The 60,948-nt window shown below is 45.9% G+C and overlaps 1 protein-coding gene across 2 annotated transcripts; it reads right to left on the reverse strand.

The window, feature by feature from the left end:
* Positions 1 to 31,534: 31,534 nt before the first annotated feature.
* On the reverse strand, positions 31,535 to 60,655 carry CEP97 (centrosomal protein 97). 2 transcript variants are annotated; one of them, XM_063457471.1, is made up of 11 exons: positions 60,552 to 60,655; positions 59,165 to 59,307; positions 57,619 to 57,777; positions 55,426 to 55,527; positions 54,641 to 54,754; positions 52,037 to 52,203; positions 49,507 to 49,671; positions 38,774 to 38,904; positions 36,341 to 37,025; positions 33,496 to 33,571; positions 31,535 to 32,979 (listed from the first exon to the last, which is right to left on the reverse strand). In XM_063457471.1, exons 1-11 carry the CDS (start codon positions 60,598 to 60,600, stop codon positions 32,305 to 32,307), a joined length of 2,466 nt encoding a protein of 821 aa, XP_063313541.1. In that variant the 5' UTR covers positions 60,601 to 60,655; the 3' UTR covers positions 31,535 to 32,304. The 2 variants fall into 2 exon arrangements, with proteins under 2 accessions (XP_063313541.1, XP_063313542.1); XM_063457472.1 differs by lacking the exon at positions 60,552 to 60,655 and adding an exon at positions 59,817 to 59,974.
* Positions 60,656 to 60,948: the final 293 nt, after the last annotated feature.

Raw genomic sequence — 60,948 nt, forward strand, 5'->3', positions numbered from 1 at the left:
AGACCAAAATTTGCAAGCAATTATTAACGCAGCTGTAGCTGCTTCACTGGAAAAGGCCCTGGCTCGGGTGCTGCCCGTGGATTCAAAAGAGCCAAAAATTTCGGAAACTCCGCATTCTGATGAAGATGCGGAGGAGTCTGACTCCATAAATAGAAACCCTTCCAAACCCAGTAAACGTTATTGGAAAGGGAATGGGCCTGAACCCCTCAAACGTAAGGGGAAAGAGCCGGCGAAGCGCCCTAAACAGGCGGATGTTAGAGAGCAACACTCCATCCAGCCTACCCTGTCGGAAGAGGAGGAAGACTCCTTCGACCTACACCCCTTAGCCATCTTGGATGAATGGCAGGCTGACCACTCCTCAGATGAAGGGGAAGACTGGCCCGAAGCACCCTTTAAAGGTGCTCCTCTCCCTCAATCCATCATGGGAGATCTCCCAACTGAAAGTGAGATACCCGGATCGAATCCATCTGGGGACGCTGAATCTTTCCTGGATGCACTTGGCCAACCTCTGTTTGACCCAAGGCTAATTAGATATCCCCGATCATCTGAATGGTCACTTCCAGACCATCTTGCTATGACAACCGTTATGGTTGTCATGCCCTGATGGCGGCCCTGTGGCTACCGGTGTGGCCCCCCCCCCCCCCCGCGGCCTACCTCCCCCTGGAGCACCCCCTGCGGTCTCCCCTGCTGCCTCCCGTGCGGTCCCTGCCCCTGGGGGCCGCACCAGCACTGGCAGGCATTCCCAACCGCCTGCCAGGCTCTTCCCTGATCCCACTCCTCGGGCCCGGTTGAGGACTGGGAGCCCGGGCCCGTGGCAACGCCCCCAGACACGCGGCCTACCTCCAGTGCCTGTGATTTGCGGCCTTCTGCGGCCGCGCGCGTGGCACGGCCTTCTGCACGAGGCCTGCTACTGCCGCGCGGCCAGCCGCCTCCATTCCCGCACGGCCTGGTACTCCCAGGCCGGGGATGCGGCCTAGTACCGCGGAAGTACTGCCTAGTACGGCGGAAGCAGCAGGCTGCGCGGCCTATTACTATAAGGCCGGGGATGCGGCCTGCTACCTGCCGCGCGGCCTACACGCTGGTCTCCCTCCACACCATCCGCCCCGGCCGCCTGTGCTGGATTACGGTCCGGGGGCGGTGGGCGGCGGATACAGCCATCCGGGCGGCAGACGGCCGCCCGGCGACGGTCCAGGTCCCCCCGCGGCCCGCGGGGAGGTGTGGTGGTGAGTAGGCCCTTGCGGGCCGCGCGGGGTACATGGGTACCGCCGTTGGGAGTCCAGGGGGGGTCCCCTTGCCCGTCGGGAGCCTCCTCTGCCAGTGAGGAAGGCTCCCAGGGCTGTCTCACCTGTGTCCCCCCCCCTCCCCTTTTCCCCTGTTGGCTCTGTCCGTTCTGTTTGGGGGGGCCCAGCTTGCCTTGGCTGGTCCCCCCTCCTCTTTCCTCTTGCCCGGTGTCCTCTTCCCCTCTCTCTCTGGTGGTCCCCCCCCTGCTCTGATTTCCTCCCTTTCCCCTCCTGTTTCCCCCTTCCTGCTCTATCCCCCCCCCTGTCCCTCCCTGTCTGCCTTCCCTTTGTCCCCCCCCCTCTTCCTATCCTGCCCCCCCCTCTTCCTAGCCTGCCCCCCCTCCCCCCCCCCGCCCCCCCCCCACCACCACCCCTGTGTAGGTCACTTACCTCGGCCATCTCCTCTGGGGCGTGGGCTCTCATCTTCTCTGCTGCTTCTTCTCAGGATACTGCTGCTGTTCAGGGACCGTCCAGCAGGTGGCGCTTGGATCACAGCCGATGTCTTCTGTGGATGCTGGGACTGCTGATTCTTCGCCTCAGCCTTCTGTGAGCGCAGTGCCGGGCTTGGATCGCCAGGCTGCGACCGGTGAGTACGCTTCCCCCCTCCTTTTCGCGCTTCGCGTGCATACGTTGTTCCTTCCTTTATTCAGTCTGGTCCTCTTGCACACTCAAAAAAAAAAAAAAAAAAGAATGCACTGTAAATTGCCAACTGGAATAAATTTTATAACATGACAGGAGGCTTCGTATTTGCTTAAGACTTTCTTTACTTAAGCTTCACAGCAGCACTTTTTTACTTAGTAACAAGGTAACCAATCAGAAAAAAGAGATAACAAGGTATATAAGTCCCTCCCAGTGATGTCATTTCCTCTTTCTTTGCTGCTTCACACCAGTACAGGTCAGAGTGCCACTGTCTCCTACTTCTGTGGGTTTCTGTGGTTTTACTACTATTTTACCTATTAATTTTTTTCTGTCATACTCCTTCACTGTTATCTATTTACATATTATTTTATCCTTTGAGCTTACTACCTACTTTCCTAAGCTCATCTTTTGTTTATATATTTTCTCTTCCTATATAACTATTTTGTTAAGTATTTCCTTATTTATTTATTTATTGTGTAAAGTTTCTTACTTATTATTTCATTTAATTTCGTTTTACCTTCACTCCAGCCCGGTTTTATTCGGAGGCATTCTCGCCCCGTTTCCCGTTTTTTTGGACTGTGGAGAACGCCTCCAACGGTCCTCAGTGCGCACGGCGGCCATCTTGGATCTCGCGCTCCCCCGCGGGATCCAAACGGCTTCCTCTCTAGTGCGCACGCGCGAGATCGCGGCGGCCATTTTCTTGGAGCCGCGATCTGCTTTTTTCCTCCGCCCGTGCGGCGGCCATTATACCGCTTTACACAGCGGTCAGATTCCATTACACAAGTTCAATACATCAACGTCACGGACTTATATTATTAAGGTTATATATATATTTTCCCTGCATATTTCCCTCACTAATAAGGAAGTTTTCACCACTATACTGGTACAGCTTTACCTCTGTCTGGCTCCCCCTTGGGGAGAAGTTTATATTACATCTGTTTTACTGGAATTTAAAACCAATTTATTCATATATAACTGGAATCATATTTCTCAAATACTTATTTTGAACAATTCCACATATATAATTTATGATTAATACATCTCAAATTTACACAATTCATGTGTATAAAGTTGATGAACTATTAAATATGATTGCTGTCTGTTTATACAGCCCATGATCGGCCCGCTTTGTCTGTGCCACGATACCTCTATACGGGTGTGAAAAAGTATTCCCTGAGGTGATTTATTACTGGGTGACCCCCAGTTTCAGCTTGCAATGTGGAATTATAACAAACTGTAATATTCCGTGACGGCCTTTAAATACATTCTAACACTGGCCTATTTTGCCCCATAGGTTTCAACACTATTGCTATGGAGGCTTCAAATCAAGACCAAAATTTGCAAGCAATTATTAACGCAGCTGTAGCTGCTTCACTGGAAAAGGCCCTGGCTCGGGTGCTGCCCGTGGATTCAAAAGAGCCAAAAATTTCGGAAACTCCGCATTCTGATGAAGATGCGGAGGAGTCTGACTCCATAAATAGAAACCCTTCCAAACCCAGTAAACGTTATTGGAAAGGGAATGGGCCTGAACCCCTCAAACGTAAGGGGAAAGAGCCGGCGAAGCGCCCTAAACAGGCGGATGTTAGAGAGCAACACTCCATCCAGCCTACCCTGTCGGAAGAGGAGGAAGACTCCTTCGACCTACACCCCTTAGCCATCTTGGATGAATGGCAGGCTGACCACTCCTCAGATGAAGGGGAAGACTGGCCCGAAGCACCCTTTAAAGGTGCTCCTCTCCCTCAATCCATCATGGGAGATCTCCCAACTGAAAGTGAGATACCCGGATCGAATCCATCTGGGGACGCTGAATCTTTCCTGGATGCACTTGGCCAACCTCTGTTTGACCCAAGGCTAATTAGATATCCCCGATCATCTGAATGGTCACTTCCAGACCATCTTGCTCAGTATATTCACTTCTGGATCAGAAGACCCTTAGAGCGGGAGATCCGTAAAAAACTACGAGCAGAATGTCCTAGACCCACTCTACCGGATAGAGTTGCAGTGACCCCAGAGTTTGATACGCTGCTCCACACATATCTGGCCAGATCGGGCCGTGATCCAAAGAAGGGCATTGAGCGCAGCCTACGCCTGACCCAAGACAAAATGCTAGATATCCTAGGACCCCTAGCAAAAATTCTTCTACTGTCTGATGAAGCCCTATCTAATGAAGGCCCTCTAGACCCATCTGTGATTAGAGAATGGGCACTACGCTCTATTTGCCTGCTGGGCAACGCTAATACATCTCTCTGTACTGAGCGTAGAAAAGCAGTGCTGCTGCGTATGGATGCCAAGCTGGCTGACTTGGGAACCAAAGAATTGGGCCCCAAAGCAAAGGGTCTATTGTTTGGAGAACCATATATTAAAGAACTACATAAGCATGTAAACCTATACGCCACGCTAAACAAGGCGCAGTCATCCATGAAAAGGGTATTTCATTATCAACCCTCACGGGTTTTTGGCAGGGCTGGCCGTACAAGGGGTCGTACAGTCAGCCGTTTCTGGACCACAAACCAACGCCAGAGAACCCCAACTTCATCATCTTTTTTCCCCAACTATCAAACAAGAGGCTCCTACGCCCAAAGGGCAGATAGAGGAAGAGGGTACAGATCCCGCGGACGCAACAGATATCCAACAGGTGAGATTTCCTACCCTTCACCTTTTTACTGTTTATCATGCGGGCAGGTTGTCACACTGTGTAGACATGTGGAAGACTCTGTCTTCAGATACCTGGGTCCTGAACACAGTTCAGGGTTATTCCATAGAGTTTCATTCTCTCCCTTCTCAAACAGGTTTTCCTCAATATCCAAAAATGTCGAAGTCTCAGAGCCTTCTTCTAGATTCAGAACTACGTTCTCTTCAAACAAAAGGAGCAATTCAACTCGCTCCTCTAGACGGAGGTTTCCTCAGCTCCATCTTCTTAGTCCAGAAGAAATCAGGGGACTTTCGCCCAGTAATCAATCTCCGTCAACTGAACTCTTTCGTTGTCTACAGGCATTTCAAAATGGAAGGGATTCACCTCCTCAGAGACATTCTACGGCCAGGCGATTGGTTCTCTCGCCTCGACCTCAAGGACGCTTACCTCTCGGTACCAGTACACCCAGCCAGTCAGCGTTTCCTCCGCTTTCATTGGCACCACCGAATCTTCCAATTCACCTGCCTTCCATTCGGCCTGAGTTCCGTCCCGTGGTGCTTCACCAAACTACTCAAACCAGTCACCGCACATCTTCGAGAAAGGGGCATTCGTTGTTTGATCTACCTCGACGACCTCTTACTTCTCTGCGAAGACGCATCCAGGCTGCGTTCACAGACGAACTACACATCTGGATTAATCGAGTCCTTGGGGTTCGTCATAAACCAAGAGAAATCATCACTGTCCCCGTCCAGAGTCATCCAATTTCTCGGCTTCGAGATCGACTCTTCAATTTGTGTTCTTCGCCTACCCCAGTCCAAGTTATCTGCGATCAGAAAGGAACTTCGCAAAGTCCTTCGTCAGGAGGATTTACCCCTTCGAGGTTTAGCTCGGATTGTAGGCCTGCTTTCTGCTTCAATTCAGGCAATCTACCCAGGCCCCCTTCACTACCGGGCCATGCAACGCTTGAAAGCTCAATTCCTCCGGTCTCATCCATCATACGATCAGAGGGTCCCGATTACTGCAGAGGTGAGGAAAGAACTCTTTTGGTGGCTCCGTCACATGTCAGCCTGGAATGGCAAGGCAATCTTCGGTCCCACCCCGGACTATGTAGTGGAATCAGATGCAAGCCTCCAAGGTTGGGGTGCAACCTGTCATACGACCTCCACCGGAGGACCATGGACCACCTCAGAACACTTTCTCCACATCAATTGTCTGGAATTAATCGCAGGCTCGTTCGCAATTCGCAGTCTGACCAGTCACCTCTCGAACTGCTGTATTCTCCTTCGGATGGACAATGTCTCAGCTGTCCAATACATCAACAAATTGGGCGGGGCCAGATCCCGCATCCTTTCCGAAGTGACGAAAGACATCTACGAGTTTTGCTTCCAACGCAACATCACACTTCGAGCAGAATATCTCCCAGGGGAATCGAACATCACTGCGGATTGGTTCTCCCGACATTGGAGGGACACCAGCGACTGGCGCCTACACAGAACAGTTTTCCTCCACATCTCCAAACGCAGGGGCCCGTTTACCCTAGACCTATTCGCCTCCCGGACAAATTTTCAAGTCCCACGGTTTTTCAGCTGGCTTCCAGACCCAGAATGTTTAGCGGTAGATGCCTTCCTTCAGAATTGGCCGACAACGGGAGCCTATGCTTTTCCTCCATTTGCGATGATTCCCAGAACTCTCCTCCAGATTCGCAGACAACAGATCACTCTTGTATTACTCACACCACTCTGGCGGGGCCAAGCATGGTTTCCGGATCTTCTGGACCTCTCCTGCCAAGATCCCCTCCTTCTGCCTCCATGGCCAAACCTTCTAGAAGACCCTCAAGGGAACCCTCATCCAATGATAACGCAAGGCCACCTCCACCTTGTAGCCTGGACTCTTTCAGGGGTACCTGGCACTTCGGAGAACTATCACAGAGATCTAAGGAACTCCTCTGGGATTCATGGGCCCCTGGAACTAGAAGATGCTATCTTTCTTCCTGGAACACTTGGTGCAATTGGTGCCTGGAACGTAATACCGATCCCCTTACGGCCCCTAGACAATACATTTTGAACTTCCTCTCTCATCTTTTCGATCTAGGCCGCTCATACAGATCCATCAACGTTTCTCGTTCAGCCATGTCGGCAGCCCATGTTCCTCTAGACGGAGTTCCAGTGGGCCAGGACCACCTGGTTTGTAGACTTTTGCGGGGCATCAAACTAGCTCGCCCCCCCAAACCAAAATACTCCCATCTGTGGGACGTTAATATCATGATCAGTTTCCTTGAGTCTTGGCCGGACAACGAAGATCTCTCCCTCCGTCAACTCTCGGCAAAATTCACCCTATTACTTTGCTTAGTGTCCTTCAGACGAATATCAGATGTTCGAGCATTTGACCATGACGCTATCAATTTCTCCCCAGAGGGTGTCACATTCTCCGTGTCCAGACGAACAAAATCGAACTCTTCTTCTATATTTTACCCTTACTTTCCTAACCACCCAAAATTGTGCGTGGTGTCTCTTCTTTCTCATTACTTATTACTCACCTCCTCACTTCGTTCCACAACTTCCAGCCAACTATTGGTCTCATACGTCCAGCCACATAATCCAGTGTCATCCACAACCCTGGCCCGATGGGTTAGGTGGTTACTCTCCCTAGCCGGGATTGAAACCTCCTTCGGAGCCCACTCCATCAGAGGGGCGGCAGCATCGGGGGCATTCAACGCGGGAGCCTCGCTTCGAGGCATTCTTCAATCTGCAGACTGGTCCCGAGAACAGACGTTCCGCAACTTCTACTTTCGTCCCGCTGTGCACGCTTCCTTAGCCCTCCTTGGGGAGCGTTAAAACAGCAAATACGAAGCCTCCTGTCATGTTATAAAATTGTAGATTATGCTAGCTTTAGTGTACCTATAATCTTAATTTTATTAATGACAGGAGGCAAGTATTTCCCACCACTGTTACCTTCGGTTTTTTCCCACCCTAGGTTCGCCCCACTAGGTAAGTTTCTAAGGTAAGTTCTAAGGCTAGAACGAACACACTATACCTTACTTCCATGGGGTCAGCTATTATTGTCTATCCTGTATAGCTTAACTGTTCTAACAAATTATAACATATGTTGCATAACAACCGGTTATCATGATTTCCAAGTCCAATTCACGGATTAATCCTTGGTTTCGACTCTGCTCTCTCGTTTCAGCATAAAACTCCCTTAAGAAGTCAAAGCTAGTTGCTGTTCCTTCACGAACTTCACCTCTACCCTTCAAGAACGCAAGTCTACGTTCCTGTTTCCCTCTCAAGCATCTCTTCTCATATGACATCCTGAATTCCTCATCTGGTTCCTTCTGTTCCGGTTCCTGTTTGTTCGCAGCCAGAAAGAGGAAATGACATCACTGGGAGGGACTTATATACCTTGTTATCTCTTTTTTCTGATTGGTTACCTTGTTACTAAGTAAAAAAGTGCTGCTGTGAAGCTTAAGTAAAGAAAGTCTTAAGCAAATACTCGCCTCCTGTCATTAATAAAATTAAGATTATAGGTACACTAAAGCTAGCATAATCTACAATTATCAACAAAAAAAAAAAAAAAAAAAAAAGAGAAAAGTAAAGTGCATACGACATAAGTGCTATGACTTATACATGAAGATTGATCGTTCACGAAAAAAAAAAAAAAAAAGAAAGAAAAAGAAAACTGAAGAGAAATAAAAAACAAAACATATATAAAAGAACAGCAAAACAACAATTATAAAAAAAAAAAAGAACGAAGCGGAAGTAAACAACTGAAATAGAATACAAGTACTTAGGTGCATGGCCGCCGCTTCCCCCTCCCCCTTGAATTTCAGTATGCATCGTATGTTTCAGTGCGCTTTCCTGCAGCGTCCCGAGTTCGTATGACTCTGGGTGTTGCTGGGCTTATATGGCCCGCTTGGCTTGCGCGCAATGCTAGGGAGCAGATGGTGGGGAGGGGCTTTTATTGCAGGGACGTTCCCTCCTGCCACGGGGGTCCCTTGACTAAGGGGACATTGGGGGCTCCAGGAGGGTCGTGGGGAGCATGCTCTGGTCGGTTACACCCCATGGCACATGTTCAAATGCACCCTGTGTTCTGGTTTGCATGGTCGGGGAGAGGGCTCCCCGGGCATGCGCTGCGTGGTTCTGCGGTCAGGACACTTTCCGGACGTGTATCGTCCGTGGGAGGAGCTGGGTTGGTGGAGGTACGTTTGCACTTTAGTTGGCGGTGCAACCCTTCTTGGCCTGGGGCCGGATGGGCTCCGGTCTCTGGTTTTGCTTAGGTCTCACCTGGTGCCTCAGCACGGTGCGTTTTTCGTCCTCTCTGCGATCTGTCGGGATGGGGACGTGGGTGCTCTCGGTGCTGGACCCCCAGTCCATGGGAGAGCTCCTTCGGGTGGTGTGGGTCCAGTTTCCCAAGACCGCTCGATTAGCTTACTTCTCAATCGTTATAGGTGCCCGTTTCCTTCCGGGGGCTGGGTTTGAGTTGGTGGCTCGGCGCAGCGGTATGCGTGGGTGGGGCTGCGGGGCCTGGGGCATTGCTGACGAAGGCGGCGGTGGAATTGGTCTTCCGGCTGCTGCCGGTACGCCCGTCGAGTTGTTGTTTCTGGGCTGTGTTCTGATAGTCAGAATTGGGTGGCTATGTGCCTCCACGTAAGTTGCTCCCGATGTCGCTTATGTGGGGCCGTCAGTGTCGCATGTACGCACTCTGCTGTTGCAGTGGTTTTCTTGGGATAGTGTTTTGGAGTTTCTGAGTTCCATGGCCAAGGCCTTATTCGTGGGTCGGGATGTGTGCTCTTGTCTCCTGGATAGTGGGATCAATTCCTGTGAGGGAAACGCCGGTGCCCCTGGCTGCGGTTTGGGGCATCAGGCAGGAGGCGTCGGGGGCTTGGAGGGGCGTTGTGGGTTTCGGCTGCGCTACCCGTGGGCTCTCCGGGGTACGCTGGGCTTTGCCTGTTGGGGTTGCCCTTGGGACTGTATGGGGTTCCTGCTGGGCCTCCTCTAATGCTGGCTTGTGCAATCTGGCCCCCTGTGTCCTTTTCTGCTGGCTTCCAACTGTTTCGCCGCCGCAGCAGGTTTTGGGCCATTTGGGCTCTCGGGAGTGTGCTGCCTCTTGCCAATACGCTGGCTCTGGCGGACGCTGGTGTTCTTGGAGGTCCCCCTTTCTGGTGGCATGGTAGGCATGTGGTACCCAGCTCACGAACAAGGGGGTGGGTTTTCCCTGGGGACCATCGTGGGGTGATGCTGGCTGTCTTTCACATGTTACAGTACCCTATACCCCGGAGGTACTCTGGTACTCTGGCTCGGTGCTGTTTGAGGCTAGGGGAGGCTGGTCAGGGTTTGTCCGGTGGTTAACGATATAATGGCCGATGCTCTGTCTTGTTCATTATGGAGCGTACTCGGGTGGAGGTGTCACGGGTTCGATTTGTATGGCAGTGGAGGTGTGGTCAGTTGGTCCAGCGGTCTGCTGAAGCTGGTCTGTAGGCAATCTCTGGGGCGGCGTGGGGCCCGCTCCAGTAAGGTTGGAGGGTTCGGGACGGATGGGTACGTTTCTTTTTTGGGTTCCGGGATTTGACTGCTCATATACATGTTTGGTTCCGTTGAGTAAGCGTTGGAATGGACTTCCTTCAGGTTTCGCAGCTCGATGGCTGTTGTCATTGGGAAGGGTAAGTTGGTTGAGGTTGGCTGTTTCATCGATAGAATCTGTGCAATTCTTGGATGTTGCAGGGTTGACTTTCTGCATCCTCCTGGGGTAGGTGGGATGCACGGGGTTATGGTTGGGCTCCTACCAAGCTGTGGAAGTCTCTACCTACCTCTATTGAAGTCTCATTCCATTTTTGGTCCGCTTGGAGTTCCAGTGGAGAGTGGAGACGTCCAGCCGCCCAAGCTTATCCGGGCAGGCACATGTTCTGGTGATTTATTCACTGTGATATTGTGAGTGCAATCTTGTTTCAGCGCATTATCTTTTCTTTTGCGGTATTACACTAGGTAATTTATTTTTTTTTTTTTTTTTTTCTGTTCCTGTTTTAGATTATGTACAGCCGTATCTCATTCCCCTCTGTGTCTATGTATATGTTGTAAAAGGTCGGGAACTGGGCCACGACCTTGAGAGGCTGTTGTAACTACACCAGATAAGTGTGGGTATATCTAGATGCCATTGTCACTAATTTGGAGGTATCATATGTAGATATACTGTTTGTATTTTGTCCTGGCAAGCTGTAATGGGTTTCCAGGATGGTCTGTATTATACCGTTCCGATCGGGGGCGGTGCAGGGTTCCGTCATTTGCCTGTTTTCGTTGGGAGTACTGTTCCGTCCCTGGGATTGTTCGGCCTCCTCCCCGGTTTGTTTCTCGGAGATGGGTTTTTTCACCCCCGCGTCCATCTAGTTGGGGTGTTCCTCTTGGGGGCTCGACTTCCTGGATAGGGATGGTGGGGAATTCAAAGGGCATTTATTTTGGTTGGGGGCGGCTACAGACACCGCCAGGCTGGGCGTGCCTGCGCCGATGGTTCAGAGGGCTCGAATGGCGGAGGTTCGGTGGTCTGGCTCCGGCTACGTGAAGGGGGTGTGGCTCCTCCTCATACGGGGTCAGCTGCCCCGCCTCATGGGGTCCAGGGGTTTTGTCATCCCTGGGTGGAATGACGTGGGTCGGTGGTGGTTTAGGACTTGGGTGCTCTTCGATCGGGACATGTTACGCATTCTGTTTCTTCCCTGAGGTTCCCAGGGGCTAGGCTGCGCCTATCGCCCTTTCCTGTTGGCAGTGCACTCCGCAATGTGAGTGCCCTGGTGCGCTGCCGTCGGTCATCAGAATGGATGGGTTTCTAGGTTTGTCATGGCCATAACAAAAATGACTACACGTATAACGGACAAAATGAATAACTAATACATGAACACTTCCAGTTCGCCTTTTGGGTTTGGCCAAAGGTGGCCTGGGTATCTTGAAGGGAGGGGTGCGCTTGCTGGAGGTCGGACTTGACCTCTGTTACTCTAGCGCTGCGTGAAGTGGTGGAACAGGCCATGGCTGGTTGTGGTGGGGTCCCCCGCTGATTTAGGCGTAAAACAGCGGGGTTGTGGCGGGGGTATGTCCTTGCCAATTGAGTTTGAGGTTACGTTTAAGTAGATGGAATGAGATGAACAAGTTTTTTAAGGTCTCAAACCTCCCCTGCTCTAAAGGTTTAACTTTAGGTTGCCTGAGGTCTCGTGCCCATCGAGCGTGGATAAGGTCGGCTGATGGCAGGCATTGGAAGGATTTTTATGACGAGGGGGGAGGTGAGAGGGAGTGGTGATTAGGAACCACTCCATGTTTTTATTGGCAAGGACGGTTGGGTCACTGTATAACACTATGGGTGGAGTTATATATGTATATATGTTAATTTATGCTTATTTATGTCTAATGTTTTGGTTACAGAAAAGAAGAGATTTAATAAATAAAGTTATGGATGTGTTATGCAGTAATTTAGTTGTGATAATAAATGCTGTGGCCTGTTTCATCCATACTAAGTGGTCTGTCGTTATTGGGGGGTTTAATGGGGTTAGATTTTGTTCTAGGCTGCATCGCGATTCCCCACTACGTACATACAAGGCCCTGGGGAGATAGCGCAGCTAAGCGGACAAGGGCACATGTAGGAGTGTGGGGATAGATGCATGGGATTGGTTGGGAAGAATCTGTGGGTGTGATTATGTTCTGTGTAAGACAGTGTGGGGGAGGTCTTACCTCAGTGCCACTTGGGATTCGGGCCAGCAAACAGCTTCCCTCCCGCCCACCCTATACTGTATTTTGTCGCAGCTAGCCGGGGGTATGTCCTTGCCAATTGAGTTTGAGGTTACGTTTAAGTAGATGGAATGAGATGAACAAGTTTTTTAAGGTCTCAAACCTCCCCTGCTCTAAAGGTTTAACTTTAGGTTGCCTGAGGTCTCGTGCCCATCGAGCGTGGATAAGGTCGGCTGATGGCAGGCATTGGAAGGATTTTTATGACGAGGGGGGAGGTGAGAGGGAGTGGTGATTAGGAACCACTCCATGGTTTTTTTTTTTTTTTTTTTGTAATTCTTTATTTTTCGAATGGTACAGTCAATGAATACAAGAGTTTGTAATATAGACATTTTGCAGGCTCATGCAAGAGCCGTGTCTCAAGTGTTATAACAGTAGAGTATACACAATAGCTGAGTTTTAACAATGTCTAGTTCCAGGCACAGGTTGTGTTACCATTCTATTCAGTTTTTATATAACTATATAACTTTGTAGGTTAATCCAACAGGGTAGATTAAAACTTTGGGTGTAGTAAAAGAACGATATCAAGGTCTGGGGTTTGCGTAACCTGTCCCCTTCTGTGTTCGTGGAGCTGAGGAGCTTAGTAGGGGAGGTCCATTTGTCATGGCTTACAGTGGGTGGGTCATAGTCCCATCAGTCCTAGGTGCTAACGGGTATAGTCTTAGGATGGGGAGCGGGGCAGGGTAAGTAGGGGTGTCTCTACAGTTTATCAGTCCAAGTAGTTTGCTTTTTGGGGGGGGGTTTCTGGGATCAAGATGGTTAGACAGGGGGAACAGGGGGATGGGGGTGTCCGGCCTTTGACCCCTCGGCCCGCGGGCCCATGCCAACAGCGCCCTTCAACAGCAGTCTACTCGTAGGCCGTTGGTGGCCGCGTCTCGGGTGTCTCACCCTTGTGTGGCTTCGAATGGCGGCTTATGCCGTCCTATTTGATAGATATGATTTCCATGGGAACCACCTAATCTCCATGTCATAGATGGTTTCGACTCTATCCACCCATTGTTGGAATGTGGGGACCGTTGTGCTTTTCCAGTGTAGTGGTATAAGGGCTTTCGCTGCTGTAAGTAAGTGAATGGTGAGGGAATTTTTGTATGTGCGTATTGGTATGGGTGTGTGGTGTAGGAGCATCTGTAGGGGTTGTAGGGGGATGTCTGAGCCTGTAATCTCCCTGATCTTTGAGTGGATCATCTGCCAGTACGGTTTGATGTGCCGGCACGTCCACCATATGTGTATGTGGGTACCCCGTTCGGTCCCACATCTCCAGCATTCCCCTGTGTCGGTGACTCGCATGCGTCTGAGGTCTTCCGGTGTTTGGTACCATCGGGTCAATACTTTGTAGTTTGTTTCCTGGAACTTCGAACTTATGGAGCATTTGTGTGTGAGTTGGTATATTTTCACCCACTCCTGCTCCGTAAGTTGGGTTTCGGTCTCTTCTTCCCACTTGTTAACATAGGCTGGCCTGCCCTTGTCCTCCGACTCCTGAAGTATACTGTACATCCGGGAGATCCCGTGTTCGATGTGTGTCCTGTCTGTGCACATTCGTTCGAATTCAGTGAGTTGCCTGTTGAGTTGGGTTTTACCGGGCATTAATGTATAGTATCTCTTCACCTGGTGGTAGTGAAACGCGTCCAGTAGTGTGGGGGGTCGTCCTTCCATCAGGTCCATCAGTGGCCGGAGTGCATTTCCTGTGCACCATTGCCTCGTGTAGACCCAGTTTGACCTTTGGATGTTTTTAAAGGTTGCGGGGGGGAGGCCCCCTGCCAGGTCGGGGTTATAGGTGATTGGGGTGAGGGGGTTTGGGGTGGTCGTCAATTGACGGGTGTATCTAAGTGAGCACCAAGTTTTGAGTGTGGCATCAATGATGGGGTTGCCCGTCTGTAATTCGGTGTAGGTTAGTCTCCCCAGCCAGAGTCTGGACGGGATGGTACCTGGGTACTGTGTCGTCTCCATCTGTACCCATCGTCTGGGGCTAGGATGGGCGTGCCAGTCTACTATTCTATGTAGGTGGGTTGCTTGATGGTAGGCAAGGAGGGAGGGCAACCCCACCCCCCCGGCAGCTTTGGGGCGTTCTAGTGTGGTCTTGCGGAGTCGGGTCGGTCTCTGATTCCATACGAATCTTCGGATGGCCGTCTCCGCCGACCGGAAAAAGGCTCCAGGGATCCTTGTTGGCAGGGTTGCGAATAAGTAGAGCAGCCGAGGCAGGATATTCATCTTAACCGCATTAATGCGGCCGAACCACGATATGTAGTGACCCGTCCAGCGCGCCAGGTCTTGTTGTATGGATGCCAGGATGGGGAGGAAGTTCAGTGGGTATAGTTGTGATAGGTCTTTCGGCAGCCAGGTGCCCAGGTAGCGAAGTTTGGATGTGCACCAAGAGAACGTGAATTGGGAGCTGAGTCAGGTTTCGAGGCCCTCATCTCTCGATATTGTCATGGCTTCGGATTTGTCGATGTTTAGCTTCAGATCGGAGAGTCGTCCGTAGGTCTCAAATGCCCGCAGTAGGTTGGGGACAGATATTAGTGGCTGTTCTAGAAAGAAGAGCATATCGTCGGCGTATGCCGCCACCCGATGTTCTTCTCCGCCCACCTGGACCCCCGCTATACCCCCGTCCCGTCTGACCGCCTCCAGGAACGGTTCCAGGGTGAGGGCAAACAGGAGAGGGGACAGGGGGCATCCCTGTCGTGTGCCGTTACTGATGGGGAATGCCTTTGTCAAGGCTCCATTGATTCTGATCCTCGCAGTCGGGGTGGTATAAAGCGCGGAGACCCAAGAGCGCATGTGTGGTCCAAGGCCCATATGTCGTAACGTTTCGGCCATAAACCTCCAGTTCACCCTATCGAATGCCTTTTCGGCGTCTGTTGATATGAGTACCGTCGCTCTGTTGGATTTCCTGGCGACATGAATGACATTAAGGGCTCGTATGGTGTCATCCCTGGCTTCTCTTCCCGGGATAAAGCCCACCTGGTCCGGGTGGACCAGGTCAGGCATTATTCGTGCCAGCCTCAGGGAAAGGGCCTTGGTGAATAATTTCAGGTCGGCATTCAATAACGAGATAGGCCTGTAGTTAGCACAGATGGTGGGGTCCTTGCCCTCCTTGGGAATGACCGTGACTGTCGCCGCCAGGGAGTCCGTGGGGAAGCTCCCACCATCTCTTATGGAGTTAAGGCCCGCGAGGAGTCTTGGTAGGAGTATGTCCTGGAAAGATCGCAAGTATGTGAGCGGGAGACCGTCCGGGCCCGGAGCCCGGTGCGTTTTTGAGCGTTTTAGTGCCAGGGTCAATTCCTCCAGTGTCAGGGGGCTGTCCAGGTCTTCTGCGATTTCGGGAGTTATCATGCGGGTGATGTGTTTCGATAGGTAGTTTGTTATATTCTGGAGTTGGGTCCTACTCGGGGCGTCCTGTGAGGGTGGATTGAGGTTGTAAAGGTCTGTATAGTAGGATCTGAAGGCTTCCATGATCCCTTTGGGCATGCTGGTGTGGGTGCCCGCCCGTGTCTGGAGCTTGTGTATGTGTTGGGCCCTCCTCTTGGTTCGGAGCATTTGTGCCAGGAGTCTCCCGCTCTTATTGGAAAACTCGTAGAAGAACCTGGATGATTTCCTCAGTATGTGTAGGTGTTCCTGAGCAAGGAGGTCTCTAAGCTCCCTTCGGGTCTCTGTTAGCTGGAGATAGGTGGTGTCGTCTAAAGTCTGTTTGTGGGCGCATTCCAGGTCTGCGATCCGTTTTGACAGGTCTGCGGTGCGGCGTGTCTTTTCCCTCTTGCGGTGGGTGCATTTGGATATAAAGTGCCCCCGGACTACACATTTATGTGCTTCCCACAGAGTCAGCGGGGGCATGTCAGGGGTCTCGTTAAGTTCAAAGTATTGAGTGATGGTCTGGTGTGCCTCAGTACGGATCACCAGGTCCGCCAGGATGGACTCGTTGAGTTTCCATTGGCGTTCCGTTGGTTTAAAAAGGGGGGAGTTGATTTGCATCATTGTAGGGGCATGATCAGACTGGCAGGCTATCCCTATGTGCGCTTCCCGGAGGAGCGACAGGTGTTCCTGCGATATGAAGATGTAATCTATTCGGCTGTACAATTTGTGCACAGCCGAATAACAGGTATAATCCTTACCATCTGGGTGGGCTGTCCTCCAGCTGTCAGCCAACCCCGCCTTGTGCAGGGATCTCTTAGCTGCCTGTAGGCAGTGTGGTGGTATGGCACTAACACCTCTCGAGGTGTCTTGGCGTGGGTTCAGGGGAAGGTTCAGATCTCCCGCTAGTATGAGGAGGCCCTCTCTAAAGTGGTCCAGTTTAGCTAGTGTCTTGGCTAGGAATGTGTGTTGTGTTCGGTTTGGACTGTAGATGCATGCCAGTGTGTATGTGTGTTCAGCTATTGTGCCCTTGATGAATATATACCTCCCATTCGGGTCAGCGAGTGTTTCCCTGTGTTGATACGGGACCGTGTGTGCAATCAGTATCGCGACCCCTGTTTTTTTGGCATCTGGGTGGCTAGCGTAAAACCCTTGGGGGAATCTGTTGTTCTCGAGTTTGGGCTGGGATCTGCTCATGAAGTGCGTCTCCTGCAGGAATGCTACCGACACTCTCTCGGCCCACAGGTGGCGAAGTAATTGGGATCGCTTCTCCGGGACATTCAAGCCTCGGGTGTTGTTTGACCATATTTTCAATTGTGCTGGGCGAGTGCCCGACATGGTCCCACGGGCCGGGGGTCTCCCTCTGGTGTCCTGTGCGTGCGGCCGGGGTAGCGGGATGGGTCCGGGGTGAGGGGGGGTTAAGGGGTCGTATAACCAGGTGGGGGGGGGAAGTTTGGGGGGGTGGTTAGGTCAGGTGGGTGCAACGTCGAACCTCGGTCGGAGGCTATCTTCGGCGGAGGCCAACCTGTGGCTCCGCCGAATTCCGACCGGTATGTACAAGTCTGGTCAGTTGCGTGAGGTGCGGGGAGGGCAGCCAACGGTGTCAGTCACTCAGTTGTCTGAAGTTTGTCCGTGTCTGTCTCCCAGGTCTCCCAACCCGCTGGGGGTGATTGTCCATTTTCGTAGTCGTCTGTCGAGTGGGGTGTCTCTTTGTTTTGGTAGTGGAATCGTATGAGAGAGGGGGCGTCTTAGTCAGGGTCTACTGGGGATCAGGCTTTGGAGGGGCCACCTGTCGCGTTCAGTCTCATTGTCATTGTCTCGGCTCTCGGGCCACCGGGATCCCAGTGGTCTGACCATCGCTCAGGGGGCCTCTGTCAGGCCCAGGGTCAAGGGCTCGCTGGTTGGGGTATTTCAGTATTTCCGTCTAGTCTGTTACAGCATTGGGCCATTACTATCTGGGCATGTTAAGGCCGGTCTAGGGCAACATTTAACAGAAACAAGAAAACCATAAAGTAGCAGACAATAAACATTTACATTACTTCACACCTTGCATGACCCCTTTCTCAGGTTATCTAAGCGCCGCGGCCGCCGGACCCCGCGATCGGGCCCCAAGCCTGCTATTAACTGTGGTAGCGGCGGGAGGCCCTCTAGGTCACAGGGGTGCGGTGGGTGCGTTTCCCTGCATTGCTTATTCATAGTGTACTGCGTCCCGGGCCTTCACGTACCCCCTGTTCCCCCGCCCCATGTGTCAATGCCCAACCATAATACATGATCACAGGGTTTCATAGTCGTAATTAGGCTCATCTGTTCTAATCCAGGCCTGTTTAGTGCGAATCGTCTGAGTTTTTGTGTCTGGGTGACCCATTCTTAACTAATCTTGGCTATGGATCAGTCTAGCCATTAAGGCTGACGTGAGCTGCGCGCCTTAGGGCCTAGTACCCGCGGGTCGCCTTGTATAAGGTTGAACGGCTGCGAGCGCCGAGTGTCTCGTGTTAGGTCCATTGGGGAGAGTTCAGGGTCTGACTAGATCATCGAGCAGTTCTGGACTCAACGGCCCTGTCGGGTTTGGGCAGCAATGTCTCCTTAGCTTGGTGACAATCAATAACCCCTGGTGGAATCCCCATCCCCCTCCATGGGCCCTTCCCCCCCAACCTATGCTGGTTCCCCCTTATCGATGCTATTACTGTGAGGGGGTAGTCTCCATCTCGGTGCCGCCGTGAACTCCCTTCTTCGCATACCCTCTCCCCTCCCAAGTGGGCATAAATCCCGGGCCTGTGTATGAATGGCGGGGGTGGAGTGTATTTGTAGTACATACCAGTTCGGGTGGAGTCTGCTTCACATGGTGTATCTGGGCTTTTACGGCAAGGGGGGCAGGTGTTTGGCCGGTTCATCTCCGCTTATGGTGCAGGGATCCGGCGGCTTGTGGTGTAGTAGCAGCCCGGGGTCAGTGCAAAGTGGTTTCTCGTCTATTCCTCCGGAACTACAGGGCCGCCCCGTCTCGGGCGCGGGCCTGTGTGGTCATCAAAAAGATTCTCTGCCGGGATAGTGGGTCCAGTGGGGCGAGTCGGCGGGTAGTCCAATATCCAGTTTGGAATTGTCATGGGTGGTAGGCCAACGGCCCGTAGAAATCGGGGAGTGTCGTTAGGCCATCTCATAATATGCCATTGCCCGTCCACTCTAGCTTGTAGGCTAAATGGGAACCCCCATTTGTATGGGATCCTCTTCTCCCGCAGGAGGCTGGTTACTGATTTCAGTGCTCGTCGGGCATCCAAAGTGAGCGTGGATAAGTCCTGGTATAGGGATATTTGGGCTTCCCTGTATCTGATGGTGTGTTGCGATCTGGCAGCCCTCATGATGGTTTCTTTCAGTTGAAAGGACTGCAAGCAGCAGATTAGGTCCCTGGGCAAGCCATCTCTGCGTGGGGCTCTCAATGCTCTGTGGGCTCTTTCCAGGCCGAAGTCTGCTGGGGCCTCTTCTCCTAGGATATGGGAGAACAGGCCTGTCAGGAGCTCATGGGGTGTCTCCCCCTCGGATTCCGGTAGGCCGCGCACCCGGATGTTATTGCGGCGCCCTCGGTTATCAAGGTCCTCCGTTTGTCGTCTGAGGTCTAGGAGCATGTTACCTTGCCTCGACGTTGCTAGATCAGCTGCCTGCGAGTGATTGGTGGTGTGCAAGCGGTGTTCCTCCAGGGCGTCCACCCTCGTCTCCAAGGCCGCAAGATCCCTCCGAACTGCCGTGATTTCCTCTCGGATCGCGGTGCGGAGCTCCGCAACAAGGTCTGCTTTGTCTTTGCGTGTGAGCATATTCGCTGATATGGCTGCGAGGTCTGCGGACAACTGGGAAAGGGCATCTCCCCTTGGGGAGCTCCTTGTGGAGTCTGCCGGACTGCTAGGTCCCGGTGATGAGGGCGCCATCTTGCCTTCGTCGCGTGGTCTCCCCAGGGTGAGCGGGGTAGAGAGATAGTCATCCATCGGGCCCGGTGTGTGGGTCCCGTGTGTGTGCGGGGGTTTGGGGGTGGCCCCTCGTTTGGTTCTCCCCATAAAGTCTGCAATTTTCGCTGCGTTTTATCGGGTTTTAGCGGGTTGGGGCCTAGGAGCTCTGGTCACCTGCGTCCTATTCCATCGGCAGCCAAGCCACGCCCCCCCACTCCATGTTTTTATTGGCAAGGACGGTTGGGTCACTGTATAACACTATGGGTGGAGTTATATATGTATATATGTTAATTTATGCTTATTTATGTCTAATGTTTTGGTTACAGAAAAGAAGAGATTTAATAAATAAAGTTATGGATGTGTTATGCAGTAATTTAGTTGTGATAATAAATGCTGTGGCCTGTTTCATCCATACTAAGTGGTCTGTCGTTATTGGGGGGTTTAATGGGGTTAGATTTTGTTCTAGGCTGCATCGCGATTCCCCACTACGTACATACATGTTACAATGTCACTATTGATACATTTTAAAAATGTATGTTTTGAAACCGCAATATCCTACTTGTACTTATAGCCCTATAACATGCAAAAAAATAGCAGAAAGCATGTAAACACTGGGTATTTTTAAACTCAGGACAAAATTTTGAATCTATTTAGCAGTTTTTTTCATTCGCTTTTGTAGATGAGTAAAAGATTTTTCACATAAAAGTCAAAAAACATGTATTTTTTTCAATTTTTCATCATATTTTTTCATTTTTTTTAAATTAAATTACATGAGATTATATAAATAATGGTATGTAAAGAAAGCCCCTTTTGTCCTGAAAAAAACAATATATAATTTGTATGGGAACAGTAAATGAGAGAGCGGAAAATTACAGCTAAACACAAACACCACAAAAGTGTAAAAAGATGCCTGGTCGCAAATGTACAACATCGCAAAAACAGTCCGGTCCTTAAGGGGTTAAGAAAACCTCGTAGACAAAGTGACAGAACCGGCTGCAGAATAGAGCGCTGACAATTGTTTTGCTGGTCAAATAGCTCTTCAAGATGATTGGTGGGAAAAAAGATGATTCATGGCTAGACGATAACCACTAAATGTTGATTTTGTTTACAGATTAAATGAAAGGTGATCAATAGAGGGGAAAAAGGGAGTAACAGTAGAAAAATCGATATTTACATTATCAGGGTCGTCTGTGACGCGGTGCAAATGGCGCAGCTGCCTCAGGCCCAGTTACTCTCCAAACAAGTAAGGCACAATGTTGTTGAGAAGTACAAGTCAGGGCTAGGTTATAAAAAAATATCCAAATCTTTGATGATCCCCAGGAGCACCAATGCACCATCAAATGTATCATAACCAAATGGAAAGAACATGGCACAACAGCAAACCTGACAAGTGACGGCCGCCCACCAAAACTCAATCTTAATCAGAGAGGCAGCACAGAGACCTAAGGTAACCTTGGGGGAGCTGCAGACTTTCACAGCAGAGACTGGAGTATCTGTACATAGGACGACAATAAGCCGTACGCTCCATAGAGTTGGGCTTTATGGTAGAGTGGCCAGAAGAAAGCCATTGCTTTCAGCAAAAAACAAAATGGCACGTTTTGAGTTTGCGAAAAGGCATGTGGGAGACTCCCAAAATGTATGGAGGAAGGAGCTCTGGTCTGATGAGACTAAAATTGAACTTTCCAGCCATCAAAGAAAACACTGTCTGGCGCAAACCCAACACATCACATCACCCAAAGAACACACTCCTCACAGTGAAACATGGTGGTGGCAGCATCATGCTGTGGGGATGTTTTCCAGCAGCTGGGACTGGGAAACTGGTCAGAGTTGTGCATGATTTGGGGCTAGGATGGAGGTTCACCTTCCAGCAGGACAATGACCCCAAACACACTGCTTAAGCAACACTTGAGTGGTTTAAGGGGAAACATGTAAATGTGTTGGAATGTACTAGTCAAAGCCCAGACCTCAATCCAATAGAAAATCTGTGGTCAGACTTAAAGATTGCTGTTCACAAGCACAAACCATCCAACTTGAAGGATCTGCAATAGTGATGTCCCGAACGGTTCACTGGCGAATAGTTCCTGGCGAACATAGCGTGTTCGCGTTCGCCACGGATGGCGAACAATGCGATGTTCGGTCCGCCCCCTATTTTTTTTGTGGTCTTTCAGACAAATTTACTAATACTAAGTAAAAATTACTTAGTATTAGTAAATTGTGCCCCTACTAGCAATACCGCGAGTAGGGGCATGTCTATTAAACAGTGAGCAGCCTGCTCACTGTTAAAAAAAAAAAAAAAAGGGTCCCCCCTCCCTGAGCGGGTGGGGTCCCTAAAGCAAAAAAGGGGGGAGGACCTATTGTCCTCCCCCCTGGCCCCCACCCCTGAGCGGTGGGTGGGGGCCCTAAATACCAATAGGGGGGGACCTATTGTCCTCCCCCCCTGGCCCCCACCCCTGAGCGGCGGGTGGGGGCACTAAATACCAATAGGGGGGGGACCTATTGTCCTCCCCCCCGGCCCCCACCCCTGAGCGGCGGATGGGGGCCCTAAATACCAATAGGGTGTGGGGACCTATTGTCCTCCCCCTCCGGCCCCCACCCCTGAGCGGCGGGTGGGGGCCCTAAATACCAATAGGGGGGGAACTATTGTCCTCCCCCGGCACCCACCCCTGAGCGGCGGATGGGGACCCTAAATACCAATAGGGGGGGCCTATTGTCCTCCCCCCTGGCCCCCACCCCTGAGCGGTGGGTGGGGGCCCTAAATACCAATAGGGGGGGACCTATTGTCCTCCCCCCCTGGCCCCCACCCCTGAGCGGCGGGTGGGGGCACTAAATACCAATAGGGGGGGGACCTATTGTCCTCCCCCCCGGCCCCCACCCCTGAGCGGCGGATGGGGGCCCTAAATACCAATAGGGTGTGGGGACCTATTGTCCTCCCCCTCCGGCCCCCACCCCTGAGCGGCGGGTGGGGGCCCTAAATACCAATAGGGGGGGAACTATTGTCCTCCCCCCGGCACCCACCCCTGAGCGGCGGATGGGGACCCTAAATACCAATAGGGGGGGCCTATTGTCCTCCCCCCGGCCCCCACCCCTGAGCGGCGGGTGGGGGCCCTAAAAAAAATTAACCCCAGGTGAATGTCCCAAACCCCTAGTCACCCCCCCCCCAAAAAAAATGATCCCCCTACCTACCCCCCTCACCCTGAAAATAATGAGGGGGGGGGACATTTAACTAAGAACCTGTAAAAAAAAAAAAACTTACCATTCGATGTTTTCTTTCTTCTAAAATCTTCTTTTTTCTGCCCCAAAAAGGCCAAATAAATATCCATAATAACCGACGCAATTAAAAAAAAAAAAAAAAACAAGCGCAAAAAAAAAATTCCTTTTTTTTTGTGCTCGTTTTTTTTTTATTGCGTCGGTTATTATGGATATTTATTTGGCCTTTTTGGGGGCTTTTAGAAGAAAGAAAACATCGAATGGTAAGTTATTTTTTTTTTTACAGGTTCTTAGTTAAATGTCCCCCCTTCATTATTTTTAGGGTGAGGGGAGTAGGTAGGGGGATCATTTTTTTTGGGGGGGAGGGGGTGACTAGGGTTTTGGAGACCCCTAGTCACCTGGGGGGGGACATTTTTTTTAGGACCCCACCCGCCGCTCAGGGGTGGGGGCCGGGGGGGAGGACATTAGGTCCCCCCTATTGGTATTTAGGGCCCCCACCCGCCGGTCAGGGGTGGGGGCCAGGGGGGAGGACAATAGGTTCCCCCCATTGGTATTTAGGGCCCCCACCCGCCGCTCAGGGGTGGGGGCCGGGGGGAGGACAATAGGTCCCCCCTATTGGTATTTAGGGCCCCACCCACTGCTCAGGGGTAGGGGCCGGGGGGGAGGACATGAGGTCCCCCCCTATTGGTATTTAGGGCCCCCACCCGCCGCTCAGGGGTGGGGGCCGGGGGGGAGGACAATAGGTCCCCCCCTATTGGTATTTAGGGCCCCCACCCGCCGCTCAGGGGTGGGGGCCAGGGGGGAGGACATTAGGTCCCCCCCCAATTTGTGTTTAGGGCCCCCACCCACCGCTCAGGGGTGGGGGCCATGGGGGAGGGCATTAGGTACCCCCCCCCCTTATTCTTGTTTACGGCCCCCACCCACCGCTCAGGTGGGTGGGGGCCCATCACTATTGTGGCCAGAAAGAGTCCCTATGGGTTTTAAAATTCACCTGCTATTGAAGTCTATGGCGGTTCGCCGGGTTCGCCCGTTTGCGAACATTTGCGGAAGGCAAATTTCATGTTCGCGACATCACTAATCTGGAACAGTTTTGCAAAGAGGAATGAGCAAAAATCCCAATAAGATGTGTCAAGTTCACAGAGACTTATCCAAAGTGACTTTGAGCTGTGATTGCCGCAAAAGGTGGCTCTACAAAGTATTGACTTTAGGGGGGTGAATAGTTATGCACATTGACTTTTTCTGTTATTTTGTCCTATTTGTTGTTTTCTTTACAAGAAAAAAAACATCTTCAAAGTTGTGGGCATGTTCTGTAAATTAAATTATGCAAATACTCAAACAATCCATGTTAAGTCCAGGTTGCGAGGCAACAAAACATGAAAAATGCCCAGAGGAAGTGAATACTTTTGGAAGGCACTGTAGGTATAATGTGCCAAAAATACACATATATGTATATTGCTTCCAACAACATGAAGCAGTAAAATCCAGGCTCAAGGATATATAGTGTGCAAAGTTTCCTCCAGAACGTCAGCAGCATTTAATATGCAAACAAAAAGACATATGGTGCTCACCATATGTGGATTAATATATAAAGATAGAATCTGGGTGGTACAATCCCCACCAGGGATATATGGAATCAGATCCAGGAGATAGGAACGTGTAGTCTTTCCAATTCAGTCTGAAAAACTGGAAAACAGAAGGCAGGCCCAAATTTTTTTTTGAAAATTCAGCGGTTTGCAGAGTACACGCTGTTGGCCTGACACACAGACGCTTGCAGACAACTAACTGCTATTCAATCTATAACAGTGAAAAAACATTTTTTGTTTTTAAATCCACGCTATTGTGACACCAGATATCAGTGGCACTGTGCACTGGCAGAGGTTGGCAGAGTACACGCTGTAGGCCTGACACAGACGCTTGCAGACAACTAACTGCTATTCAATCTATTACAGTGAAAAACATTTTTTGTTTTTAAATGCAAGCTATTGTGACACCAGATATGAGTGGTGGCACTGGGCAAGTGGGCACAGTATCAACTGTGAGCCTGACACAGAAGCTGGCAGGCAGGCAACTGCAATTAGATTACACAGGAAAAAAAAGCAGACTGATGTTCTAGCCTTAAAAAGGGCTTTTTGGGGTGCTGCCCTTACAGCAGAGATCAGATGAGTCCTTCAGGACTGTAGTGGACACTGAATACACTAGCCTAGCTATACATTTCCCTATCAAATGAGCAGCAGCTACACTTTCCCTCCTCTATCTAAGAATGCAGCTTCAGAATGAATCTAAAATGGATGCTGTACAGGAGGTGGGAGGGTCTGGAAGGGAGGGTCTGCTGCTGATTGGCTGGAATGTGTCTGCTGACTTTCCCTGACTTCGGCTCGTACTCTGACTATTCTTTATTGTATAACCCGACCATTCTAAGGATCGGTATTACAATATTCTGGTTTGTGATTCTGTCTGTGTGTTCTGGTTTCCGGAATCCTGACGGGTTGGCCTTGTTAGTAAGATGAGGTTGATAACCCTTAGAGCCAAGCTTAATCTAAAAGGATGAGAGGATGACTTAAAAACTTTCTCATACCTTAACTACCCAAGATATAGTATCTTACAAAAAAAGTGGATCTGATTAATTGGAATTTAATAATACCAGTAGGTATCATTTAAGTTTATGGAGGTGACACATTCTCCTTCATAAACTTGTTACCATATTGTCAAATCTGATTCTAAGCAAGCACCCTTTTAAGGTAAAAAGTCAGTCTAAAAAAAGTCAGTCTAAAAACTTTTGGAGTATATTATTATTCTGATCCATCTTTGTGAACTCTTTACTTTCTAAGTTCCTTCGAGGAATTGTTGAAAGATAGCAAATATGTATTTGTTTACTGAAATTTTTCAATAATACCTGTCCACTCCTAAACGTTAGAGAAGAACTTTGCATGTAACAGCTCATTTTCCACTGCTAAGTTTTAGCTGTACTTTTTTTTTATTAAAGGACCACTCTAGGCACCCAGACCACTTCAGCTTAATGAGGTGTTCTGGGTGCCAGGTCCCTCTAGGATTAACCCTTTTTTTTTTATAAACATAGCAGTTTCAGAGAAACTGCTATGTTTATACTGAGGGTTAATCCAGCCTCCAAAACCTCTAGTGGCTGTCTCATTGAAAGCCGCTAGAGGCGCTTGCGTCCTTCTCACTGTGAAAATCACAGTGAGAGCACGCAAGCATCCATAGGAAAGCATTGTAAATGCTTTCCTATGCGACCGGCTGAATGCGAGCGCGGCTCCTGCCGCGCATGCGCATTCAGCCAATGACGTCGCAAGGAAGAAGGAGAGGAGGAGGAAAGCTCCCCGCCCGGCGCTGGAGAATGAGGTAAGTTTAACCCCTTCCTTCCCCCAGAGCCCGGCGGGAGGGGGTCCCTGAGGGTGGGGGCACCCTCAGGGCACTCTAGTGCCAGGAAAACGAGTATGTTTTCCTGGCACTAGTGTGGTCCTTTAATATAAGCCTCCTTGCTTTGAGCTTCCTTAATCTAAGGCTGTTACTTGTGTGTTTTCAGCAATACAAGTATCACATGATTCCATTTGTATACTGTGAGCATGCATGTGTATGCAGGGAATCATGGGAAAATTATGCTAAATGCATTGACAAGTTGTCAAAGGTCTACACTAGGAGTGTGAAACACTGACAGCGTCACATTTTCAGCATCCACCCATTAATCCTGGAGACCTTCCTCACAGCAGTAGCACTCCTCTTCCCTCCTCGGGGGTTGACATAGACAACCTATGTGATGTTGTTTGTTTGAAAGTGGATATAAGGCTTTCAATAGAGTTCTGGCCAAAACAGGAGAGACCGATAAATCACTCTGAGCTTGAGAATATTTATTAAAAGCCTTGTTTATTGAATTGGCTAATTCCCCTAGTGACAATCATGCAGCCCTACGACAAGTACTTCATAATAATCACAAAGGTCTACTGAAAGAACACATCTAGGTCACCAACAGGTGGAAATCCCTCAGAGGTAGCCTTGTGCGGGTGAATCCAGACTTTACAGCTGTGATGGATACCTGCCCAGAGGGAGACTTGCAGTTGGGTATACTGAACCTCCAGAGAATAAGAGGCTGTCCGGAATGGGATATCATCAAGGTATGGAACAACTGCTATATGCAAGTACCATCTTGTGCCATGACTACTACAAAGAGCAAACAGACAAACTAGTAGTGCTGGTCCTGAAATGCAAACTGCTGTAACTGGTTATGATCTAGGTAGATAAACACATCAGAGTATGCATCAGATCCACAGCGGTCATGAACTGGTTCTTATGCACCAAAGACAAGGCAGATTGTGGGATCTCCATTTTGAGCGCTTGAATCCTTGAACAACTGAGGGACTAGAAGTCTAGGTTGGGCCAGAATGTGCCCTTTTTCTTCTTCAGTAGCATGAACAGATTCAATCATTAACCCCACCCTGTTCAGAAACCAAAACAAGAGAAATGTTTAAGATTGTGACACAATCCATAAAAGTGTGAGCTTTGACAGGGTCACCGATAGAGTGAGACAAAAGGATCTATTATGAACAGGACTGCACTGAAACAGTAACCCCCAAAAAACACACCCAAGTCCCAAAATGCACCAGGTCCAGGTGTCCTTGAAGAACTGCAAACATCCCCCATTGGAGATTTAAACCATAGGGGGCAGGGGGGAGAAGGGTAACACCATCATTCAGACTTTGTAGGTGTAGCAACTTCTTTGTCTGCTTTGTTTCAAAAAAAAGGACCTAGCTTTAAGGAGGCAGTGGGTACACCAGAGGAATGAGAGGAAGTCTGAAGAGCCCAAATGAACAAAAGTGAGCTGAACAGCACCTCTCGTATGAGGCTACCTTATATTTCAGAAGAAAGGTGTCCATCACCAGCCATCATGGAAATTATGGCATCCAGACCTGTGCCATAAATGATTTTTGCCTTAAAAAGCATTTCTAAGAAGCATTACTTGGAGCCCAAGTCAAATGATAGGACTTAAAGAGTAGTTGCCAGACAGACTTTATGGTTCAAATCTGCCAACTTACCATTAAGGTAAACAACCTCAGCATTATGGTAAATGGCCTCAGGAATCACAGAAGAACTATTTTGCTATCTTTAGTAAATGAACATGATCCAAGGCATTTACTGACTGCATCTTCTGTTTTACCGAGGTCCAAATCACACCCCAAGGATATGGCTGCAAACAGGTTTACAAAAAATAACCAGCAGGGTAGAAAAACATCCCTTAGAAACCCCTCAAATTTCTTACCCATGGTGTCCAAAGCAGTATTTTATCAGCAAGTGTTCCATGCCTACCTGGGCTTTACGGGTTGCTGAGATCTCCACAGCTGATTTCCTTCCAACACCTTTCTCTAGTGTTGTGCAGGCTGTTCAAGCTATTTCCATTGTTGCATTCCAATATTGTTTTACGGTTTATACACCTAGCCTGCCCTGATCTTTGAAACTGTCTGAGCACACTATTGTATTACCCTTTTATACCCTACATTCTGGATTAACCAGGTCTGTTCATCTGTATCAACCACCTGGCTGTCTAGCGGCCCTACTACTATTTCTGCAACTGGGCTCCATCTTACGCATAAACTTGATAGCGAGAGGAGCAAATTTAGGGAAAGAACTAAAATAGTCCCTGTTCGCCTCTGGGACTTCATAAAATCCCATAATTCACTAGGGAAACACATAAGCACTGCTCAGAGGCTGCAGAGCAGGTGGAAATTAGGAGAAACCTCTTCCACCGTCTTAGCTCAGGCCGAGAACATCTGGCTCCCTCTTAGGTGGGGAGTAGCACCCAGCGGGCCACATGTTAAAAGTCTTCAAACTTCAGTGAGCTGTAGTGGTTATACTGCTTGGGGTGTTCCTTTAAATTGCCTGTCTTTTAGAGGAAAAATTTAGTTTTTTTAATCAAATAGAAAAATCTCTAGATTAAGTAATGAACCACTATGTCTCTTCTATGTAGACCTCAGATCAGCTGAACTGACAAGCAGGTTTAACAAAATCTAATGCTGCAAAAACGGTGTAACTTTTAAAGGGTCTGTGTACCAATAACACTGCTCAAATACTTTTTTCCCATTTGTCACAACTCATGTGTTCTCACAAAGGAGGCAATAAAAATCCAAGTAGCTATCTCTCTGTATACAACATAGGAAATTATCGCTTTTGTCTTTATCAGTGTTAAACATGCACTCCTTGAGAATTCGAGAAGAATAAACATAGGATGACCAGGTACCTTAATGATATTCTGTATACATCAGGTGTAGTCAACCTTTTAATACCTACCGCCCACTTATGCATCTTTTTTGATTGTAAAATGTTTTCCCTTAACACCCAACTGTGCTGCATTTACTACATATTGTTAGTACAATTGTACTTTATCTTTTTACTTCTACTTCATGCATTTTTATACATATAAAATTTACATTTAATGGAGTGAACCCTTTGGAATGATATGGATTTCTGCACAAATTGGTCATAAAATGTGATCTGATCATCATCTAAGTCACAACAATAGACAATCACAGTCTGCTTAAACTAATAACACACAATCAAGAATGAAATGTTGCCATGTTTTTATTGAACACACCATGTAAACATTCACAGTGCAGGTGGAAAAAGTATGTGAACCCTTGGATTTAATAACTGGTTGAACCTCCTTTGGCAGCAATAACTTCAACCAAACGTTTCCTGTAGTTGCAGATCAGACATGCACAACGGTCAGGAGTAATTCTTGACCATTCCTCTTTACAGAACTGTTTCAGTTCAGAAATATTCTTGGTATGTCTGGTGTGAATCGCTTTCTTGAGGTCATGCCACAGCATCTCAATCGGGTTGAGGTCAGGACTCTGACTGGGCCACTTCAGAAGGCGTATTTTCTTCTGTTTAAGCCATTCTGTTGTTGATTTACTTATATGCTTTGGGTCATTGTCCTGTTGCAACACCCATCTTCTGTTGAGCTTCAGCTGGTAGACAGATGGCTTTAAGTTCTCCGTCAAAATGTCTTGATAAACTTGGGAATTCATTTTTCCTTCAATGATAGCAATCCGTCCAGGCCCTGACGCAGCAAAGCAGCCCCAAACCATGATGCCTCCACCACCATACTTCACAGTTGGGATGAGGTTTTGATGTTGGTGTGCTGTGCCTCTTTTTTGCCACTAGTTTTGTGTGTTTCTTCCAAACAACTCAACTTTGGTTTCATCTGTCCACAGAATATTTTGCCAGTACTGCTGTGGAACATCTCTTGTGCAAACTGTAAACGTGCAGCAATGTTTTGTTTGGACAGCAGTGGCTCCCTCTGTGGTATCCTCCCACGAAATCCATTCTTGTTTAGTGTTTTACGTATTGTAGATTTGCTAACAGAGATGTTAGCATTTGCTAGTGACTTTTGTAAGTCTTTAGCTGACACTCTAGGATTCTTCTTCACCTCATTGAGCAGTCTGCGCTGTGCTCTTGCAGTCATCTTTACAGGACGGCCACTCCTAGGGAGAGTAGCAGCAGTGCTGAACTTTCTCCATTTATAGACAATTTATGTTACCGTGGACTGATGAACAGCAAGGCTTTTCGAGATACTTTTATAACCCTTTCCAGCTTTATGCAAGTCAACAATTGTTAATCGTAGGTCCTCTGAGAGCTCTTTTGTGCGAGGCATCATGAACATCAGGCAATGCTTCTTGTGAAAAGCAAACCCAGAACTGGTGTGTGTTTTTTATAGGGCAGGGCAGCTGTAACCAACACCTCCAATCTCATCCCATTGATTGGACTCCAGTTGGCTGACATCTCACTCCGATTAGCTCTTGGAGAAGTCATTAGTATAGGGGTTCACATACTTTTTCCACCTGCACTGTGAATGTTTACATGGTGTGTTCAATAAAAACATGGCAACATTTCATTCTTTGTGTGTTATTAGTTTACGCAGACTGTGATTGTCTATTGTTGTGACTTAGATGATGATCAGATCACATTTTATGACCAATTTGTGCAGAAATCCATATCATTCCAAAGGGTTCACATACTTTTTCTTGCAAATATATATCTTTTTTACACCCACCTTGAAAAAAAGAGACCCCTGAGATAGATTATATATATATATATATATATATATTCCACCAAAGAACAGCTGCTCACCAGTCTTGTAAAAGTAAAAAATTTATTAAATATAGTATAAAAGAGACCAACGTTTCAGTCCCAGCTCGGGACTTTCCTCAGGGTAACAGAACAGTATGTAGAACTGTTCTGTTACCCTGAGGAAAGTCCCGAGCTGGGACTGAAACGTTGGTCTCTTTTATACTTTATTTAATAAATTTTGAACTTTTACAAGACCGGTGAGCAGCTGTTCTTTGGTGGATTATTCGATTGGAGTCCGAGCTACGGCATAGTGGAATTCAACTTAAGCGTGAGTGCGGGGGATTTTGAATTTTATATATATATATATATATATATATATATATATATTATATATATATATATATATATCTATCTATATCTATATATCTCAGGGGTCTCTTTTTTCCCTTCTCCTTATTCTCTCCTTTTCTTTTATTTAAACCAAGTAAACAGAAAATAACAGAACTTAGCTTGTTCAATAAGTGGTTGTGCCAGAGAACCGAGGGTCATGCATAAACCCCACCACCACCCACCATGAAAGCTTGAATCGCCCACTAGTGGACGGCATGGACCAGGTTGACTACCACTGGTATAGATAATGAAAAATACATACAAAAACAAGGCAAGCCAAAACATCAACTTCATTTTATTCTGTTTTAAGCTCCTCTATAAAAATGTCAATGATATATCAGGAAAGAGTAATTGGCAATAAATAAAACTGTGTAATCAATGTGGATAAATATTTCATATAAATACTGATACAGCAGAATAGTGTGCGATAAGTAAGGAATGGACTAAGGCGAAACACCAGCTCAACGTGCGTGCAATAAGCCTCCATTTATAAATATCTTGCAGCAAAACATTCTTAATCAAACTGGACTTCTTTTGGTATAGCCCCCTTGGACTAAAATATTACCAAGTACTATAACCACTACAACCCACTGTTTAAGAAAAAACTGAGAACTTACCAGGGCTCTTAAAAAGTTTGACTTCTTCTGGCACCATATCCACTACAATGTGCTGTAGTGGTTATTGTGCTTGGGAATGTTCCTTTAATTTTAGACTGTTCATCACTATTTACAGAACACTTGATCTCTCTATTATTGCTCAGTATAAAATGTATCTTTCAATAAATAGTAACTACACTATAAATAGTAAGTACCATAAATAAAGTTGTCTTTATTTCCTAAGTGTCTACTGAAAAGAGTGTTTACCATCTGTCCAGTATTACCATTTCACAGAAATAAAAATTTAGGAACATTTACAGCATTAACTGTGGCAAAGTGCATATCAGCTGCAGAGTGTATATAGTAAAAATAATTAAATTACAGCCCAACATTGTAACATTTCCAAATGCCACATTATAAATGGAAAGCAGTAGCCTGATATTCTTCAATTTAAAGGACCAAGTCCATCGCTGGCACCTGAGAGCATGGGTCATGCGGATTCAGCATGCTATGTGCTTCCCCAGATGAAAAACAGTTATCTTGAACTGTATGCATTTCCTGCTTACAATCATCATGTTGTATGTGTGAAAGGCTACTGGACAGAATTTCAGAGGATAACGAACAGTTGTTGGTTCCTGGACGGCTTTCTTCTGGTCCATCGATATAGCTTGTATTATCTGCCTCCTCCAGTTGTTCAACCGTCAGTAAATACTGTTGCAGGAGGCTGCTATCTTGTTCAATGCTAGAATTGTCCTTGTTTTCTTCTTCAGCTGTTGCAGCCTGTTCATCAGGAGTATCTAGAGTTTGTCTATTGAATTGTATCACCGTTTCCAGAGATGGCTCTGAAGATTTGCTTTCCTCATTGGAGCTTTTTTCAGAAAAGGTAGGTTCATTTGGAGATACCTGACTTATGATAGAATTGAAACCAGAGTCTGGGATATCAGGTGAGGCTTTTCTGGTAAAGTTTTCTGGATTAAAAATGCAGGAAGATTTTTCTTCCAATACTTTAGATGAATCAACAGGAATGTGTGTGAGTGATTTGCTTGCAGTAAGTACTTCTTCATGTTGAGAATTAGTAGGAATTTGAACTTTTATTGTATTCTGCCACTGCTGAATGGACTGAACCTAAAAAAAAGAATGAGAAAACAATGTTAAATGATGTGGGATGACCATCCAAGGAATCATCATCATCATCAGTCAAACACATCCAAGATAAATCCTTGCTGGACATGTGTTTATGGGACAAGTTCAGATCAAGGAATGATGAGAATTACTACATTGACAAGCTTCCTCCCGGTCTGGGAAGTGCTACTTCTTTGCGGTTTGCTTGTGACGGACTCAAAAAACACCCCTTTATATTAGATTTTTTTTTTTTTTTTTAAAAAGACTAATAATGAACAAGTGAAAAGCTCCATCACAAGGATGTCCTATGAAAAGAGGATAGGACTGGGTGACAAGGGGTCCACTGGATTTTATCAAACCAGCTTAAAAATACTGTGCTAAAAACCAGGGAGTGCACCTACAGTTCTTAGCACTATAATCATTAAAATAAACAGTAGTGGTTATGGTTCGTGAAGCAAATTCCTATGTCTCTGTAGAATGCAATCTCAGTGTCACACTAGGTGGCATAATCTAACTTACCTGCTCCCATAGATATTTCACAGCTTCCTCCTGAACAAGCTTTTGTATGCGTTCCTTCTCTTTCTCTTTTTTTAGCCTACAACAGAAAACATTTTAACAGCGTTACATCTCTTTTTCAATATAGTAGAATTACAACACAGTAAACACATACTAGGAATTTTGTCTATAAATTAAATCATGTACAGACAATAGCCTTAAACTCTACTAAATTCATATGTAGGAGGCAAAACAAATTATTCAGACAGTAACTTTAGCGTTACGGTTTTTGAGCTGTACTTCAGAACATTGGGACAATGACAAAGACATTTGAGGTTATTTAACCTCTTAAGGACCAAACTTCTGGAATAAAAGGGAATCATGACATGTCACACATGTTATGTGTCCTTAAGGGGTTAAACCCATAAACCACAAACTGTATATTTATTACACTGTTTTAAACCCATTTTATTTTTCCATAAAAAATGTAAAAGTAATTGTACAAAATAAAATTATCTTTAAAAAAGGGTTATCGACAGTACTTGGCTGAGATCTTTAATGAGTGCACAAACTCCGTGACCTATAGACATCAGTAAATTAATTTCCCTTGTGTTACGCTGTCAAACCTGCATGAGAGCCGTCATCATCATTTCTCATTTGTACTGTGACATTTTCCCCAAACAGCTAGCAATTTCTAATCTTGGTCATTGTTTCATTTTAACTTCTATAAATCTTGTGTGACTGTCCAAATAATTACGAGCTGCACTGTATGTGAATTCTAAAGTCAGAATTGTCAGATTCCCCCCACCCCCACTAATTAGAACACTCCTGTTACCATTTATCAATTACAGGAGCGCAGAGCAGCACCTAGTTTTATGTCTGAGTGAGGAGAAGGCTACAGGGATTGAACATAGATGCTCTACACACATGCATACATGAACATCAATACATTATATGAGTATTCAGCAAGTCACAAAACCCAGGGTTAAGATAATGAATCACAAAGTCATACACTATAACATTATAGATATGGGTTTCTATTTGTAGATGCATAATTATAGATTGTTATATAATTTTATGACAAGTCACTAAAAACTCCAGCAGGTTATAGTCTATATTTAGCCCCTTCTAAAATTAGTTTATCATTTTAGGAATTTGAGAGAGAGCTGAAGAACAAAGCAGCCGGTTTACCTGGTTAGGCTAAAAATAGCCAGTGAGGAATAACAATTGCACATCTTCATAAACAGGTGGGTATGTGTGTCATCTGTGCTAAAAATAATATGGCCTTTTCTAAGTTACACAATCTTAGTGTGACATTCAAGCCTGGATAAAACCATTATGTATGTTTAAAATATGTAGAGTCACTTTTTTAATTAACTTACACTGTATACCTGGCGTTTCCCACCCAGTGCTGCATTATAAAAGGAATGCTTGAGTGTATATGTAGTCCTATTGCATTCTCCATAGATGCCCAAGCATGCCTTGGGCATCAGGTGCTCACTGGGTTTTGCAAATACCCCCTAAGCTAAACTTTTTGATTGCCTGGTGATACAAGGAGATATTATTACCAAGAACTCTATATTCTTGCACCTCATTCTTCCACTTACGGCAGGTGAAGATACCAGAAACCAAGTCACCTATGTACTATCGTGCCTGTAAAAATTCAACAACAGTCTAAGGAACATCCTGTAAAACACTCCATAGAATAAAGGACCACTAATGTCACCCATAGAAAAAATGAATCCATGGAGCACTCAGGGGGTTCCCAAACACAACCCCCCTCCAGGCAAGCAGTGCTCAAAGCTGGGGTTCTACAGTCAGCCCTCCAAATACTAAACAGAATAAAAAGAAGGCTGGGCCACACAAATGGCCAATGGAGGTTATCTTAGTGTGGGGAAGGCACCACAAGTGAGAAAGTTTGGATGCACTCGCCATGCACTCCGTCCTGAAAGCTCCTATATGGGGAGTGTTGGATTGGACCATTGTGGAGGAGCTCCTCCATGACATTGCAGCAGACAGAGAGTTAAGTAGCATGGGAAGGGAGGGCAGTCCTACCTAACTAGGGACAGGGAAACCAAGTGTATCCAGGTCTGTATTCAAAACACTTTAGTATTTCTTTAAAGTTGTCTCTTTAACATAAAATATACTGTACAATATTTAGCAGACTTTTGCAAAAATTTGTTTTGGCCGGTTCATCTGAACCAAATTCTTTTTAATGCATACCAGAATTAATCTATTTACCCAGATTAACATGTGGAGTCTTATTCAGTGCATAGAATGGGAATCCTGGGTGAATAGATTGGTTCGGGTGTGGATTAAAAGCAATCTGAAACATATCTTTTGCACAAGTCTAATATAATATAGTCTCCAATATAGTGTCAAAAGTAAACACGGTAGTCTGAAGTAAAGGTGTAGGTTTTATGCAAGCAATTGCTTGGTGTCATTGCTCTTTTTACTTTCCAGCATACTTCTCTGATGCTTTATCAGACACATGCTAGGAATTGATTACCAGTTTCCTGAAATGTAACTGTAATGCATATGTTTAGGAACAGTCATAACTGTATGCCAAAAGAGGCAGCTGTAGTTCACAAATTTCTTGCTCAAGATCTTTACCCTGAAAACCACCAAGGTGTCTTACTGATAAACAAGTACAACAAGATACAAAGATGTGTGAGTTAGAGACTGAATTCCATACTCGTGTAAGAGTCAGACTATTCTTTATGCAGGAGTATATAATAGAGAGAAATACCCTATATACACAATTTGCAACAGAAATTCACAAAACTGTAAATAACATTCCCAATTTAAGAACAAGCATCACACAAACATAGGTAGATGATCAATGCATGATGCACCCATGCAAACCAACCTGTTAACTTCTTCAGTTAAGAAGACAATATGGTCCTGCATTCTGCGCAGTCTGATCTCATAACGCAAATCCCTAACGACCAGATTTTTATTTCTCGTGTGGAACCCTCTCCAGCAGGACTGAAGCTTAGTTGCTGCTTTGTTCATACTGTTAAGACTGTCCACATCATTTTCAAGTGCAGAGAATATGCTTGTAACTACACCATTAGAGTCGGTTTGATAATTTGAAGGCGGTGTGTTCTCTGCATTTGCACTTGGCACGGGTTGCTTGGTTGTGTTGTTTGGAGTCACATTCTCATTTTGAATTACTGGATAAACACAGCGAAATGTATCCGCTTTCACTCCATTTTCAAACTCTGTTAGCTTTGTCTTCTCAGGTATTTGTGTTTTTAAATTTTCAGTATTGGCTTTATAAAACTCCATTACACTTTCATTAGTACCTAGTGTCCTCAATTCCACACTGGGCGATACAGGGGACAAACCGTGCGCAACCGGCATGAATGTCGACTCGGAAGAAAGAAGACTACAGTTTAATTTATCCTCATCTGTTTGTATATCCTCCAAATAGAGACTGTTGTAATGTGATGCACCAGACTGACTAATTCCAGAGCACACATTTCTCACAGCATAGGAGTTCTCTTCAGAATGACTTGTCCCAAGCCAATTGTCTATCCGTAGTACAGGTTCTAAAATTATAAAATACACGGAAATTATTGTAACATAGTTGCCTGATTGATGTGGATTTCATTAAACAAGTCTTTCAAAAAGAGCATTCATTTTCACTTTTAGTTTATTGACTTATGATAAGCACTGTATAAAACGGGACTTAAAACAATTTATATATTTTCAAATTATTCACATATTTTGTTACTTCATTTAACATATTAACAAAAATGTAAGGAGAAAGGTTACGGACTGATTTAGTTTACTTGTGCGCAAATCCCGTTGAGCCGCGTTGAGCCGCGTTGAGCTAAACAAATGACTGTCAATCTATGAATAAGCAAGTTGTTTTGTTAAGCGAAGACCGAACAAATCAATTAATTTGTCCATAGATTGACAGTCATTTGGTACCTTCAACAAAGCTGAAAGGGATTCAAATAGAAATCTATTGATTAGCTTACCTGGATAATGAAAGAACATTAACCAAGTGCACAGCGTTTTCCTTTATAGTGCTAGGAAGCAGTAACTTAAAATGCATCTTAAAAGTGCTACAAATTTCCCTTATCATCTTATTCAAGGGACACTGTAGGCACCCAGACCACTTCAGCTCATTGAAGTGGTCTAGGTGCTTTGTCCCTTTTACACTTCGTGCTGCAATGTAAAACATTGCAGTTCCAGAGAAACTAGAATGTTTACATTGCAGCTCTAAGCCTGCCCTCAGTGGCTGTCTACCAGACGGCCATTGGGCGCACTTACGGAATCCAAGCGGACTTTAGGTCCGTTATCTAACGCTGAATGTACTTGCACCCTGCATGAGGACCTCCAGTGGCAGATTTTCCCCCCAGCATTAAATAATGCTTTCCTATGGGGAGGTCTAATGCGTGAGCGCGGCCATTGGCGCGCATGCGCATTAGGTCTCCCACGGCAGCTGATTACGGCAGGGGAGGAGCGTGGGCGGAGCCTGATCCAGCGCTAAGGGACATCACCGATGGATTCTGGTAAGTTGCTGAAGGGGTTTTAAGCCCTTCACCCCACCAGAGGAGGGGGATCTATTAACCCTACATTGCCAGGAAATCGACTTTGTTTTCCTGGCACTATAGGTTCCCTTTAATCAATCATGCCTTGTCTCCCCCCTACCTTTTAAGGATTTCTCATGCAAATGATTATTTTACTGATTCAAGTACTTTTACTATGTTAACATGGACAACGTGCAACCTCCTAATTTTCAGGAAATGTAATGTGAGCGCAAGCACACGGCAGGCACTGCTGTACTCTTGCACATGCATGAAAGTACAGCATTGAGGTCTATGGTGGATTGACACAGTTAATTCCCTGCAGCTGTCACTGGTGATTGCTGTCTGGATTGACACTTAGATTCCGCCCTGTGTCTAAGAAAGACAAGCGATGGGAGAAATATAGAGACAAAGTTGTCCCCATCTTTAAAGATTCTATCTTTATGAAATACAAACTTAACTAAATATCCAATTCTATACAAAAATCTAATGCTACACAAAATCTATGAGGTCTTACGAAAATATTTAAATTGCAATGATTAAAGTTTATTGAGAATAAACATTCATTATTATGAAAAATCATTACCAAACTAAATTTTAATTCAGTAGTTATGTCTTTACCAAGACATGTCAAGACAAATTAAAGCAGATCTAGATAGAAAAATAGAGAAATAAGGAGGCAAACGGAATATATAAATCTGCTTTTAAAGATTTTTTTTTTTTAAATGACATGAGACATGGATAGTAGCCGGTTGTCTTACCATTTTCATAGGGGCGCTGGGCTCCCCGAGCTGGACTTTTTTGCTCACTAGATGATGTTGGCCTTTTATTGGGTGTAGATGATAGGTGGCCATCAACAAGGATCTGGTGCAATAGTTGCCTCTGATGTAATCTAATAAAGAAACCAAAAACTAACATTACCACTGTGAGTGTGTGGCAGTCATGTAAACTCTGATGGCTTAATGACCAACCAATTTTTCCAAATACATGTACACAAAAAAAAGTAATTAAAAAATCCATGGCTCAAAGAACGTTTTGTTAAACTGAAAAAAAACCGAGAGTCACTATACACTGTTTTAATAAAACACTGTTTTCGATTAGAGTAACCTTTTTGTTTGTACCCCCCCTTCCCCTGAGAAAAAAAATAAAATAAACTAGGAATAAACTTTTCTGTGAGTCAAAGCCTAAGCAATGTGCAATGTGGCCTACAGCCAGATCCTCCTCTGATAACACTACCCTTACTGCAGGGGAAAAGATATCCAGGAGGATGTACTAAGTGGAAGGCTTTAGTGCCTCAAGGGGCTAAGAATCAGTGGCGTCGCTAGGGGGGGGGGGGGGCAGAGGGGGCCATCATGCTGTGACCCCCCAAATGCCAGCAACTTGCTGGCCATGTGTTTAAAATATATTTCCTCGGGCTATAACAGTCTGTTACAGCCCGGGGGAATGCAGGACAGAGGGGGTGGAACAGTGCTGGGTGCTTCCCCGGCACAGGCCCCGCCCCCCAAACGAAGCCCCGCCCCCGCCGTTAAGCAGCAGCCCATGCTGCTGCTGGAAAAGATTAAAAATGGCTGTCTGACCACCAGCAACAGGCTCCAGTGACAGGTAGGCTTAATGTGCTTGTGCGTGTGTGTGTATGGACTCAGCAGTCTGCGTGCGTGTGTGTGTATGGACTCAGCAGTCTGCGTGCGTGTGTGTGTATGGACTCAGCAGTCTGCGTGCGTGTGTGTGTATGGACTCAGCAGTCTGCGTGCGTGTGTGTGTATGGACTCAGCAGTCTGCGTGCGTGTGTGTGTATGGACTCAGCAGTCTGCGTGCGTGTGTGTGTGTGTATGGACTCAGCAGTCTGCGTGTGTGTGTGTGTGTATGGACTCAGCAGCCTGCGTGTGTGTGTGTGTGTATGGACTCAGCAGTCTGCGTGTGTGTGTGTGTATGGACTCAGCAGTCTGCGTGTGTGTGTATGGACTCAGCAGTCTGCGTGTGTGTGTGGACTCAGCAGTCTGCGTGTGTGTGTGTGTATGGACTCAGCAGTCTGCGTGTGTGTGTGTGTATGGACTCAGCAGTCTGCGTGTGTGTGTGTGTATGGACTCAGCAGTCTGCGTGTGTGTGTGTGTATGGACTCAGCAGTCTGCGTGTGTGTGTGTGTATGGACTCAGCAGTCTGCGTGTGTGTGTGTGTATGGACTCAGCAGTCTGCGTGTGTGTGTGTATGGACTCAGCAGTCTGCGTGTGTGTGTGTGTGTGGACTCAGCAGTCTGCGTGTGTGTGTGTGGACTCAGCAGTCTGCGTGTGTGTGTGTGGACTCAGCAGTCTGCGTGTGTGTGTGTATGGACTCAGCAGTCTGCGTGCGTGTGTGTGTGTGGACTCAGCAGTCTGCGTGCGTGTGTGTGTGTGGACTCAGCAGTCTGCGTGCGTGTGTGTGTGTGGACTCAGCAGTCTGCGTGCGTGTGTGTGTGTGGACTCAGCAGTCTGCGTGCGTGTGTTTGTATGGACTCAGCAGTCTGCGTGCGTGTGTGTGTATGGACTCAGCAGTCTGCGTGCGTGTGTGTGTATGGACTCAGCAGTCTGCGTGCGTGTGTGTGTATGGACTCAGCAGTCTGCGTGCGTGTGTGTGTGTGTATGGACTCAGCAGTCTGCGTGTGTGTGTGTGTGTATGGACTCAGCAGCCTGCGTGTGTGTGTGTGTGTGTATGGACTCAGCAGTCTGCGTGTGTGTGTGTGTATGGACTCAGCAGTCTGCGTGTGTGTGTGTGTATGGACTCAGCAGTCTGCGTGTGTGTGTATGGACTCAGCAGTCTGCGTGTGTGTGTATGGACTCAGCAGTCTGCGTGTGTGTGTATGGACTCAGCAGTCTGCGTGTGTGTGTATGGACTCAGCAGTCTGCGTGTGTGTGTGTGTGTATGGACTCAGCAGTCTGCGTGTGTGTGTGTGTGTATGGACTCAGCAGTCTGCGTGTGTGTGTGTGTGTATGGACTCAGCAGTCTGCGTGTGTGTGTGTGTGTGTGTATGGACTCAGCAGTCTGCGTGTGTGTGTGTATGGACTCAGCAGTCTGCGTGTGTGTGTGTATGGACTCAGCAGTCTGCGTGTGTGTGTGTGTATGGACTCAGCAGTCTGCGTGTGTGTGTGTGTGTATGGACTCAGCAGTCTGCGTGTGTGTGTGTGTATGGACTCAGCAGTCTGCGTGTGTGTGTGGACTCAGCAGTCTGCGTGTGTGTGTGTGTGTATGGACTCAGCAGTCTGCGTGTGTGTGTGTGTATGGACTCAGCAGTCTGCGTGTGTGTGTGTGTATGGACTCAGCAGTCTGCGCGTGTGTGTGTGTGTATGGACTCAGCAGTCTGCGCGTGTGTGTGTATGGACTCAGCAGTCTGCGTGTGTGTGTGTATGGACTCAGCAGTCTGCGTGTGTGTGTGTGTATGGACTCAGCAGTCTGCGTGTGTGTGTGTGTATGGACTCAGCAGTCTGCGTGTGTGTGTGTGTGTGTATGGACTCAGCAGTCTGCGTGTGTGTGTGTATGGACTCAGCAGTCTGTGTGTGTGTGTGTGTATGGACTCAGCAGTCTGTGTGTGTGTGTGTGTGTGTATGGACTCAGCAGTCTGTGTGTGTGTGTATGGACTCAGCAGTCTGTGTGTGTGTGTGTGTGTATGGACTCAGCAGTCTGTGTGTGTGTGTGTGTGTATGGACTCAGCAGTCTGTGTGTGTGTGTGTGTGTATGGACTCAGCAGTCTGTGTGTGTGTGTGTGTGTATGGACTCAGCAGTCTGTGTGTGTGTGTGTGTGTATGGACTCAGCAGTCTGTGTGTGTGTATGGACTCAGCAGTCTGTGTGTGTGTGTGTATGGACTCAGCAGTCTGTGTGTGTGTGTGTATGGACTCAGCAGTCTGTGTGTGTGTATGGACTCAGCAGTCTGTGTGTGTGTATGGACTCAGCAGTCTGTGTGTGTGTATGGACTCAGCAGTCTGTGTGTGTGTATGGACTCAGCAGTCTGTGTGTGTGTATGGACTCAGCAGTCTGTGTGTGTGTATGGACTCAGCAGTCTGTGTGTGTGTATGGACTCAGCAGTCTGTGTGTGTGTGTGTGTGTATGGACTCAGCAGTCTGTGTGTGTGTGTGTGTGTGTGTGTGTATGGACTCAGCAGTCGGTGTGTGTGTGTGTGTGTATGTATGGACTCAGCAGTCGGTGTGTGTGTGTGTGTGTGTGTGTATGTATGGACTCAGCAGTCGGTGTGTGTGTGTGTATGTATGGACTCAGCAGTCTGTGTTTATGAATTCAGCAGTCTGTATGTGTGTATGGACTCAGCAGTCTGTGTGTGTGTATGGACTCAGCAGTCTGTCTGTGTTTATGAATTCAGCAGTCTGTATGTGTGTATGGACTCAGCAGTCTGTGTGTGTGTATGGACTCAGCAGTCTGCGTGTGTGTGTGTATGGACTCAGCAGTCTGCGTGTGTGTGTGTATGGACTCAGCAGTCTGCGTGTGTGTGTGTGTGTATGGACTCAGCAGTCTGCGTGTGTGTGTGTGTGTATGGACTCAGCAGTCTGCGTGTGTGTGTGTGTATGGACTCAGCAGTCTGCGTGTGTGTGTATGGACTCAGCAGTCTGCGTGTGTGTGTGTGTGTGTATGGACTCAGCAGTCTGCGTGTGTGTGTGTGTGTGTATGGACTCAGCAGTCTGTGTGTGTGTGTGTGTATGGACTCAGCAGCCTGCGTGTGTGTGTGTGTGTGTATGGACTCAGCAGTCTGTGTGTGTGTGTGTATGGACTCAGCAGTCTGTGTGTGTGTATGGACTCAGCAGTCTGTGTGTGTGTGTGTATGGACTCAGCAGTCTGTGTGTGTGTATGGACTCAGCAGTCTGTGTGTGTGTATGGACTCAGCAGTCTGTGTGTGTGTATGGACTCAGCAGTCTGTGTGTGTGTATGGACTCAGCAGTCTGTGTGTGTGTATGGACTCAGCAGTCTGTGTGTGTGTGTGTGTGTATGGACTCAGCAGTCTGTGTGTGTGTGTGTGTGTGTATGGACTCAGCAGTCGGTGTGTGTGTGTGTGTGTATGTATGGACTCAGCAGTCGGTGTGTGTGTGTGTATGTATGGACTCAGCAGTCTGTGTTTATGAATTCAGCAGTCTGTATGTGTGTATGGACTCAGCAGTCTGCGTGTGTGTGTGTGTGTGTGTATGGACTCAGCAGTCTGCGTGTGTGTGTGTGTGTGTATGGACTCAGCAGTCTGCGTGTGTGTGTGTGTATGGACTCAGCAGTCTGCGTGTGTGTGTGTGTGTGTGTGTATGGACTCAGCAGTCTGCATGTGTGTGTGTGTGTATGGACTCAGCAGTCTGCGTGTGTGTGTGTGTGTATGGACTCAGCAGTCTGCGTGTGTGTGTGTGTGTGTATGGACTCAGCAGTCTGCGTGTGTGTGTGTGTGTGTATGGACTCAGCAGTCTGTGTGTGTGTATGGACTCAGCAGTCCGTGTGTGTGTGTGTATGGACTCAGCAGTCCGTGTGTGTGTGTGTATGGACTCAGCAGTCTGTGTGTGTGTGTGTGTGTATGGACTCAGCAGTCTGTGTGTGTGTGTGTATGGACTCAGCAGTCTGTGTGTGTGTGTGTATGGACTCAGCAGTCTGTGTGTGTGTGTGTATGGACTCAGCAGTCTGTGTGTGTGTATGGACTCAGCAGTCTGTGTGTGTGTATGGACTCAGCAGTCTGTGTGTGTGTATGGACTCAGCAGTCTGTGTGTGTGTATGGACTCAGCAGTCTGTGTGTGTGTATGGACTCAGCAGTCTGTGTGTGTGTATGGACTCAGCAGTCTGTGTGTGTGTATGGACTCAGCAGTCTGTGTGTGTGTATGGACTCAGCAGTCTGTGTGTGTGTATGGACTCAGCAGTCTGTGTGTGTGTATGGACTCAGCAGTCTGTGTGTGTGTATGGACTCAGCAGTCTGTGTGTGTGTATGGACTCAGCAGTCTGTGTGTGTGTATGGACTCAGCAGTCTGTGTGTGTGTATGGACTCAGCAGTCTGTGTGTGTGTGTGTGTGTGTGTATGGACTCAGCAGTCTGTGTGTGTGTGTGTGTGTGTATGGACTCAGCAGTCGGTGTGTGTGTGTGTATGTATGGACTCAGCAGTCGGTGTGTGTGTGTATGTATGGACTCAGCAGTCTGTGTTTATGAATTCAGCAGTCTGTATGTGTGTATGGACTCAGCAGTCTGTCTGTGTTTATGAATTCAGCAGTCTGTATGTGTGTATGGACTCAGCAGTCTGTGTGTGTGTATGGACTCAGCAGTCTGTGTGTGTGTGTATGGACTCAGCAGTCTGCGTGTGTGTGTGTGTGTGTGTATGGACTCAGCAGTCTGCGTGTGTGTGTGTATGGACTCAGCAGTCTGCGTGTGTGTGTGTGTGTATGGACTCAGCAGTCTGCGTGTGTGTGTGTGTGTGTGTGTGTGTGTGTATGGACTCAGCAGTCTGCGTGTGTGTGTGTGTGTGTGTGTGTGTATGGACTCAGCAGTCTGCGTGTGTGTGTGTGTGTGTGTGTATGGACTCAGCAGTCTGCGTGTGTGTGTGTGTGTGTATGGACTCAGCAGTCTGCGTGTGTGTGTGTGTATGGACTCAGCAGTCTGCGTGTGTGTGTGTGTATGGACTCAGCAGTCTGCGTGTGTGTGTGTGTGTGTATGGACTCAGCAGTCTGCGTGTGTGTGTGTATGGACTCAACAGTCTGAGTGTGTGTGTGTGTGTGTGTGTGTGTGTATGGACTCAGCAGTCTGCGTGTGTGTGTGTGTATGGACTCAGCAGTCTGCGTGTGTGTGTGTGTATGGACTCAGCAGTCTGCGTGTGTGTGTGTGTGTGTATGGACTCAGCAGTCTGCGTGTGTGTGTGTGTATGGACTCAGCAGTCTGCGTGTGTGTGTGTGTATGGACTCAGCAGTCTGCGTGTGTGTGTGTATGGATTCAGAAGTCTGCGTGTGTGTATGGACTCAGCAGTCTGCGTGTGTGTATGGACTCAGCAGTCTGCGTGTGTTTATGAATTCAGCAGTCTGTGTGTGTGTATGGACTCAGCAGTCTGCGTGTGTGTATGGACTCAGCAGTCTGCGTGTGTGTGTGTATGGACTCAGCAGTCTGCGTGTGTGTGTGTATGGACTCAGCAGTCTGTGTGTGTATGGACTCAGCAGTCTGTGTGTGTGTGGTTGTGTATGGACTCAGCAGTCTGTGTGTGTGTGGTTGTGTATGGACTCAGCAGTCTGTGTGTGTGTGGTTGTGTATGGACTCAGCAGTCTTCGTGTGTGTGTGTGTGTATGGACTCAGCAGTCTTCGTGTGTGTGTGTGTGTATGGACTCAGCAGTCTGCGTGTGTGTGTATGGACTCAGCAGTCTGCGTGTGTGTGTATGGACTCAGCAGTCTGCGTGTGTGTGTATGGACTCAGCAGTCTGCGTGTGTGTGTGTGGGTGTGTATGGACTCAGCAGTCTGCGTGTGTGTGTGTGTGTGTGTATGGACTCAGCAGTCGGTGTGTGTGTATGGACTCAGCAGTCGGTGTGTGTGTATGGACTCAGCAGTCGGTGTGTGTGTATGGACTCAGCAGTCGGTGTGTGTGTATGGACTCAGCAGTCGGTGTGTGTGTATGGACTCAGCAGTCGGTGTGTGTGTATGGACTCAGCAGTCGGTGTGTGTGTATGGACTCAGCAGTCGGTGTGTGTGTATGGACTCAGCAGTCGGTGTGTGTGTATGGACTCAGCAGTCGGTGTGTGTGTATGGACTCAGCAGTCGGTGTGTGTGTATGGACTCAGCAGTCGGTGTGTGTGTATGGACTCAGCAGTCGGTGTGTGTGTATGGACTCAGCAGTCGGTGTGTGTGTATGGACTCAGCAGTCGGTGTGTGTGTATGGACTCAGCAGTCGGTGTGTGTGTATGGACTCAGCAGTCGGTGTGTGTGTATGGACTCAGCAGTCGGTGTGTGTGTATGGACTCAGCAGTCGGTGTGTGTGTATGGACTCAGCAGTCGGTGTGTGTGTATGGACTCAGCAGTCGGTGTGTATGTATGGACTCAGCAGTCTGTCTGTGTTTATGAATTCAGCAGTCTGTATGTGTGTATGGACTCAGCAGTCTGTATGTGTGTATGGACTCAGCAGTCTGTATGTGTGTATGGACTCAGCAGTCTGTGTGTGTGTATGACTCAGCAGTCTGTGTGTGTGTATGGACTCAGCAGTCTGTGTGTGTGTATGGACTCAGCAGTCTGTGTGTGTGTATGGACTCAGCAGTCTGTGTGTGTGTATGGACTCAGCAGTCTGTGTGTGTGTATGGACTCAGCAGTCTGTGTGTGTGTGTGTATGGACTCAGCAGTCTGTGTGTGTGTGTGTATGGACTCAGCAGTCTGTGTGTGTGTGTGTATGGACTCAGCAGTCTGTGTGTGTGTGTATGGACTCAGCAGTCTGTGTGTGTGTATGGACTCAGCAATCTGTGTGTCTGTGTGTGTGTATGGTCAGCAGTCTGTGTCTCTGTGTGTGTAAGGACTCAGCTGTGTGTGTGTGTGTATGGACTGTATCAAGGGAAATGTGTTTGTTTTTTAATAATCCTTGGTGGAAAATAATGAATTCTCCAACAGGGATTATAAAAAAAAAACAACACATTGTGTCGTGGGGCGGGGCTTAAGATGCGGCAGGGGCGGGGTCAAACGGCGGTGAGGGCGGGGTTAAATGTGCCCCCCTACTTTTGTCCCTGGCCCACTATGTGCCCCCCCTAAAAATGAATCCTAGAGACGCCACTGCTATGAATGCTGAGAGAAGACAACAATTATGCTAAATATTCGTCCAGGCAGATTAATGTCACTGCTGGAGGTGGATGCACACCTCAGGCAGCAAAGGAATTTAACCATGGCACTTCAATGTTTTGTAATGGTTGCGCTTGGAATCTGTATATGCAGCATTTGAAACACTGCACATACAGATTCCAAGTGCAACCATTACAAAACATTGAAGTGCCATGCTTCTTGGGAGTAACCCTTTGTTAAGTCACCAGAAACATGCAGAAATGCTTTCACTACAGGAACAATGATGACATCTTGTGGTGACTTTAGTAGTTGATAATCTAGAAAAATCTAACAACAAAACCTTCATAAAAGGTTTGAGTATATATAAATATTATTTTACTAAAGGAACAAAACAATATATTGACTTGGGTAGAGAACCCACACAGTTAGGTATACAAGTATAAGCTGGTTGCACTCTTAGGTCGTGCAAAAATGACAGACAGACAGACACACACACACACCTAGCCAAGGTGCTTCCCCAGCCAGATACAATACATAAGCAAGAAGGAGAGCGCTCACTGGATTCCTTATATCCCTTAAACTAGTATTTCCAATACAGTTACCGTATATACTCGAGTATAAGCCGACCCGAATATAAGCCGAGGCCCCTAATTTTATCCCAAAAAACTGGGAAAACTTATTGACTCGAGTATAAGACTAGGGTGGGAAATGCAGCAGCTACTGGTAAATTTCTAAATAAAATTAGATCCTAAAAAAAATATATTAATTGAATATTTATTTACAGTGTGTGTATAATGAATGCAGTGTGTGCGTATGTGTGTGTGTATGAGTGCAGCGTGTGTGTATGAGTGCAGTGTGTGTATGAGTGCAGTGTGTGTGTGCATGAATGCAGTGTGTGAATGCAGTGTGTGCAGGGCCGGTGCAAGGATATTTGCCGCCGTAGGCAAAAAATTTTTTGCCGCCCCCTCCCCCCCCATATGTCCTGACTTCCCCTCCTCCTCCCTCAGTGGTCCTTACCTCCCCACCCCCGTGTTCCTTCACTCCCCCCCCCAGTGGTCCTGACTCACCCCTCCCCTAGTGGTCCTTACCCTCCCCTCCCCTAGTGGTCCTTACTTCCCCCTCCCCTCCCATAGTGGTCCTTATCCCACCCCCTCCCTCTCATAGTGGTCCTTATCCCCCTTCTCCCTCCCATAGTGTTCCTTATCCCCCCCCATCCCTCCCATAGTGGTCCATATACCCCCCCCTCCCTCCCATAATGGTCCTTATACCCCCCCCTCCCTCCCATAGTGGTCCTTATCCCACCCCCTCCCATAGTGGTCCTTATACCCCCCTCCCTCCCATAGTGGTCCTTATACCCCCCCTCCCTCCCATAGTGGTCCTTATACCCCCCTCCCTCCAATAGTGGTCCTTATCCCCCCTCCCTCCCTCCCTCCCATAGTGGTCCTTATCCCCCCCTCCCTCCCATAGTGGTCCTTATACCCCCCTCCCTCCCATAGTGGTCCTTATACCCCCCTCCCTCCCATAGTGGTCCTTATACCCCCCTCCCTCCCATAGTGGTCCTTATACCCCCCTCCCTCCCATAGTGGTCCTTATCCCCCCTCCCTCCCATAGTGGTCCTTATCCCCCCCCTCCCTCCCATTGTGGTCCTTACCCCCCCCCCCCTCCCTCCCATAGTGGTCCTTATACCCCCCCTCCCTCCCATAGCGGTCCTTATACCCCCCTCCCTCCCATAGTGGTCCTTAACCCACCCCCTCCCTCCCATAGTGGTCCTTATACCCCCCCCCCCCTCCCATAGTGGTCCTTATACCCCTTTTTTTTATTATTAATTTTTTTTTTTTATTATTTTATTTCTTATTTTTTTTTTTTATTTATTTATTCGTCCCCCCTCCCTGCTTGATACATGGCAGGGAGGGGGGCTCCTTCCCTGGTGGTCTAGTGGCATTGGTAGTTCAGTGGGGGGAGAGGGGTGCTGGCAGAGCTGTACTTACCTTTCCTGCAGCTCCTGTCAGCTCCCTCCTCCTCCGCGCGGTCTGTGCAGCTCCCTCTGTCAGCTCCCAGTGTAAGTCTCGCGATAGCCGCGGCTCTCGCGAGACTTACACTGGGAGCTGACCGAGGTGCTGAACGGACGGCGCGGAGGAGGAGAGAGCTGACAGGAGCTGCAGGAAAGGTAAGTACAGCTCTGCCAGCCCCCCTCTCCCCCAGGCTGTATTATGGCAATGTAAATTGCCATAATACAGACTCTGACTCGAGTATAAGCCGAGTTGGGGTTTTTCAGCCCAAAAAATGGGCTGAAAAACTCGGCTTATACTCGAGTATATACGGTACGTAACATCAATGTTTCAGTCCCGAACACGGACTTTCATCAGGATTTATTTTACAAGCTTGAGTTTAATAAAACTAAAAAAACATTGTTGGTTTTACTCTATAAGCTAGCCATTTCAGCCTCTGCCAACCTCTGGAGTTTCACTTTTTGTTTCAAAAAAATACTGCTGTACAGAAAAATCGAACAATTAGACTACAACTCTCAAAAACCCTTTACTGAACCATAAAGCATTGTTTATGTGAGAAGCTAGGCAAGGATCATTATCAACAAATACAGGATCTTTAAATGTCTACATATATATTACTGTCCCTCCTTTCTTTTCTGCACTAATCATCATCATCTATCTATAATCATCATCATCAAATATCTATGGGCATAGGTGCGATATATAATGCAGCATGATCGCCATCTTTTTAGTCTTTGTTATGAATTTATTTACCTTTGTTTATTTAATATTTTTTCCAACTTTGCATCCTCTTCAGTTTGAAGACCAAGTGCCGATGTCAATGGGCATACTGATGCCAAATATTGCACAAGAGGGACATGTTGGCCAGGCCTATATGATCGTCCTTTTCCTTGGCTGTAAAGCCATTCAGCTTTCAGGCTGGAACCATAAGAAGATTAGATCAATTAAGAGAAAAACAAAAACAATACAAATATTAACAACATAGGGAAGGAGTTCTGAACCAAACCAAAACCCAGAATGTGCGCTCACCCATAATTTAAAAGTTTATCTTTAAGTGCCCCATACATATTATACATTCTTTTTACAAATACAAGAAGACCACTCTTTAAATACTCTATATGTATACCCAACACAACATTAAGTGGGAAAAAAATACAAAATGCAGTAGGGGGTGAGGGGAGAACAAAATGCATTTTTGCGTCTAATCATTTTTACACATGCAGTTCAACTAAAGAAAAATAATGAAAATAGATTCATGTATCGGTCCTGTCATTGGTAGTCAATGCAACACTAACTATTTAACTGCCACAGCCTTAAAAGACCACTATAGTGCCAGGAAAACATACCTCAGGGTCCCCCCTTCTGCTGGGCTGGATGGAGAGGAAGGGGTTAAACTTACCTCTTTCTCCAGCGCCGGGCGGGGAGCTCTCCTCCTCCTCTTCGGCTGAATGTGCATGTGCGGCAAGAGCCGCGCGCTCATTCAGCCAGTCTCATAGGAAAGAATTTATAATGCTTTCCTATGGACGCTGGCGTCTTCTCACTGTGATTTTCACAGTGAGAAGCACGCAAACGACTCTAGCGGCTGTCAATGAGACAGCCACTAGAGGCTGGATTAACCCTAATATAAACATAGCAGTTTCTCTGAAACTGCTGTGTTTATAGAAAAAAGGGTTAACCCTAGCTGGACCAGGCACCCAGACCACTTAATTAAGCTGAAGTGGTCTGGGTGCCTATAGTGGTCCTTTAAACCTAAACTATCCCTAATCCAAAGACAGCAATAACCCTTACACTAACCCTGCACAGGCCTTAATCCTACAACTAACACAACCTCTACACCTGATTCAAACCTTAACCCCAACACAAAAGAAACCCACTGTGAATATCAGCAGATAGTTTTCTAGTAACAAAGAGAGGAGTATGTTGCTGCCCTCTACTGGCTCATTTTTAGAATTACAGGCATATCCCTGTAATGCTGAAAAAAAGGGATTAGTGTTGGGCAGCAGGCAAAGCCCAGCAACAATTACAATCGGCATGGAAACATGCTAGGGGACCATGAGGGTCTCCCTTGAGCATCTGCCAGCGCAAATACACTGCATCTCAGCGCAATTTGCTCAGCCACAGTGTTCTCGATGCATTTAAAGGGCTGTTTGCAACACCCACTTGTACCAGAGGTGCAACTAGCCCCTGGCAAAAGTACAGAGATCTCTGTACGTGCAAAGTTTCACATACAAGTTTCTACCACCATGACCATTTCAAATCCCTGAAGTAGGAATAGTGGTTGGAGTAACCCTTTAAGACTGACACAAGAACGCTGTGTGAGTGGGAGGATTGATTGATGATCAACAGGGAGCAGGCAGGTAGGGAAACCTACAAAAAGCTGGATCAAAAACAGGGATTAATCCAAGTTGACAAGGATCACATATAGGATGTTGAGGAACAAGCAAACACAAACAACAAGGATTTGGAGACAGAAAAGGAACCTGACAGAATTGAATTACGGTAATCTCTGAAGGATGTTGAAATCCCATACAGCAATAGGAAACTTCACCAAACATTTGTTGTCATTGTGTGAGAAACAGTGGAAAGCCTGTGTGGACACTGCCTCAGTATTTAAGGGAGACAGATCTCCCTACTGGGGCTGAGGAGATGGTGAGAACATGTAGCTGGCAGAGGAGCAAGTCAAAACCTGATGGGACCATGCTGCAAAATGGGCATGAAAAGTCCATACATAAGGAATATATTTTGTGATATAAGCATAAAAGAATTAAGTAAGAGGAAAAATAAAATAATTACACAGCAGAGAGTGTAACAAGCATGTCAACAAGGTCATGTTCTCAAGTAACCTGGTTACAAGCCCTTATCAGTTGCCTGGGAGGTGCACAAAAAATGACTTTAAATCTGCTCAGTGTCACGTATGTGGTTTCCCGTATGGTGTTTGTCCTCTATTGTGGTGCCACATTAAAATGTCAATGACAACAATAAGAGGAACATATTTGCACTAACATTTGTATGTGCTGGTAAAGATGCAGCTCAACTGGTTGGTCTAGTTAAATATGTGTAGACAGCAAAGAAGGCAAACAAGTTCCATTACATGTCTGAAAGAATATATAGTTTACCATGTCAACCTTTTCTTTAAACAATGTGTAAAATGTATGTGAAAAAAAAAGAAAGAAAGGATACATAAAAAGGTTCACTGCATATTATTAGAAAACAATGCAATCACAAGGTCCTGGAAACATTTATTAACAATTCAATTTAAATTCGACTGTCAGTAAACACTTACTTTTCTTTTTGGGAGACTACATATCCATCTAAAACCTTAAGATTCAAGCACCAGCTCACAATGTAAGGCCGGTAGTCAAAACCAGGAATAGATGGTGTGGCCATCACACAGGGATTGTTCATGATTGATAACTGCTCCAGATTTGTAAGACCTGTGAGGAATGATACCTATGTAAAAGTACATTTAAGTTAATAACGGATGGGAAAAGGAATGTTTGATATGAACCAATTGAAATCTAAAACCTTCAAGAACTTTAACAACTTTAATATCAAAAAGGGAGAACAAAATACAATAACACATAGTCCACAGTGATAACTAAAATGTCACTACAGACCCAAAACATGTACCAACCAGATTTAAAGGAACTGCACTCAATCAATTGATCTGAGTGCAACCAGACAAGGGGCTATTACAAACCCAACAGGTGGTCCAAGGAAAGAAAAAAAGGTCTGGGAACTCCTTAGTTCAGCAAGGCAAATTTATTGGCAAGCTTGACAAAGACTCTTCTGTGGGTCGAAATGTTATTGTAACACTGTTCCAATAAGTTTGTGTTGCTGAGTTAAGAACAGTCATCTTTCCTTGGATGTACAAATCCAAAATAGGCATGCCATGACATTTTAAAGAACATCACAAGGTCAATGTTATTTATTCTACTATGTCAGAACACACTGACAAGATGTAATAAGAAGGGGCAAGAAATGCTTCACTGTGGCATAAACTTTTTATATTTTTACGCAACAAAATCATATATGACCTTTTGAAAAGCATGCAAGCATCTATATTTATTTATTACTGCTATTTATAAAGCGCCAGCAGATTCCGCAGCGCTGTACAATTAGATATGTAATGTGCAGACATGGTTTAGCTTTTAAGGTTACATGATGCACAATTATCACAAGGTGAAATATATAATGTATAAGTATAAGCCTGGGGGAAATCCACACACAATACAGTATATAAAGTTTTATCAGTGTTTATTACAAATAATTATAAAAAAAAAAAAAAAAAAGAAAGAAAAGCACATATTTAGCAATATTACATAATCATACTGTTCTCTTGCTTAAGTCATACAAACAAACTATCATACACGTCATATTAAAATGCAATAATTTCTGTTTTTTTTTTTTTGTACTGGAGCTATGCAGAATCTTCTACCCATCAAGACTGATTGAGCAGAATGAAGAGGACATTCTCCATGGAATGACTGGTTTTCCCTAGGCAGGGTACACATTGATGGCTCTCTGGACTAGACTATAGTTCATATGGAATAGATTTTTTGGAACACCTTTTTTCAGATCTGTAGGAATCACTAAATCAAACACACATTTGTAATAGAATCTTTTAGACACTATCCACATTAATACCTTGTGTGGGTGGCATTTGCATGCTTTACTTTCGGATTCCATCTTTTAATCACAGATACAGATTTATGTCACATTCAGATTGTGATGTGCAATATGCCCTTTTTATTACAAAAAAAATAATAATAAAAATCTTGCTATAAAGAGATCGGTTATCATAATGTGTTTCATTTGTCTTAGAGGTATTGGGTTTAGGTATCCAGAAAGCTACAAGGGTACAGAGAAAGGATAGGAGAGGGGTGGGAAGGGAGAGAAAAAAGAGCAACCCTTAACTCACGCACATAGAGGGGTGACTTTGTTTTACTATTGTGCTTTCATACTGGAGATTAGGGAGCAACATGGTCAGGCTTAATGCAGAGAGCATTCATGAGGCGTGGGACATTTGTAAGTGACACCCTAGTCTTAGTAGATTAATACGAATAATTTGTACCAACTTGTCAGCAGCAAAGCTATGTAACAACAGGCTTCAATGACAGAGAGGCACAAACTCTGCTCCAGCAGGGGCCCCATGGGAATACATGCATGCCTGTATAAATTGATCTTATTTTTGGTTGTATAACAATTATCTGCACATTGATTGTACACATTTTGCATTCTGTTTCCTCCTGCGTAGGACGCCTTCCTCACTGTAATAGCAGTCCAGGTGATGGCTGAGTGCTGGAGCTGCACATGGAGCTCATATTCCCTGTTAAACCTACTTACTCCTGAGCTTTTGATTCTTTAGCCCTGTTAAGGAAATCTCTTTATGTAGAATTATGTAGCATGTCTCACTGAGAGAATGTACTCCTTTAGCATACAGAAAGCTATAACAGTATAAGTAGGAATGGGGGAGAGATTATATATAAGTCACTGACACACATATATATATATATATATATATATATATATATATATATATACATAGACAAATAAAACACACACACTTATACGGACTAAGAACCTAGCAAAAGCACCCTGGCCTTACACACACTAGCCCCCAACATGCGTTCAACTCTTCCTTCACACATACTTTATTAAAGGTTAAGTATCAGGAATATAAGTTTCTCCCTGCGATCTTATGTATTTCCAAATGTCTTTGGTGCACTTACACAATTTTATTATATAAAAATATCAGACTAATTGCAATGAATAAATTATATATGATCTATGTATAAAATTAGCAGCTCATCATAACTAATGAGTTTCCGTGTGTGATTATTGCCCATGATGATTTTCAGACCTTGTTCAGTCAGCTTGCACTTACTTCATTCAAATCTCGGATTTCATTTTCTGCCAAGGAAAGAATGGTGAGGCCTTGGGGAAGGCTTAAGGACGCAGTACGTAAAGAAGTAATATTGTTGCCATGCAAGAGCAAAGTCTACAAAAGGAAGATGAAAAGACAATCACATGTTTTGCCTCATCCAGATCAAGCTAGCTTCAGTTTTAAAAGCATGTTAGGACTGTCGTGAAAATAAATAAAGTTATATGTTCATGTAATATGTTTAGAAATCTTTGCAATCCATAGAAAATTACAGTGCCAGGTAATAATCAGTTTTGGTGTATGACTCAATATTGGGAATGTTTAGCATTATGAGTTTGATTCCATACACCCCTTCACACCGCACCGCAGATGAATATGGAAAGTCCTAAGCCAAAGATCCATGCTCCCACACAACAGCCAAAGGCAAGAATTAATGCACATTTTAATCAAGTACCAGAGGGAAAAGCCATAAAATCAATTTGGACTTTAAAATGTGTGACCTTTGGCATGAGCATTTCATTTTTAAAATTTGCACTTTTAATAATGGTTTATTTGCAGGAACTGTAATCGTTATCCCATCTTGCCTTCAGTCAATATCATATGAACTGTTGATGTTGAAACATCTGGAACTTGGTGCCATATAGATGACTTTTCATTTCAGGAGGAACTATCATACAGAGATCATCTAACTTGAGTAAACCAACTAAAAAAATTATAAATTCTTCTAAAAAGTGATACACTTACAAGGGAAAGCTGCAATTAACATGTACCAAAAAGTATGAACTTACCTTCAGAGACGCTAGTTTGGAGAGATCACATATTTGAGATATATTATTGTCTGAGAGATCAAGATGCTGAAGACAAATGCAGCTGTTGATCTGATCAATGACCTAAAAATAAAAAATATAGTATTTAAAAAAAAGAAAAAGAAAATAATAATGAAACTAACCAATGATAATAGATTGTAGTTTATAAAGATCAACAAAGGATTTAAGTGTTTCAAAAGAAAGCTGAAAAGTGAGAGGCTGCCAAGAACATCCAGTATGCTTACTGCAAATACATGTTTGAATTGTTAATTTTGAGATCTAAAACTTTTACTTAAAACGATTATATTTGTATAAATTTTGTGTGCACCTGTAAAGTATATGTATGTGCTTGCAATGGATCAAAATGTGGTGCTGCTTATACTGTAATGGGCAAAGATAAGTACACGCACTTTATAGGGCAGGCAAGCTGTAAGAAGGGGATTTAAAGGTGGCAACTTTTTATTAGGAGGGGGTAAACCCCCTCACTTATTTTACTAGCATGCAAAGATCAGTTATATTTACTATTTGTATCACTAGTTTACATTCAACAGCATAAACAAGAGTATGGACAAATGCAAATTCAGTGTAAGAGTGTGGGAGTACAATGGTACAAGGCAATACATTACATGTAAAGGGTATGATGGTGGGAAGGTAGGCGAGAGGTGGTGTCCACCGCGGTGTGTAAGAGAAATGGGGACTGCGTTATGGAATCTGAAATTCCTCTTTGTAAGCTAGCCAAGGTTTCCAAACTTTATAAAAGGATTGGAGGGAGTTTCAGGTTGTTGCTGTTATTTGGTCCATCATGCTCTATTTTAGGTAGTATTTCCTTAACGGTTTATGCAGTGTCCTGCCAATAGTCGGCATGTGGCTAGTGTAGGTTTGTTGCAGAGCTTTTGCTCTTTACTAGTAAGGCCTTCTATAGGTTTCGAAAGCAGGGTCTAGAGCAGGGATAGGCAACCTTCGGCTCCGCAGATGTTTTGGACTACACCTCCCATGATGCTTTGCCAGCATTATGTGTGTAAGAGCATTATGGGGGATGTAGTCCACAACATCTGTAGAGCCGAAGGTTGCCTATCCCTGGTCTAGAGTAAACGGTCGGTCGGTGAAACGCTTTTTCTAAAAGGTCTTTGAGGTTATTCCAGAATGTGGAAAGAGTCGGGCAGATCCATCACATGTGGAAATACGTTCCCCTCCCACCACATAGTCTATTTCTATCTTATTTTAATGTTGTACTAGTAAGCACATTGTTACTATATTACCAAACTGTTTAATTTCTGCAGGCTACGAACCATTTTACCAAGGTGTCCCTTTAACATACACATTTGTTGTGAGGAATATGTGAATCCAGGCAATATATAAAATACATAAACAATTACTTGCATGTCAGTCAGTTCTACACCGTTTGTGAATTCCATGGATTCTTTACTCAATAGCTAAAACAATGGAAACTATGCTGCAGGTGAATGAATAAGCTATGTTCATCCACTGTTTTAATGAACACAACATGCGCCAAAGGAATGAAAAAGCTTCTTGCTCTCCCAAAAAATGACGTCACAGGAGTCTGGTAAAGGCTCTGACCCTGTAAGTGAACAAATAATATAAGCCCAATAATACCTATATGGATATACTGCACTATATTCCAAATGATGTGTTAAATTAAAGTCTTTGGTGATACTTGGGAAGAACATCTACACAATCAGTTCTCAATATCAATAATATGTGTTCAGCGTATATATCTACAGGTGTACCAGTGTTTTGTAAACAATCATGATTGTTATCATATTCGAACAATAAAAAGAGTAATCCCCTGGCAGACAATCTGTCTAGATTTTAGACAGAGGGGTTTAAACATTGTACAGTGAAATGTGAGATAAGGATCACAAATAGGTACTCCATGAAATGTAGAACTGGTGGGTTTAATTGGCAAACATTGGGAGGAGAGCAGTAACACAGATAATTTAGGTGCCATATTGTAATGGAGAAATTTGTTGGAGAAGTGAGATCTAGCTGATTGACAGAAGCCTGAGGTGGAGCTACATCCCAGTATGAAAGTGAATATATCCCCATTACAGGTAGTGTGCTTGCACCAGGGAGCTGAAGTTGTTGTGCTACCTGAGTTAACCACTCTGCATTTTTATCTCCAAGCAAATGAAAGAGGATTTACAAACTAAGTACCTTTAAATTATTTCCAGCCAGATTAAGCCATTCCAAATGCACCAAATCCTTCAGTCCCTCCACATAGCCAATGCTGTTATGGGGTAGGTTCAGTACCCGGAGATGTATCAATTTTGCTACACCCATCATCCGTACTAGCCGATTGTTTGCTACAGATAACTGGCAAGGAGAAAGCAATTAAAAAGGAGAGAATACAAATTACATGTCTTGCAGGATCATAACTGTAATTATGCACTTCTTCAATAAACACAAGAGAATAGAATACATTCGAAAAGAAATTAAATAACGTCATGATACTTTTAATTTAATCTGTTTAATTTTCTTTATTGGATAAATATCACAACTGTGTAAATGGAGCTGTAAGCAGAATGTGCTATAGCGCCTGGCATATGATTAAGAAGGAACTTAAAACTTTTGTGGGTGAAAAAAATAAATTTTTATATAGCAATATAAATGTATTTTTCTTACTAAATAGGAAAACTAAAATATTTAACTTGTGCACTACTAATTAGCAACTCCAGACCATGGAAGTGTGCAAATGTATTCCTACGAGAAAGTAATTAATGGGCAGTGTCTGCATATATATTTTAAAGGGACGGTATAGACACCCAGACCACTTCAGCTCATTGAAGTGGTTTTGGTGCAGTGCCCACATCAGTTTAACCCTGCAATTATAATGAGTGCAGTTATTGATAAACTGCAGTAATAATTTTGCAGGGTTAACTCTAACAGCCAGCCACTAGAGGCGCTTCCAGGTCATTACGCAGCTTTTGTTAGCCTGACACTGTATGTCCTCACGCTCTGCATGAGGTTTCCCTTTGATACACTTCCCAAGGTTTTAGGAGCCAGAAACAAAAGACAGAAGCCAGGCAAAATATCAATCATTGGTGTGCCCTTAGCCATGCAAAGGAACACTCTGGGCTCATCTCAGGCACTCACATGGTTAAAGAAGAACTGTCACTAAATCATTTTCACATAACCCACCTGTTAGCTGTAGGTTATGCTAAACATTGAAAAAAAATTAAAAATTACTAAAAAGTTTTTTTACATTTCATTTGTATGCATACATATCCACAACTACAGATGCAAGACCCACTGATGCCTGCTGGCTTTACTGTAGGCAGCAGCAGCCACCCCAATAGTAGCGATTCCCCATACAGTGGTAAAGCCCACCCTGGAGTCTCTATTCTAGTGCGTGCCAAGAGAGCAATGATATATGACGTGTCTCGTATATTCACAAACCCCTCCAATGACAGTACATCTTAAAAGGACTTAAATGTCAAGCAAGTATATTTTGTATTGGTCAGAAACATCTCAAAACTTTTAAAGTAAACTTTTGGATGTAAGCATTTGGTATTTGAATTATGCTGGTCTTTGGCTCAACACAATGTTACATAAAAATATATCTTAAAACTCAAGCGAGACGTCATATCAATTTAACAAGATTACATAGATTTGTGAAACAATGAAAGCTTAAACAAAATCAAAGATGTTAAAGTAAGCAAAGCTCTCCCCTTTACATGGTAATAAATCGATATTTACTCACTTGTGTAAGGTTTTTACATTTCTCAAGATGTTCCAATTTGATGATTTGGTTTTTGTCCAATATCAATGTTGAAGTATCAGCATTGAATGGTAATGTGGGGCCCAGCTTCTGAAGACCCTGCCCTGCCAAATCAACCACTGTACCTAGGGGATTTAGCAGATGATTGCAAGTAAGAAGATTACCAATTTATTAAAAAGAAGGATTAGAGGATCATTACATTGTTTTAGTTACAGGCATCACAACAATATGTACTAAAACAAGTTTCCACATTTAAGGAAGACACTAATTGGGTAACAATCATGTCAAGGAACAAATTCCACGTACTGTCTAAACATCTATAAGATAAAAGACTTCCTCAAAAATCATTCATTTTCTGGGGTATCATATTCTCTCCTTTTACACAGGTTGCTTATACAAAAATAATGAAATGCTGCAAGGCAACATTCAAATGAAAGGTTTCACTGTAAGATGCAGCTTTAAATTACATCCAAAATTAACCACCTGGCAAGAGCGCTGTGATATAACAGGCCATGCGAATCACTTTGCCAAGGAGACATTTAAGAGGCACCAAACGTTAATACGTTCTTTGTAAATCCCTCACAAATGGCAAACTGCGCGTTAGTAATGTAAAGACAAGCCATACAATACTCACCATGATTTTCACAAGCCAAAAGTGAAACTCCCATTGTACCTGCAATATGTTGTTTATGGACACAGCTACAGAAAATGAACTGATGGCAACTACTAGTAATCTGTCAGAAAATAGCTGTACAATGATTATCTCTCCAATTCAAATGAAAATATCCCAAATCATAATATAGGGTGGCATGAAAAGACCATTATAAAATTACATACTGCATCTAATATACCAAATATATATGCATACATGAAAGACACAGCTACTGTATATAAAATTAATTCTGTGTGTGTGTATATATATTAAAGGTAACTCCAAGTATGAGGCCCCACTGTATAAACCTGCCTCAGTGAGAGCTCCTGCACGCAGTGTGTAATAGATGGAGCAATGCTATAATAATAAAATAATAATAATAATATTATAATGCTGCTGATGGAGTGGAGCTGAGAGGACACTGCCTCACGTTGACTCCGCTGGTTTCCTGGCTGTCAGTTAAACGGCTGTTTACTTTCTCGCATGGGATTCCGGGAGATGGAGTGCACAGCGTAATCACTGCCCTTAGTTAGGTAAGCTGCCGGACTACATCCCCCAGAAACCCTGGCGGCGGCGCCCAGGTAGCTTTTGTCCGCGCGTCAAACTAGTAACGAAGGGCAACAAAACAACACAGCGGAGCTCAGTCCTTCCGTGCCAGCTACATCACCAGGCCTTCTGCTACACCGCGTAATTGTAAAGAGACCAACCGCTTCTTACCCGTTACCCCAGAAGACCCTTGATGGGCACTGTCCACCCGCTCCGCCATGGTGTCCGTAGCTTCTGAGCTCCCGGGCAACCGAACATGCAGTTCATTACGTCACTTCCGCTCACCACAAGAGGGCACACAATGTAACACAATGTAAACAGAGTGCCAGTGCACAGGCTGGTATGGGAACCCAGGGAACACTGTATGAGGGTTACAATGTGTTAGTACCTATGGCAGGATCACACAGCGCCTGCTGTTCATTTTCATACAGTGATGTTTACATACAATCAGGGTTATGCCCGGCATTCTAACTGGGCTATTCACTAAACTGAGAATCAAAGTGAATTTCACATTTATGGGCATATTAGTTATGCTGAAAGGAAAGCTGGCTTAATAACATAATAATAA

The sequence above is a fragment of the Pelobates fuscus genome, chromosome 1 (genome assembly GCF_036172605.1).
Source record: "Pelobates fuscus isolate aPelFus1 chromosome 1, aPelFus1.pri, whole genome shotgun sequence".
In the NCBI taxonomy this organism is placed as follows: Eukaryota; Metazoa; Chordata; class Amphibia; order Anura; family Pelobatidae; genus Pelobates; species Pelobates fuscus.

Excerpts from the sequence above, each read along its gene's own strand:
- CEP97 (XM_063457471.1), bottom strand. The coding sequence starts at position 60,600 with ATGGCGGAGCGGGTGGACAGTGCCCATCAAGGGTCTTCTGGGGTAACG. Across the intron at positions 57,778-59,164 it reads AATGTAAAAACCTTACACAA|TTATCTGTAGCAAACAATCG; the intron begins GTGAGTAAATAT and ends TCTCCTTGCCAG. Across the intron at positions 38,905-49,506 it reads AAAATATTAAATAAACAAAG|ATTACATCAGAGGCAACTAT; the intron begins GTAAATAAATTC and ends TTTCTTTATTAG.